A 67,004-nucleotide genomic window follows, 5' to 3' on the forward strand; every position below is an offset into this window, starting at 1 on the left:
ATCCTGAGACTGGAAGGATGGATGTGGAGAGCCAGGATACAGGAGCAGCAGTGTCACCAGTCTAGGATGCTCTGGAAGCTGTGAGGTAGGTGATCTTGGGGATTGAATGTTTACTCTGGATAGGAGAGAATCCTGGGGCTGAGTGGGATTTTGGGAAGAAATCTGCAGGCTCAGGGGCAGCAGGTGAGACAAAGCACTCCCCACTGCTGTATCCCTGGATATGTGAAAGAGGAAAGGCTGAAAGATGGCACAAAGCCTGAGCATCCCTGGATCATAGAATCCTGGAATAGTTTGGGTGGGAAGGGACCTTAAACTCATCCCATTCCAACCCCTGCCATGGGCAGGGATACCTCCAACACCTCCCACTGGATCAGGATTCTCCAGAGCCCCATCCATCCCATCTCACCACCTGGGGGTAAAACACTCACCAGAAGATTCCTGGCCTCCCCACGGAGCCTGTTCCAAGATTTTCCTGCCACAATGAAAAACTCCAGCATGAATCCTTCACACTGCAAAGTATCCCTCTGCTTCCAACAGCACTGGGACAAGGAGCCCCTCTGGATTTACAGATGTCTGTCCATAACTGTGTGTCCTTTCCTAGGATTGGGATGCTTTGGGATATTCCTGCTCCGAGGGGGTTGCTCTTGCACCAGAGACATCAGGGTGGGCTCAGCCTTTGCCCCTCGAGTTTTCCGGAGCCCCAGTTCATCCCGGGCGGAATTTAAAGCCTCCTTGGCTCTGTGCTGTGTCAGGGTTTTCCTCCACTGCTGGCAGAAAGCAGCAACTTCTTCTTCTTCAGGGTCTGCTGGGGGTTGTCCCAAACCCTGTTGGATGAAGGAATTGGTTTAATATATCCCTGTGCATCCTAAATGATGGAAAAGTCTGGATGTGCCAATGTGTGCATGATCCACATGGCATCGCTATCTCTTAATGCTTCAGAATGCTTCAGAATGCTTCAAAAGCTTCTTACAGGGAGAGGAAAGGAGGGCAGTTTGTTGATAAGCAGGGAAATGTCCAGGTCATAAGGGCTTTGGGATCTGCATAGTCAAAATTAATGAATTAATTAATTCAGCATCAGCAAAGTGAAAAATGGGCAAATAGAGGAAGTGCTAAGTTTAATTAAGCACAGGAGGAGCTTTGTCACCTTTGGGGCTGATTGTTCAGCAAATGGGATTCTAAAAAATCTGTGTTTCCTTCAAAAAGAGATGCTGATCCCAGGAAAAGCAGTAGGATTATAGAGGAGGATGGGATCCAGATGGAAATGCTGCCTCAGGGAGAGGCTGGTGATGTTTGCACTTGTTTTCCAGTTGTTTTCAGGAGAAATCTAGTCCCATGGACTTTACAGTCAGACCAGGTGGCTGTAGATGGCAGCTGGATGGGAAACTCTTGGGAATTTGGCTTTTGGGAATAAAGAGGATAGCATGGACTAATTCCAAATAAGGGTGCTCTATGATCCAAAAATTAAGTGGGGAATGGACCAGGTAAAGGTGACTTCAAGGACAGTCAATGCCTGGGATGAATGAAAGTATTCCATGAGGAATATTTGCTCCAGCTGGAGCCCCACAGCAGCCAGATCCCAGCTCCCATAGAAGGACCTGGATGAGAAACTCCCACAGCATGGAATTGCCCTGGCACAGAGAAGCTGTGGCTGCCCCATCCCTGGAACTGCTCAAAGTTGGATGGGGCTTGGAGCAACCCTTCCCACCCAAGCAATTCCAGGATGGATTCCATGATGGACTCACTTTGACACACGCCGCCTCGGCCGCCCTCAGGATGTGCTGGACTGCTTGAATGAGGTTCTGCACGTTGCTGAGCAGCAGCTCAGAGGAGGCCCTGCTCTCCCCAGTCACTGCTTTCACCCTTCAAAGACATTCCAAAGGATTTTATTGGAAGGACATTGGACATCCTGACAGTGGTGTTATTCCAAACCCAGCTTGTTCCCAGGGAAACCCATGGAGGGAAGGGAGGCCTCCAAATTGTTCCTCAACTCTTGGACAATACCCACCTCCCCTAGGACCTCTGGGGACCACCACCCACATTCCTTGGAGAAGGGATCCCTCTTGGATGACCTTGGGAGAGGTGATCCCAGCTGCTGGCAGCTCACCTGGCCACGATGCCGAGCTGGCTGCTGATGGATTGGGTGTGCTCAGTGGCACGGAGCAGCTCCATGGAGCACCTCTGGTCCAGGCAGTGCTTGGCGAGGATGTTCCCAAACTTAACAACCACCTGCCCATCGGAAACCATTTGCCTGGCACAGGCAACAAACTGCTCCTTGCTCTGGAATGGGATAAAAATCAATGGGACTGGGGAGAGAAGGAAAAAAAAAGCTTTTCCTGCAGAACAGGGAAGGTCCAGGAGGCTCAGATACATCCTGAGGAAAGGACAGGATGCCAAGCTCACATCCAACCAGGAGGAAGGAATTTGGAGTATTTTGCACAAATAGAACTGGTGCCACTCTGCCAAGAGCTGGCTGACACAGGGATTTGGGATGGAGTTGCCATGATCCTAAGGGAAAACTAGAGGGATGAAACGCTGCCTTACCGCAATGGGGCCCTTCCTCCGCAGGAACTGAGCCATGTGGAGCCTCCTTGTGGCCATGTCCTGGGTCACCTGGGACACCTTGCTGGGGCCACCTTGCCACTTGTCACAGTTTCCTCTCTCCTGCTTTGCAGGGGAGGTGCTGGAAGGGCCATCCTGGTGCTGTCGGGGCAGTAATGGAGCAGATTCCAGACCTGGAATGTGTGGACACAGCGATGCCGAGTGGTCTCCTCCACCTGGATGTTTCTGAAGGAAATTTTGGTGAGTAAGGTTGGTGGGAGAGCTGCCCACCCCCTTCTGGGTCCACTCTACCTTCCCACCAGCCCTTCTCCCTAAATCCAAAGCCCTTGGAGCCATCTCAAAATGGGAATGGGGTGTCCTGCAAGCTGACAGTTTGCAATTAATTCCCAGCACAATGAGAGCTCTAAAGCACTTTGCTGAGGGACCTGGGTCTGTGCCAAAGCCTTTCCCAGCTCCTGACACCCATGGGAATGGAGTTGTTGGTATTCCCAGAGGGAATGTGTGGAGGTGAGGGAGAGTGTTACAGCCTCTCTGCCTCTGAAATGGATTGGGATGGATGTAGGAGAGCCTGGCCGATCGGATATCCAGGAATCCAGGGCTGCCAGCAACCTGAGCTGCCTGAGTGGCCCAGGGTCAGCCTGCTGACCTCCAGAGGCCCTGCCAGCATTCCTGCTCCATGCTGGGAGCACCAGGAATGACGGACAGCCCAGACCAACACCCTGCCAGGGAAAAAGAGCTCCCGTACTAGTTCATGCGCTTCCTGCACGGCTCCACTCGCTCCTCTGCTCCTGCATGGATGAATTCCTGCTGCCTCAGGGGGCTCTGGGGCTGGGAAGAGTCCAGCTGTGCTGCTGGATGATCCTGGGAGGCGTTCCTGCTGCAGGCATTCTGCGAGGCACCTCAGGATGTCCGTGTCAATTCCAGGGATAACCCAGAGCTGTGTGACAAGGTAGTGTGCCTTGGCCGACCAGTACCACACCATGCCTTCCAGGTGGGGATCCCCAGGGTCCTGGCAGGGATCCCCAGTGTCCTGGTGGCTCTGGAAGTGCCGCCGGGCACTTCCCACCACGTCAGCCGTGAGGAGCAGGAGGTGGTCAGCCATGGATAGCAGGTCGGGCTGTGATGTCAGTTGAGCACCGGCCCCCAGAGCACCCTGGAGGGTGTTTCTGACCCTCTGGACATCAGCCATGAGCTGATTTGCCTTCTCCTCAAAACCTTCTTTGCTCCTCTGCCTCTCCTCTTGGGGGAGGTTGGACAGAGCTGCTCCAACCACATCTTGGATGAGCTGCAGCTGTTCCTTGTTGACCCTTTCCATGTGGAGCAACAACGCCTTGGCCCTGAGGGCCACATCCCTCTGCAGGAGCTTGAAGCGTGTGGCCAAGCTGGCAGTAGGCAGTGGGGAGAGCAGGAGGGTGTTGGACACATCCAGCAGCGCTTCCATGAGCACCTGGATCTCCTCCCGGAGCACCAGGATTTCTCTGGCACCGTGATCTCCAGGGCAGGATAAGTAGGAGAGTCGGGCAGCCTCCTGCAACCTGAGGGAATTCTCAGCCACAGCAGCCAGGAGGCTCCGTGGGCCAACCTTGTTCCTCACGGCTCTGCTCAGCTCCCTCAGGAACAGGACATCCCTGCCCACGAACTGATCCACGGCATCCAGCAGGACACGCATGCCAATGGCCCACCGGACACCGTGCAGCTCCAGGATGGCCTTTTCCATCCCACAGGATTCCCCGAAGGACACTGCCTTCTCCAGGAACCCTTTGGTGTTCAGCTGAGCACGGGAAAACTTGGCTTGGAGCTGCAGAAAGCTCTCTTGGACACGAGAGGGATTGGGATTTCCCCTACTGCAGGCTGTGCCTGCAATGCCTCCTGCCGCCTGCACTGCTCCCGCTAAACCCAGCAGGGTCTCATCCAAAGCCTGCTTCCCTCTTGGAAAGTCACCTGACAGGATAAATCCAAGCACTTGCTGGGCCAGACCATTCCAAGAGCCTGCCACAGCTGCCAGGCACTCCCGAGTCTCCTGGATCCTTCCCGAGAGCCTGAGTGCCATTTGGAGAAGCCTGCCTGGAGCAGGGAGCTGCCCAGGGGCTGTTTCTGTGGCCAGGCTGATGATCCTTGGGGTAAGTGCCTTGATATCCCAGTGCTGCTCCAGCACCTGGAGCTGGGGGGGTTCAGCCACAGGCAGCGCTTCCCGTGCTGCTTCCACATATCCATCGGAGAGCTCCAGCAGGATGGAGCAGGCAGCACGGACAGTGTCCATGTCACCAGCCTGGGATGCTCCCAGGAGAGCTGTGACGACTGGGTGTGTATCCCCTTTCCATGGATCCAGGTGGAGGTTAGCTGGTGGTGAAGACGGATGACTTTGGATATCTCCTTGGAACGCTGCCTCATCGGTGCTGGTTCGTGTCCCAGCATGGGATGGGCTGAGCTCCAGCCCCTTTTCCACCCTGGTGCTCCGCACTTGCTCCCGGAGCGGGCTGAGGATCTCCGGGTGGTTGGACCCATCCAGCCCTGCTTGGACACGGAGAGCAGAGTCCATCAGGGAGCTGGCTGCCTGGGAAAAAGCACCCTGGCTTTGGAGGCAGGAAAACCTTCCTGGGATGAGGGCCGTGACTGCTCCCAGCTCCAGGATGGATTTGGCCAATTGCTCCACCCACACCAGCAAACCATTCCTGAAGATGGGATCTGTGGTCCTGTCCACGTGCCGGGTGGAGGCTCCCACCACCCAGCGCGCCCAGCCCATGAGGCGAGCGCTGTGCCAGGAGAATCCCTCAGGATCCCAGCATTCCAGTGCTGCTTCACACCATTCCTTTTGCTTGGCCAGCTCCAGGATGGATAACTCAAGGAATTCCCTCATGCCGATGGTCTCCTCAAAGCAGCACAGAAGGCTGTTGGTGGCTCTGGCCCAGGCACAGCACAGGGCCTGGAGCTGCTCCTTGGTATTTCCACTTGTTTCCATGAGCAGGGAAGGGAGACTGGCCAGGAGGCTCCGCAAGTGCTCCACGCCCTCCCGGATTTCCCTGGCGGTTTGGGCCTTGGCACACCTGGCCAGGAGCAGATCGGCCGCTCGGAGTATCCGCTGGGCCTGAGCGAAGAAGGCGGCAATCAGGGGCTGGAGCTTCCTTAAAACTCCTCCTGGTCCTGCTGGACAACATCCTGAATGGGCAAGGCTAAGGGCACCTTCAACCAGCTGCCTCAGGGGCTCCTTCTCCTCGAAGAATCCATCCAGGATTTGGCACAGCGTGGCCCTGAGCGCTGCTCGGTCCAGGTTTTCCAGCTCCTCCCTCAAGCTGTGACATTCCCGCTCCAGTGCCTGTTCTCCCTTGCCCTCTCTCCGGCTCATGTGGCTGCAGATGCTCCTCCTCAGCTGCAGCAGGGCCCAGCAATGTTCCACCAGCTCCAGCTGCAGATCCGGCCTGGATAACTCTGCCAGCAGCATTCCATGGAGAATGACCACTTCCAAGTGGGAGCTGAACCCGCCCTCAGAGAGGCTCAGGGGGTCAGGGTGGGAGAGGAGAGCCTGGAGCCTGCTCACCTGCTGGGAGAAGATCCCACTCCTGTCCTGGGGCTCCGTGAGCATGGAGAGGAGCTCCCTGATGGTCCTCTCCATCAGCTGGAAAACAGAATCCTGGGAGAGGTCAGCTTGGCTATCCCTGGAACGTGTCAGGGCTGTGTGGATGAGTGAGACGCACTTGTGGAGCAGCTGCAGGGTCTGGGCCAAGCTCTTCCCTGCAGGACAATCCTGGAGTTCCTGGAGGCGCTTGGCTGTCAGGCGGCTCAGCAGGAGCACGGCCTCAGAAAAGGGCTGGAATGCAGCCAGCAGCCCTGGAGTGTCCCGGGCATCCCGCAGCACGCTCAGGCATTCCAGGAGCCAGCTGGCAGCACCACTGATCCTCCTCATCCCTGCAGCCTCTTCCAGCTGAAGGATCTAACCAGGAAACAAGGCAGAAAAGATGCTCAGGTCAGGAATTCTCATTCCCTTTCCATTCCTGGAGGGGGAAGGAGTGGTTTGCTCCATGGATCTTGCTCATGTCCCTTCCCGGCGTCCCCTCACCTTTGCTGTCTCCATCAGACTCCTCCTGGCGGCCGCTGCCAGGTGCTCTCGGTGCCGAGGGCTGTCCGGATGCTCCTGGAGCTGGAATGCTGCCAGCACCACGTCCCTCCCAGCCTGGAGCAGGGATTCACCCACAGGACACATCTCCGTGCTCCCTTCCTCGCTGGAATCCTCGGACAGCCTGGAATGGAAGGACTGGGCTCAGCACTAATCCCCACTCCCAATCCTGCCTCTCCAGGGGGATGCAGGCTCCCTCTTTCCACCTCTTCCCAGCCCCCAAATCCACCCGGGAGACTCCCATCCAGCTCACCTCCTTGCCACAGCAGCGAGTTCTTCCATAGCTTTGGCTAATTTTCCTGCCTTTTCCCTCAAAGTGGGAAAGGTCCGACAAATCCCATCTTCTCGTTGCAGGGCGAGGAGGAGGTGGCAAAGCTCCACAGCCATAGGGCAGAGAATTCCCTGGATAGCTTTGTTTTCTATTGGGAGCCCAAGCTCAGAGAGAGAAAAAGGTTCCATGTCGTCCTGCCTGGAAAAGGGAAAAACCCCTGGGGTTAATTTGGATCCAGCGTGGAACAGTTTTCCAGCAAGCTTGGATAGGGATGGCAGTTCCTGGCTTGGGAAACGCTCCCGGCTTTAATTTCGCTCAGCCCTGAAACCAGGTCACTCACCTGGAATTCCTGGGACACCGGAGCCGGGATTTCCTTTCCCGGGGGAGCATCACAGGGTGTTCCCGGCACTGCAGAGCCGGCATTCCCTCACAGGGAGGGATTCGGGACAGCGGAGCCGGGGAGAGCGCGAGGTCTTTCCTGCCCAGTTCCCGCGGTTCCCGGGACGCCATGCGGGACGTTCCCATGGGAGCGACGCCGGGATGCGCCAGTGTCGCCATGGAGACAGCGGGCGCGGGGTGATGTCGTGATGCTGCGCGCCGGCCGCGGGGCACGCCGGGAGTTGTAGTTCGACCGGTTGTTCGCGTCATGGGATTCCCTCGACCCGGGTGCGCAGGGGAGGGATCAGGCAGGAATATCCATCCCAGTTTTCCCCGTACAGGGCTCACTCCTTCCAAGGGCCTTTTTGAACAACTCAAATGTGCGCTCATGTAAGGGGGGGCAGGACACAGGTGACCCTTCTCCTGATTATCCTTAGTGTGGAATATTCCCAGGAAAGTGTAGCTTCCCTCCCGGGAATCTGAGTTTACAGGTGAGGTAATTCCCTGGAAACTCGGAGAGTGACATAAATGACCTTCAGGATAAGGACTGATCTGCTGCCACAGATCCCACCTCCAGCTGGGATCCCGCTCCCATTCCCACAGCCATCTTTTGATTTGGCTCCCGAAGGAATCCCGCTTTGGGAACAGCCCGAGGGCCGCGGCTGCGCGGGTCCCACCCGCCGGGAGGAGCCGCTCATCCCCGATCCCGGCCGGATCCCGCATCCCGCATCCTGCGCGCGCCCCGCCCCGCGTACGCGCCCGGCGCGCTCCCGGTGCCGCGGCGGCGGAGGAGGAGGAGGAGGAGGAAGGAAGGAGAGCAGGAAAAGCGGGAGCGATGGACAGCGCCGGCAAGGAGCGGGAGGCCGTGCAGCTCATGGCGGAGGCCGAGAAGCGGGTCAAGGGCTCGCACTCCTTCCTGCGGGGGCTCTTCGGGTGAGCGGCCCCGCATCCCCCCCGCCCGGATCCCGCATTCCCCTTCCCACCTCCTGCTCCCCCCTTCCAACCTCCTGCATCTCCCCTCCCTTCCCCGGCTCTGGATCCCCCTCTCCAGCTCTTGCCCCCCTTCACACCCCCATTCCCAGCTCCTGAATCACCCCCTGAGCCCCCGGCCCCCCTCCCATCTCCTGCATCCCTTCCTTCCCCATCTCCTACATCCGCCCCCTTCCCTATTTCCTGCCCCCCTTTCCCTTCTCCTCCATCCTCCCCTTCCCGACTTCTTCCTCCTTTTTCCCAACTCCTGTCCCCCAGTGTGGGTGAGAGTCTTCCTTATCCCTGCCAGAGCACGGAGGGGGGGCACACGGAGCGCTCCCATCCCGATCCAAACGCGGATTCCCCTGGATCAGCCCCTCCTGGCCATTCCTGGTCACAGGGATGTGACGGGCGCGCTCGGCCTCTGCGGCTCCTGTCCCCTCCCCGCGCTCATCCCGGCCTTATCCCGGGGGGAATCATCTCCCGGCATCCCCGGGGCTCGCCCTGGCACGGATGGGCTCTCCCGAACCCCAGGGAACCCCGGAACCCCAATACTACGGCCGGCGTTATCCCAGAAAATGGCAGAGCGTCCTTTTCCCTGGGCCTGGCTGCTCCGGGCTCGCTGTTCCTGGGGGTGTGCCTGGAAACGGGGTGGTTTGGCCACCTCGCTCCTGCTTTTCTTCCGTTTTTGTTTTTTTTTTTTTTAAGGAAAGAACATTCCCGGAGCGATGCTCTGTGGAGGCCGGGAGGTTTTTATCCATCAGCCCGGAAAAATCGGCTGCGGCCGCCCGAAAATCCACAAGTTTTAAATAGAAATTTCTCTCTGGCCTCCGGCAGATTAATCAGTCAGGGCCTGCTCCAGGAGCGTAATCCGGGTGGCAAATTCCTGAAAATCCTTGGAGGGAACAGGCAGAGATTTCAAGAGAGGAATTTTTAATTTTCAGGGCTAAAAACAGATGGAGGGAAAAAAAGAGGAAGGAAAGGTGGGGGGGGTGGGGGTGACTCGGCTCTTGGCATCTTCCCTGCAAACGGGATGTCCAGGATTCCCAGTGCCGGCCAAATGCCTTCTTCCCACTTGGGCTCTTCCTGGAATTGCTCCATCACCTTGCACAAGAGCTGTTATTCCTTTATTTCTAAGTTTTTGGGATTAAAAGGCTGGGACCTGCTCTGTTCCAGGGGCCTTTCCGAGTGTAGCATTCCTCGGTGCTGCCTCCATTGGCTTTGGCTCATGCCAGAGGTGCCTTCCAAGGGCAAGGAGGGATCCAAAAATCCCTCCTGTGCTTCCAAACCGACCGTGCTTGGCTGCCAGAGGGAGAGAGTGAGGGGAGAAAAGTGCCAGAATTCCCAGGGGATGGAAAAGAATATTGAATAATCCCTGTTGTGGGGTTGATTTAAGAGCAGTATGGATGTGGCACCTGGGGACATGGATTTGGGGGAATGCTGGATTCATGGGCTCGAGGGATTTTCCGACCTTAAGGATTCTGGGATTCCTTTTTTTCTGTGGGAGCAGAGCCTGATCCCACCTGGCTCCTGTCAGGGAGTTATGGAGAGCAAGGAGATCCCCCAGAGCTTCATTTTTTCCCCAGAGTTTCCATGAAAAATCTGCATTTCCTTTCCAAAAATGGAATCTGACCTTTGGCATCTTGGAATTCTGGGAGAGCCCCCAAATCCAGCATTCCCCTTTCAGTGTTCTCACATAGGGATGGGATCAGCCTCACAGAGCCTGAAGAGGCCAAGATTCCCAATTCCCAATCCCAGTTTTGGCTCTGGAGCCGTTCCCTCCCAGCCTGGCCTCAGGAGCATTCCCGCTTCATTCCAGGGGCAACACCCGGGTGGAGGAGGCCTGTGAGATGTACACCAGGGCTGCCAACATGTTCAAGATCGCCAAAAACTGGAGTGGTGAGTCCCAAATCCTGGGATCTGGGGGGCGTGGGTGATCCCAGACCGCTCAAACGTCTTCCTGTGAATTTTTCCATGGGGAATGGTCTCTGTGTCCGTGCAATTCCTATTTAAATACTGGGAGAGTGGACAAAGGGAATGAGCTGAAGGATCTTGGAGGAATTTTAAGATGCCAGCTGGTGATCCTGCTTGGGAAGCCCTCATCCCTGAGTCTCCCCAGGTCCTGGAAGCAGCGCATTCCCGCTCACTCATGGGATTCACGGGATGGGTATTCCCTCTTTTCCAGCGGCAGGAAATGCCTTTTGCCAGGCAGCCAAGCTGCACATGCAGCTCCAGAGCAAGCACGACTCAGCCACCAGCTTTGTGGATGCTGGGAATGCCTACAAAAAAGCAGATCCGCAAGGTAAGGCAGCGGGACCCGGCAGCAGCCAGGGATGTGGGATTGCTCCGAGCCAAACGCTCGCTGCTGGGACAGCCGCATTCCTGCTTTTCCAGAAGGTGCTTTGGGATGATGCAGGAGGTCAGCGCTAGCCTGGCGTCTCCTCTTGGTGTTTGTTGGGATTTGGGATGCTGAAGGGTGTTTGGGACTTTTGGCAGCTTCCATCCTGGTTTGGCTTGGCTTTAGGGAATGGCTTCCTGAGGAATGGCTTCAGGCACTCACTGGGCTGGATTGCAGGAGGAGCCCTGCCATGTTCCCGAGGCTTTCCCCAGTCCTGGCCTTTGTTGGGATGAGAATAAAGGATCTGGGATTCTTTCAACCGGGCTGTGATTTTTGGGAAGGTCTCCAATCCACTTTTCCCTAGCTAGATCTGGAAGCAAACCCCCCACCTCCCACCAGCATTATCCCAGGACACATGGGAACAAACTCAGGCTGGATAACACCCTTTTAGAGTGGCGAAACTCCCAAATTCCCTGGAAAACAGCAGCGTTTTGGAGTTGATCCCTTGAAGTTTGCTCCATTGGGTGATGCAGGCAGCAAACTCGGGGTTGGGTCATCCCGGTGTTTGTTCCCTTTGGGAATTGCTGGGGGTGCTGGGGCTGAGGTCACTGCAGAGCCCTGCTCTGTGGGCAGCTATTCCCTGGAGCAGGTGCCGGGTGGGTTTGGGAACGGGAGGTGGCTGACGCTGTTGTCTCTCACACACGCTGCAGAGGCCATCAACTGCTTAAACGCAGCCATCGATATCTACACGGACATGGTAAGGCCCCGCTCCCGGGAACGCCGCGCGGCTTCCCGGGAACGCCGCGCCTCATCCCGCTCCCCTCCCGTCCCCAGGGCCGTTTCACCATCGCCGCCAAGCACCACATCACCATCGCTGAGATCTACGAGGCCGAGCTGGTGGACATCGAGAAGGTGAGGGGACACGTTGGTGACAGCATCAGTGACGTCACCGGCGGCCCTGGCACGGCTTTCCCGGAAAACTTGTGGTTGCCACATCCCGGGAAGTGTCCAAGGCCAAGCTGGAGCAGGCTGGGATGGTGAAAGTCGTTCCCCCCAGTGGAAGGAGATCACAGTTGAGGTCACTTCCAGCCCAAACCACTCTGGGATTTCCTTGCTCTGAGCTCAACAATTCCCTTCTCCCATCCAGCGCTAGAATTCTTGGGGTAGGTGCAATCCAGCCCTGAGTTGGAGTTAGTGGTTTTCCCAGCCTGGAGGCTTTCATGGAGCAATCCCAAGTCTCTGGTGTGTCCCTGTGCCAGCAGCACTGGCCGAACGCGCCAGAGAGAATCCATCTCGGTGTTTCCCACTGGAAAAGCTCTTTGGAAGTGTCATGGAGCCATTTTAGTCACTTTTAGTTCCCACGTCAGCATTGATTCCCTCGTTCCCAATTCCAAACTCCCTGAGCAGGAATCCTGCTGCGGATCTCCTGCTGGAATTTTGCAGGATAAACCTGGATGAGATTTAGGGGTTATTTTCCAGGCAAGGATTCCTTCCTCAGCTCCGCTCCATTGGATCCCATCTCTCTCCCTGAATGTTGGTGCTGTTCCCTGGCTGCTTTATCCCAGGGTGACTGATCCCACATTTCCGTCCCCAGGCCATCGCACACTACGAGCAGGCTGCGGATTACTACAAGGGAGAGGAATCCAACAGGCAAGTCCTTGGGATCAGTGGGAAGGGCTGGAACAGGGATCCCTCCCTGGGACAGGGATCCATCCCAGACACTCCCACAACCAGCACACTTCTAATTTGGGCTGTTCCAAGAAAATTCCTCTAAATCCCAGCTGTGGGTTCCCACTTCTCTCTCTGGGAAGGGGTGCTGGGGGCATGGGCTGGTGAATTCCTGGGATTCAGGGCCTGATTTTTGGGATGTGGTTGCAGCTCAGCCAACAAGTGTCTGCTGAAGGTGGCGGCCTATGCGGCGCAGCTGGAGCAGTACCAGAAAGCCATCGAGATCTACGAGCAGGTCAGGAGCCAAATCCCATGGGAATTGCACCTCTTCCCAAGGAAAAGGGCCCAGGGGTTGCAAAACTGCCAGAATCAGGGAATTGTTTAGGCTGGAAAAGCTCTCTGAGGTCAGAGTCCCACTGTTCCCTCCGCATGGCCAAGTGTCCCTATGTGCCACATCCATGATTTTCAGTGTTTCCAGGAAAAGGTTGGGAGAAATCCATAAAAATTCCCCTTTGAATGTATTTTCAACTCCCTTTGGCAGAAAATTCCCTCCTGGATTTATCAACTCTGTCTTTTGTTGGATATTTTCCTGCAAATACCAACAGTGCTGCTTGGTGCATCCAGAGGGTTAATCCTGCAGCATCTTTTTCCCAGATGGATTTGTTTTTCCATTTCCTCATCAACCAAGGATCAGCCTGGTGGGATCTGACTTCCCTTGGGATGAGTTCAAAACCTCCCTGCTTTCCAACAGCTTTTTGACATTTTTTCCATGCCTTTATTTCCCAGCCCTGTGTCTCAGGTGGAATATGAATCGGTTTAATCCAGGCTTTCTTTTCCCTTTTTTCCATGTTTTTTTTTTTTTTTGTCCAGGTGGGAACAAACACGATGGATAACCCTTTGCTCAAGTACAGCGCCAAAGAATATTTCTTCAAAGCTGCCCTGTGCCACTTCATCGTGGATGAGCTGAATGCCAAGGTCAGTTATCCCAGAATTCCCAATTCCTCCTCACCAGCCTCAGCCGGCTGGGAGAAGCTTGATGGGCTCACAGCTATTACCCCCAAATCCCTGATCCCTCCTCAGCAGTGGCTGGAATTCTTGATGTGCCACTGTCACGTTGGATTCTTGGTGGATACTTTCCTAAGTTTGAGGATGGGAAGGCAAATCCTGGGGAAAAAAAATAGGAATGGTGTGCGAAGGGATCTCTTCTCTCTTCCAGCTTGCATTGGAGAAATACGAAGAAATGTTCCCGGCTTTCACAGATTCCCGGGAATGCAAGCTATTGAAAGTGAGTATCCAGGGGGATTTCCCACTTTTCCAGGGGTTTTCTCCTTTATCCCAGCATTTTAAAGGACATCAGCCTCACTTTTCCCTGGGTTTGGCCCAGATTCCTGTTTGTGGTGGTGCTCTTCACAGGTCTCTGTTCCCTGGGATGAGATGCCAGAGCAAGAACATGCAGTAATAGAGCATTCCCTAATTTTTCCTGGTGTTTTCCCAGAAACTGCTGGAAGCTCACGAGGAGCAGAACAGTGAGGCCTACACCGAGGCTGTGAGTACTCATGGGTGCACTTGAGAATGCTGCTTCTTCCTTCTCTTTTTTGGGATGCCTGTGCCCTGCAGAGAGGGGCTGGGGACAGCTGCTCCAGCAAGGTCCCAGCTTCCTCCTGTAACATTCCTGGGTTTTCATGGAGAGTTCCGATCCTGCCTGGGTTTGGGCCAGCTCCCTTGGTGTTTGACAGGAGCTTAAAGAGCTCGGGTTGGGTTTGGAGAGACTTTTCTCTGGACTGTGGCCCTGTGCCTTTTCCTTTTTTCCCCTTTTTTTTCCCTCTATTCCCTTTTCTTCTGCTGCTTTCCATTGTTTCCCCCCCACTTCTTTTTTTTTTTGCCCTTCCTCTTTTTCAGCCCCTTCCCTTTTTCTTTCTTTCCCTTCCTCCTTTCTGCTGCCCTTTCCCCTTCTTTCCTTTCCTTTCCTTTCCTTTCCTTTCCTTTCCTTTCCTTTCCTTTCCTTTCCTTTCCTTTCCTTTCCTTTCCTTTCCTTTCCTTTCCTTTTTCCCCTTACTGTTTTTCCTTTCCCTTGTTTTTCCCCACTTTCCCCTTGCATTTTCCCCCCCTTCCTCCTTGTTTTTTTCCTTCTTGTTTTTTCCCCCTCATTTCCTGCCCCCCCTTCCCCTTGGCTCTTTCTCTTTCTCCTCTTCCTCTTTTCCTCATCTTCCCCTTTATCCTCTCTTCCCCTTTTCCACCCTTCCCCTTGTTTTGCCCTTGTTTCACCTTTGACTTTGTTTCCCTTTATTCCCTTTTCCACTTATTTTTTCCCTCCCTTTCCCCTTGTTTCCCCCCCCCTTTCCCTTTATTGTTTTTTTGCATCCCCCCCTCCGTTTTCTCTCCTTTTCCCTCCTTCCCTTTATTCCAAGGACAAGCCCATGAGTGCCACTCCCCCCCTCCCATCCCTGTCGCATTCCCGCCTCGTTCCCTTTCCCGTCCGCTCCCTGATCCACGTTTTTGCCGGTGCCAGGTGAAGGAATTCGACTCCATCTCGCGGCTGGATCAGTGGCTCACCACGATGCTGCTGCGCATCAAGAAAACCATCCAGGGCGAGGGCGACGGCGACCTCAAGTGACGCCCGCGGGCCCTTCCCGCCTCCAGCCGAGGACTTTTCGGGAATTCCCGACCCAATCCCGCGCTTTCTTTCGTCGCTTCCCACTCCCATGGCTCACTGTGTTTCTTTAGCCCCCGCTCTGTGGTGACGCTCCGGGCGGATGCCAGGCTGGAGAAGCCCTTGGAGCGGAATTCCTCCTTCTCCTCCTCGGGTTTGGTCCCGCCCATCCCGGTGCCTGCACTCGCAGCTCCCGGTTTTCCTGCTGTTCCGTTGATTCCAGCATGTAAATATTCCATCCGGGCCAGCACAGTACCAATAAGCGCTTCCAGCCCGTTGTGTTCCCGTTTTCCCGTTCTCAAGTGTTGGATACACTTGGATTTGGGGGTCTGGAAATGGTGCTAGGCAGAGGCTTTGGGAATTGGGAATATCCCGCACACCCCCACCACGCCACAGGCATTCCAGGAGCCTAGGATCCATGTCGGCCCTAGGTCCTGGTTGGTTTCCATCTTTCTTGGATTGATTTTCCACTTTAGTTCATGGTGCATCCCATCCCTCCACTTCCAAATAATTCCACCCGAGGAAGGATCTATTTTTGTACCTCACCCTCTGCGTGTGCCGGGCACAATCCCTAAATTCTGACGTGGATCCCATGGGAGCCTTGCTGGAATTCAGGTGGCAGGGGGGCACAGTTTGCTCGGGAAAAGTTGAAAAATTCCTGCAGGAATTCATGGGTGTGTGGTTAAGGAGAGAGGATTGAGCTGCCTGGTTTTTCCAGGATGCGTCGGAGGCGTCGGGAGCCTGTGCAATTTGTCACTCTTTGGGAAGAGTGAAGTCATTAATTGAGGGCTGCTCTGGAGGCTCCAGGCAGCCCCAGCCCCTCTTTCCTCTGGAAGAAGTCAGGTTGGAATGCTGGGCTTTGGATAGAGCTTGGCTCGTTGGGCTCTAAAGTTCTGAAAACCAAAAATCCCGATCCATGCCAAATTCTCCTTGGTTTGGTGTTTTCCCACAGGTCCTTGTGTTCATCCCAAACATCCCAACCAGATGGATAAGTTGGGAGGCAGTGGGGGGGGGGGGGGGGGGGTCTCCCAGCTCCAGGCTTGGAAGCACACAGAATTCATCCATTCCCACCCTTAGGAATGGCTTTATCAGGCGTCCAGCACTGTGAGAGCCGGGATGAGGGGAAGCACAGCTTGGAAGGCTCCACTTTTCCCGGTGTTTTTTCGGTTCTGTTGCCGTTCCCTGTGTCGGTGTTGTAGGACAGGAGGAGCAGGAGGGCTGTTACTCCATCCCTACACCTGGTAGTTGTGTGTGAGTAGCTCCAGCATGTCCTCTGCTGTATCCATGGTGAATTGTGACGGTTCCCAGGTGACAATTCCGCCACTCCCGCTGTATTCCCGCCCCACCTCCATCACTCTCTACTTGGAAAACTTATTTAAGGAAATGGCCTTAGCAAGAATATCATGTTTGGTGTGACTCTGTACATGAATAAAGTGAAAATCATGGATGGAAGGAGGGAGAAGTGGTTCTTCTGAAAAACTCAACAGGCTGGAGCATGGTGGGATGAGGGAGGCTGGGGGGGTGTGATTCCTTCAGGTCCTGTTTGGAATCAGGGAATGGTGTGGGTGGGAAGGGACCTTAAAGCTCATCCTGGTCCAGGGACACCTTCTGCTATCCCAGCTTCCAGGGATGGGGCAGCCACAAATTCTCTGGGAAAACTCTTCCAGGGCCTCCCCATCCTCACAGGGAAGAATTCCTTCCCAATAACCCACCTGAATTCCCCCTCTGTCACTGGGAAGCCATTCCCTCCCTCTTGTCCTGTCACTATAATTCCTGATGAAGAATCCCTCACACTTTCCCTTGTCGGCCCCTTCTGAGGTTTCCAGGGAACCTTCTCTTCTTCAGGTGTCAATATCCCAAAGTGTCCCACTGGATACGACCGAGTCACTGGGAGGTCTCCATATTCCATATTTTAATAGGAACATCTCAAACAAGTAACTCAGTTCCGTGTGTTCGCGGAGTACAAAACATTCCCCGGCTCCAGATCCAAGTGCTCAGCCCTTAAATATATCTACAACCCCTTTCCTTCCATTGGGAATAAATATCTCAAATATAACCTCTTGGAAATGTCCTCTGGTACAAAAATTCCCTTTTTTCTATCTTAAAGTTCCATGAGAACGCCTCCGCCATCCCTTTATCCCAAAAAATAGCTCTGTGCCACAGGTGGGGGTGGGGGGGTGTCTTTATTGCTGGATCTCACCAGGCTGGATTGTGCTTACCTTTCCCAAAGTTCTGCTCACAGCTTCAGCTGAGGAACTGCTGTGGGAATACTACAAGAACAGGCAAAGAAATGGGAAAAAGAATGGGAAAAAGCTGTGGGTTTTTACACTGGGAAGCCCATCCCAAGGTTTGAGGCATTAAACCATAGCACAGTGAGCTGCTGTTGCGAAAAAAGAGGAGTCAGCCCAGCTGGAACAACACTCCAAGGCTCCCTCCTTGCCCAGGGGAAATCCCTCAAATCCTATTCCACTCAAAATGGAGCAGGAAAAGCCTCTGAACTGAAACCCTTCCAGCACAGCTCCTTTTCACAGACTTTCTTCTAGATGTTCTGTTCTCCTAAGTTAGTGCCCAAATCCATGGGAGCTGGAGCAGCTGGAAGGTGAGAACTGACAGGATCCAAGTGCCAGACTGCTCCAGTTCCCTGCAACTGTAAAACCAAGGAAGTAGCACTTGGCTGCCACCTGCCCCTTTTTGCTCCTCAGAGACTCTAAACTCCTGGAATGAAACTCCAAAGCTGCTCCCACTCGTTGGGATCTTTGGCAAAAGCAGAGAGAAACCAACATTTCCTGAAAAGCAAATTTAGCCAGACTTCTCCTGGATGAAATTCCACTGGGGAAAACGCAGCAAATGTCATAGAGAAACATCAGTTCTCCTGATTGTCCATGTGGCATTGAATTCCCTGGAAAACAAACCTGCACCACCAAGGTACCTGAGCCACCCCCTGAATTCGCAGGGGATCAACTCCCACAAATTCCCTGCTGTGGTGCCACCCTGCCCGACCATCAGGAGATGGAGCTGGGAAGGAATTCCCAGAGGAAAGCTGGAAACCCACTCTTTCCCAGCTTCCCACCACCAGCCTCCCTCAGGCCAAGGACTGTACAAGGGGTGCAGCCTAAGGAGCAGGAGGCAATCCCAAATTATTCCATGTTCACCAGGGCATGGAGCTGGGGCTGCCCAGAGTCCGTCTGCGTGTGGAGCACGGTGAGTTCTCCCAGCAGGGACTCCTGTGCTCCAGAGGCCTTACAGTCCGTGCTGGAATTCCCACTTCCCGGGACTGCTGCCAGGCTCTGGTAGGGGCTGTTCTCTGGGAAGGACAGGAGCTTTTCCGGGATTTTGGGGGACACCTCGTATTCCTCATCAGGAAGCTCCGTTTTGTGCCCCTCGTCATTCTTTGCGGCTCCTTCCACGATGACGAGGAAGGACTTCCAGGGGGTGTTTTTATCATGGATCTGCAAAGGAATAACCAGGACAGAGAAGGCTGGATACGGGATGACAAGGAAAAGTTTGGATCGAGCTTGTATTTGATGTTGGTAGAAAAGGTTTCTGGAGTCATGGAATGCTATGGATTGGAAGACTGGATCATAAAGATGATCCAGTCCCACCCCCTGCCATGGACACGGACACCTTCCCCTATCCCAGGTTGCTCCAAGCCCTGTCCAGCCCGGTTTTGAACAATTCCAGGAATGCAGCACCCACAGGTTTTCTTGGAAAACCGTGCCAGGGCCTTCCCAACCTCCCAGGGAACAATTCCTTCCCAACATCCCCCCTAACTGTGAGGTTGTACTCAGGTGTGCTGGCTCAGTGTGGATTTGTCGGTGTAGGTCCTGCACCCACAGCTTTTCTGGGAAAACTGTGACAGGGGCATCCCAACCTCCCAGGGAACAATTCCTTCCCAACGTCCCACTTAACCCCAACTTCCATCTGCTTGAACTGGAAGTCTGCTCTGGGCTTGATCCGTCAGTCCCATGGAATGTGGCCCGGAGGAGCTGGATTGTGCTCCAGGCACGCCAGGACTGTGGGATCGTACCGAGGTGTGCCGGCGCAGCGTGGATTTGTCAGTGAAGGTCCTGCACCCACAGCTTTTCTGGGAAAACCTTGCCAGGGCCATCCCAACCTCCCAGGGAACAGTTCCTTCCCAGCATCGCCCCTAGCTGTGGGATGGGCCGTACCGAGGTGTGGCGGCGGAGGGTGGATTTGTCGGTGAAGGTCCTGCCGCAGGCGTTGCACATGAAGGGCTTCTCGCCGGTGTGGATGCGGTGGTGCCGCTGCAGCGCGTTCAGCTGCGTGAACTGCTTCCCACACTGGTCACAGCAGTACGGCCGCTCCCCTGGGAATGCGGCACGGGAGACAGGCTGGGAACGCGGGCAGAGCACGGCTGCTGTGCCCCGGGAGTGCCCAGCTACCCCTGGCTGACAGGGAGTGCTCAGGGAAAACATCCTGGGGGTACCAATGTCACACTGCGACCCGTCTGCAGGCACAAGCTCCTCCCAGCCCGTACAGATGTGCTGCCACTCTGGTTTTCCATGGATTTTCCATTAGAGACTCAAGTCCTGCCCATAATCCAAGTATTTCCTCCCCCTTGTTCACTCTTCTCTGAGCAAGAACCCCTGAGCCACTCCCAGCCCTGGGATCACTCTGAACACACCACAAACTCCCTGTTTGGAAAGAGATCCCATTTTCCTCCTTCCCTAGATAAACCTTCGGAGCTATACCAGAGCTCTCCATCACCAATGATCCTGGCAGGTTATTAAGGTATCTCCACAGCCTGTGGAAGCATTCCAGGGAATTGCTGTCACTCAGGACTAGTGGGAGAAGGGGAGAACATGAGACATCAAGCAGTGCACACGGGGAAAAACCTGGCTGAGAATTCCTTGCTGGAATATTGCAGCAGTGAGGGGTGTGTATCCAAGGAAAAGAGCACATCCTACCTGTGTATCCAAGAAAAGGGACACATCCTACCTGTGTGGACTTTGATGTGCTGGTACAGGGAATTCCTCTGGGCAAAGGTCCGGAAGCAAACCTCACATTTGAAGGGCTTGGATCCCGTGTGGATCCGGTTGTGGTGTTTCAAGTATTCCTTGGAGGCAAAGCTCTTCCCACAGGTTTCACACATGAATGGCCTTTCCCCTAAAAAAGGGGGGAAAAGGAGGATTAAACCAGCAGAGCCTTGGGAATGCTGTTAAAATCCCACAGAAATTCTGGAGCATATCCTCACTGTGGGGATATTTAAAGGTCACCCAGTTCCAAACCATTCCATGGGCAGGGACACCTTCCCCTATCCCAGGTTGCTCCAAGCCCCTCACAACCCGGCCTGGAACAATTCCAGGGATGGGAATCCACAGCTTCTTTAGGAAAACTGTTCCAGGGCCTCACCACTCTCACAGGGAGGAATTTCTTCCCAAAATCCAATTTAAATCAACCCTCCCTCAGCTTCAAACCACGGGATATCCTTGAGAACCTTTCTCAGGCAAATCCCACCTAAGAGATGACAATATCTCGTTTTATCCATAAAAAATGCAGACAAAAAGCTTTTTCTGAAGGCAGCATTTTCCCTGGAATGGCTGGGATTGGATTTTCCCAGTTTTCCAGCCTCACCTGTGTGGCAGCGCCTGTGGTAGATGAGCATGTGGTTCTGGGTGAAGCGGGCCCCACACTCGTCACACACAAAGGGCTTCTCCCCTGTGTGGATCCTGCAAGGAAAAAGGAATGTTGGAACTCCAGGATGAGCCTTTCCCTCATTCCCATTGATCCTCACTGCCGGGTAAACACCCACATCCAAAAATGTTATGGTAAAAGCGAATTTTTCAAGGTGAAATGCAGCCAAATTCAGAAAATTCTCTCCAGGTTGTGGTGCCAAATCCTTTGGGATGTGAGGGAAAGCTTCTCAGGGGGTTGGGATGGCTGCTGTTCCTAGAGAGGCCCATCCACGTGGCAAAATACATCCCCAAGGATGAGAAATCCCCACCACCGGCTACCACCACACCCAAATTAAGGCAGCGTTGAGTTTCCAGTGTCCAAAATTCCTGAAAGGGCTCTGGGAACGGAAAAAAAAACAGGTCTAAACCCTCAGAGAGGGTTTTTTCCCCTCATAAAAATGTCTCTGTCTGAAGACAGATAAAATAACTGATAAAATCAGGTTAAACCCCTCAGAGAAGATTCTTACTCTGATAAAATGGTCTCTATCATGAGACAAGGGAAAATGACTGATAAGATCAGGCTCAAGCCCCTCAGAGTTAATTTCTGCTCTGATAAAAACACCTTCTGAAAAATAAAACTGATAAAATCAGGCTCAACCCCTCAGAGAGGAATTTTTGCCCTGATCAAAATGTCTGCTCTGAGACACATGAAATAACTGATAAAATCTGGTTAAAGTCCCTCAGAAATGATTTTTACCCTGATAAAAACACCGTGGGACAGATGAAATAACAGAGAAAATCAAGTTAACCCCCTCAGAGATGATTTTTGCCCTCATGAAAAGGACTCTGCCCTGAGACAGATTAAGAAAAGGGATAAAATTAGGTTAAACCCCTCAGAATCAACTTCTGCCCTGAGCAAAATGCCCTCAGAAAGATAAAATTGATAAAATCAGGTTAAAACCCCTCAGGGATGATTTTTCCCTTACCAAAATGCCCTGAGGTAGATAAAAGAGTGACAAAATCAGGTTAGAACCCCTCAGAGGTGATTTTTTTCCCTGATAAAAACAGCCTGGGACAGATAAAACCCAGCGGGTGCCGGATCAGCTCCGTGTGGGTGACATCAGTGACGCGCCACCTCCTCCTGTTCCCAGATCCACTGTTTTCCCTACTTCGCCCCCAAATCCGTCATTTTCCCATTGAAAACCCTGCAAAATGCTTCCCAAATATTTCCACACTTGTCTTTGTATTGAGTCTGAGGATGTGCTGGAGGAATCCCACCTGGATCTCCCTGCAGCACAGGCCTGGCCCATGCGGGATATGAGGAGAAAACAGGGATTTGGGAGGGCCCTGAGGACTGGACCCCATTTGAGGAGAAAACAGGGATTTGAGGTGCACCCCCTAGGAAAACCAGGATTTGGGAGACCCTGAGGGCTGAACCCCATATGAAAACCAGGATTTGGGAGGCCCTGAAAGAAAAAACAGGGATTTGGGAGACCCTGAGAGAGAAAACAGGGATTTGGGGAGGCCCTGAGGGCTGCACCCCATATGAGAAAACAGGGATTTGGGAGGCCCTGAGGGCTGAACCCTGTATCAGGAGAAAACAGGAATTTGGGAGGCCCTGAGGGCTGAACCCTGTATCAGGAGAAAACAGGAATTTGGGAGGCCCTGAAAGAAAAAACAAGGATTGGTGCACTCCACGTGAAAACAGGGATTTGGGAGGCCCTGAGGACTGGACTGTATTTAAGGAAAAAAACAGGGATTTGGGAGGCCCTGAAAGAGAACACAGGGACTGGGGAGGCTCTGAGGGCTGCACCCCATGTGAAAACAGGGATTTGGGAGACCCTGAGGGCTGCACCCCATATCAGGAGAAAAGAGGGATTTGGAAGGCCCTGAGGACTGGACCCCATTTGAGGAGAAAACAGGGATCTGGGAGGCTCTGAAGGCTGCACCCCATATGAGTAGAGAACAGAGATTTGGGAGGCCCTGAAAGAGAAAACAGGGACTGGGGAGGCTCTGAGGGCTGCACCCTACATGAAAACAGGGATTTGGGAGGCCCTGAGGGCTACACCCCATATAAGGAGAAAACAGGGATTTGGGAGGCCGTGAAACAGAAGACAGGGATTTGGAAGGCCCTGAGGCCTGCACTCTACAGTGAAAACAGGGATTTGGGAGGCCCTGAGGGCTGCACCCCATATGAGGAGAAAACTGATTTGGGAGGCCCTGAAAGAAGAAACAGGGATTTGGGAGGCCCTGAGGACTGGATCCCGTATCAGGAGAAAACGGGGATTTCGGAGGCCCTGAGGGCTGCACCTCGCGCGCGGGGAGAGCCGCTCCTACCTCATGTGCGTTTTCAGCGCCGAGGGCTGGGAGAACTTGGCCTGGCACTCGGGGCAGCCGTAGGGCTTGTGCCCCGTGTGCGTCCGCTCGTGCAGCCGCAGGGCCGTGCGGGAGCTGAGCCCCTTGCCGCACTGGTGGCACTGGTGGCGCTCGCCGCCGCCCTCGTGCACCTGCAGCACGTGCCTCTTGACGTCCTTCTTCCTCTTGAAGCGCTTGGCGCAGAGCTCGCAGGGGAAGCGGCGCTCGCTGCTGTGCACGTGCCGCTGGTGGCTGCGCAGGTTGCAGCGGTTGGCGAAGGTCTGCGCGCACGTCTCGCAGCGGAACTCCAGTGCCGAGGCGATCCCGTGGCTCTGCTGGATGTGCTTCAGGAAGCTCTTCTCGTACAGGAACTCCTTCTGGCACGTGCCGCACTTGAAGGCGCCGCCACGCTTCTTCTTGTCCTCCTCCTCCTCCTCCTCGCCCTTGGCGGGGTTTTCTGGGGAGGCCCCCTCGGGTTTGCCGGAGTTCTCCTCCTGCTCCCGCTCTCCCTCCTCGGGAGAGCCCTTGGGCTGCTTTTCCTCCTCGGCGTTCCGCTGCTGCTCCCGCAGCCTCCGGGTGTATTTCTTCTTGGGGATCTCCACGAACACCTTCCTGCCGGCCAGCCGCCCGCTCGCCCTGCGGATCTTGGTGTAAGGAGCCTTCAGCACTTCCTTCTTTTTGTCCACCTTCTCCTTGGACTTGGCAGCCGGCCCCTCGGGAGATGCTTCGTGGCCAGGCGTGGCTACGGAACACTCTGGAGAGTCCCGCTCGGCCTTGGCCGCAGGCACAGCGCTGGGACGGGCGGCGCTCTCCTCCTCGGAATTCTGCGACTCCGAGAAGTTCTGCAGCTCCAGCAGCACAGACTCCAGCATCTGCCTCTTCAGCTGGAAGCAAGTCTCGGAGAGATCCAGGCACTTGAGCTTCTCGGCAATCTCCAGCATGCGCTGCACCCTGTCCTCCTCCACCTCCACGCGCGCCGTGTAGACGAACTCCAGGAAGGAGGCGAAATCCGCCACCTGCACCTCGTTGAGGAACACGTTGCTGTGGGGGCCGTCCACGGGCTCCTCGTTGAGGAAAACCTCCTTGAAGAACTTGCTGGTGGCGGCCAGCACGGCCTTGTGCGCCGGGAACTCGGCGCGCACGCCCTGGTACTCCACGCTGACCGTGACGTCGCACAGGTGGCCCAGCAGCCGCAGCTGCTGCATCTCGTTCAGCAGGTTGATGGGGGAGGACTTGGATTCCAGCAGGACGGGGTTGCTTTCCATCTTCCTTCTCCCTGCTAAAGATATCTCCACATCAGCCAGCAGGATTCCAAGGGTTTGGGGCAGCTGGGGTCGGGGTTTCGTGGAATCACTGGGGTTGGGAAGAGCTCCGAGGCTGTATAATCCAACTCCAGCTCCTCAGGAAAACCATGGAGTGAATCAGAGCTGCAATCCCAACCCTAGTTTTCCATGAAACCCTTTGGGCTGTCAGAACCTACCCTTTGAGACAGAGCAAACAGAGCTGGCACCGGGAATTAAGGAATGATTCTTGGCCTCACCAGGCAATAATAAAAGGAAGGCAGAATTAAGCAAAAAGTTCACTGCAATCCTAAAAAGCTGCCTAAAAATGCCTTCCACATAAAATTCCAGGCTCTTATGTGATGGATAATTGTATTCACACACTGAAAATCCCCAAAATGATGGGAATTCCTCAAAATGGACTCATAGCCTGCAGATTTTGAAGGCCCATTTCCAACCTTCCATCAGGCCCTATTTCTCAGGAATGTTTGAAGCTGCTCCAAAGCTTGTAAAAAGAGTGGAAGTTTTGGGGTGCTTTCCCAAATATCTAACCCCAGAACAAACCAGATCTCTATGGATTTAAAGGTGCTCTGAGGAATCTGTTGAGTCTAACCCTGTTCCTACTGGAATCTGAGGAATTTCTTTCCACATCCTGGGAATTAAGTGATGTCTCACCCAATGCTTTATAAACAATCAGTGATACCAAAATGCCACTTTTTTACCCCAATAAAATGATTTTTAACTACTTCTCGTGTTATTTCACAACTACCCCTCTAATTCCATTTGAGCACTGTCCATTTCTCAGGAATACTTCCCCTTCCAGAGGCAAAACTGGCTGGAACGAGACAAAAAGGGCAGTGGGGAGAGGATTCCCAGGCAGCTGCTGCTGAAGTCATGGAGAACCCCACAGTGCCCACTTCCAACTCCATTTGCAAAGGACCCTGGATCACATGGAATGCTGGGGTGGGGGAAAAGACGGGGGGAAAAAGGGATGAGAAAAGGGCGGAAACAAGGAGGGGAAGGGGGGAGAAGAAAAGGGAAGGGAAAAGAAGGGGGAGAAAGAGGAGGGGAAAAAGGGGGAAAAAGAGGGGGGGTGGGAATAAGGGGGAAAGAGAAGGCGGGCAGGGCCAACCCGCCCTGGCCCCTGCACTCACGGCTGCCGGCCCGTTCCCGGTTTGTTCCCAGCCCCTTCCCGGCCGCTGCTCCCGCTCAGCCCCGGGCGCGGCCGGAAGCGCTGACGCGCCACGACCCCGGCGGAGGCGCGCCGGAAATGACGTCACGTGTAGCGCCGGTGTTGCTAGGCAACGCGGCCTATCCCGCCTCCGGCTTTGGCATTCCCAAATCCCGGCGTTTTCCCCTGGGAAATGCGGGCGAATGATGGAGGGACGGGCTGGGCGGCTCTGTCAGCTTTATTAAAGGAGGAATTGGTGATTTACAGGGGCGGCACCGCGCTGTGTTTGTATCAACACACACCCCGCCCTGCCCATTCCCAATGGGATCATCTCACCGCTTTGGGGAAAATAAATCTCTGGACAGATGCAAAAATTTCAGTGGAATAAATACCCTCATGAGGAATTACCCCTTTACCACCAGCAACGCAGCTCACGAGGCAGCTGCAGTGACCATTGGGAATGATTCCCTGCATTCCAAAGGATAACTCCCACCATTCTGCCTCCAACCGTTTTTTGTTTTAAACCTGACTTTATAAGTACAAAAGGGAGGGGTCAGTGTCCCCGGTGTTCCCAAGCCCAGGTGTCACATGTGCTGCTGCTGCTTTAGCACTTCCTGGTTTATAAAGTTTCCCGTGGTCAACCGACCAAATTTCCGGCACGGGATCTCCTCCCGGATGTGCTTCCACTAAAGTCTCTATTTTGGACCAGTTGTGGTCCTTTTTTTGTGTGAGGTCGATCAAGAAGCTTCTCCAGTGAGCATTCCGGTCATGGATCTGGGAAAAACAAAAGGGAGTGGACAGGAAAACAATTAGATCTGATTTTTAACTGCCAAATGTTTAACTTCATCCAGAGCTAAATCCAACAATTCTGGGATAACTCCACGATCCCGTGCTCCAAGTCTCAACTCAAACACAAACAAGGCTCTTTTGCCAAATCCGTGCTGAATTTCTGGCTCTGCTGCCATGGAATACATCCAAAATCAGCTGGAATTTCAGCACACAGGCAAAATATTGACTTGGAGCTGGAAGGGAACCTCCTGTTCTGTCTGTGCTGTCACTTCCAGGACCTGGAGGTCGCTGGAAGAGCAGAGCTCAGCGTTTTCCAGCGGAACGCTGGGAACGTGTGAATTCTTGTTAACGTGAGGCATGAGGTTGAATAAACCATCGTGTTATGAGGCTGGAATGAGGGTTAAAGCACTGGAGACTCTGAAGTTAATCCACAAAAAATCTAAAATCTCGAGTCCCTCCTGCAACATTTTAATGGAATCTTTTAGAGGAAAAGATCTCAGAGATGACGACCATCAGGAAGTGCTGTATCCAGTCACTCCCAGGGATGGTGACCCTTCCCCTAGGGCTGGGAAGTGACAGGATTGGTCACCTCCAATCCAGCAGTGGGAGCTGCCGTGCTGTTGGAGCAAAATCCCACCAAGTTCAGGAGAAGATAGCAGCTTTAAGATGGTGGCTTTAAGATGGCGGCTTTAAGATGGCGGCTCACTGCCCTGCCCTGAAACTCATCCCTAGCACAGCCCCGCCAGAGGGCTGGACATTCCCGCTGCCAGGGTGGCGCTGGCAGGCTGGAGGTGGCACTGAGGGCGGGGAAGGTGCCACGGGAGGATGTCCTACCGCCACATGCCGGCGCAGGGTGGACATGTCGGTGAAGGGCCTGTCGCAGGCGCGGCACTTGTAGGGCTTCTCGCCAGTGTGGATGCGCTGGTGGCGCCGCAGAGCTCCCTGCTGAGTGAAGGCCTTGCCACACTGCTCGCAGAAATAGGGACGGGTCTCTGGGAATAACAGCGACAGCAAAGGGTTAGGGGCACTTAGGAGAGAGCAGCTGGCTCTTCCCTGGAAGGCTGGATGGGGCTTGGAGCAACCTGGGAGAGTGAAGGTGTCCATGGCAGCGGGTGGAATGAGATGACCCCTAAGGTCCCTACCAATCCCAACCATTCCTTGATAAATATTTCCCAATACCTGCCAAGGCTACTCTACTCCATCCTCTACTCCAAATTCCTTCAGCTGTACAATCCAAGCCTCAGTTTTCTAGGACACCATGCAACGCTCCCATGAGCCCTGCTTCCCAACGGAATTTCCATCCTTGGAGGCGTCCAAGGAATGCCTGCACTCAGTGCTCTGGGCTGGTGACAAAGTGGGAATTGGGCACAGCTTGGACTCGATGACCTTGGAGCTCTTTTCCAACCTTAATGATTCTGGGATCCCCTAATTCAGCAATGGGCTGGAATGTCACCATCCACACCGGGAAGTACCACAAAGCCACCATTCCTTTTCCCAGCCTTGGAATTACCTGCATGGACGTTGCTGTGCTGGGCCAGGGACGCTCTGAGTCCGAAGGCTTTGCCACAGACCTCACACCTGTAGGGTTTGGCTCCCAGGTGACAGCGCTTGTGGCACTTGAGGTACTCGTTGGTGGCAAAGTGCTTCCCGCACACGTCACACCTGAACAGCCGCTCTCCTGAGGAAAGAGAAACTGGACATTGGGAATTCTCCCAGTGGAATTTTGTCCTTCAGAGTCAGTCTGCAAATCACGGAACCCAGGCTGGAAAAGACCTCCAAGGTCATCGAGTCCAACCTGTGCCCAATCCCCACCTCGGCAACCAGAGCCACATCCAGCTGTCCCCTGAGCACATCCAGGCATGGGGACTCCTGTAGCCATGATATTTTCTGAAAAATCCCTTTGCCAGGATTTATCTCCCAAAAAGCTGAGAGGCCTCAGGAACAAAATGTAAACAATGATTATCTGCTGTTGTGGAACGCAACAGGTGCATCTGTGATTGGTCTCATGTGGTTGTTTCTAATTAATGGCCAATCACAGTCCAGGTGTCTCAGACTCTCTGAGAGTCACAGGCTTTTGTTATCATTCCATTCCTTCCTTTCCTTTCAAGCCTTCTGATGAAATCCTTTCTTCTATTCTTTTAGTATAATTTTAATATAACATATATATCCGAAAATAATAAATCAGCCTTCTGAAACATGGAGTCAAGACTTCTGTCTCTTCTCTTGTCCTGGGACCCCTGTGAACACCACCACAGACTCCATCCCATTCCAATGCCTGATAACCCTTTCCATGAAGGAATTTTTCCTGATATCCAACCTGAACCTCCCCTAGCACCACTTGAGGACATTCCTCTCATCCTATCACTTGTTCTTTGGGAGCAGAGCCAAATTCCCCCTGGCTCCCATCAGGGAATTGTGGAAAGCAACAAAGTCCCTCCAGAGTGTTTGTTCTTTTTTCCAGGCTAGAAGTCCTTCTATCCCTAAGAATTCCTTCCTGGTACTTGGACACTCTTGCATGAGTTACAAAAAAAAAAAAACGGGGGGGGCATTTATTTCATATTTCAGCAATAAAACAGGAAAGGCATGGGAAAACCACCTGAATATTGAATTCCCACCTGTGTGTGTCCTTTTGTGGCCGGTGAGTTTTCCTTTGTCAGCAAAGGAAGCGCCGCAGTCCTCACAAATGTAGGGCTTCTCCCCAGTGTGGGATCTAATGGAGAGAAAACACAAAAGATCAGTAATTAATTAGGTCTTGATGCCTAAAATACTGGATTTGAAACAATGTTTGGGTTTTAAATGTAGTGGGAAAAGGAAATTCTGCTCCCTCAGAAAAGTGAGTGTTTCCAGGTACACTCCAGGAGTAAAACTCCCATTTAAAATTTACCTTTTAAAATTCAAAATTCCCATTTAAAATTTACCTTTTCCTCGCTTTCAGGCCCTAAAAAATCCATCTTTTTTTTTCCCAGACAGCTCAGAGCATGGGAAAGGAGAAAAAAGGGAAAATAACAGAAAATGACACAGAATCAGAATAATCTGAGCACAATCTTAACTTATTCCAACCCAAACAGTATGATGTCCAAAATCATTCCTGATTTTGAGCTGTCAGGACAAAGCATTATCATCAATCTTCCTCTGGAGAAAGATGGGAAATTCCATGGGATGATTCACCCTCTCCTGGGAAAGGGCACATCCACACAGACACCACCAGGCAGCAACTCATCCCGTCAAGCTCCAGCTGAGCAGCACGGATTTGGAGTTGCACATGGAGATGAAATCCCATGGCAATTCCTTGCTCTGAGAGCAGGCACGGCTCAGGATCTGTTTCTCCAAAATCCCTGACTCACTCTTCATCACTGAGGGCCATCGTGCGATTTTAGAGCCTGTCCCAAATGACGGATATTCCCTGCAAGTTTGGACAGGGTATCCATGTCGAAATCCCAACCATGGGAGACACAACATGGAGCCAAAGCCTTTGCGTAAGGGAATTAATCACAGACCCCACTGAACCTGGTATCCCGCTGTTCCTGCTCTAAGGGGCAAGGAATGTGCATGCCTGGAATCTGACCTGGTATGGATCTTGAGCTGGGAAGGCTGAGCAAACCTGGAGTGACACACACCACACTCGTAGGGCTTCTCCCCGGTGTGTGTCCGCATGTGGAACACCAGCGCCGTGCGGGAGCTCAGGATCTTGCCACACACGGAGCACAGCGGCCGCTTGGCCCTGCCCTCGTGCTTCCGCATGGAGTGAGTCCTCACATCCCGCTTCCTCTTGAAGGTGGCCTGGCAGAGGCTGCAGGAGAACCTCCTCTCCTCGCTGTGCACGCAGGCGCGGTGCTCCTTCCAGCTGGTGTAGCTGGCGAAGGCCTTGCTGCACACCTCGCAGTGGTACACCTTGCCAGGCAGGCTCTGGTGCACGTCCCGGCAGTGATCCACGTATTTTTTCCGGGAGACAAACTGCTCCTGGCACTTGTCACACTGGATCACGTAGATGGATTTCTTGTTGGCCACACTTTTGCTGGCCTTCTTTAGTTTAAACCCTGGTTCAGGTTCTCTGCTGTCCTTCTCTGTGGAGGCTTCATCCTCATCCTCCTCCTCCTCCTCAGAACATTCCTCGTTGTCCCTGCTTCCTTCAACTCCCGAGTATCCTGTGTTATAGTCCCCCTGCTCCTCACCCTTCACACTCATTCCACCTTCATCTTCATTCCCTCCTTCAGCTTCCTGGGATTCCTCTTGCTCCTTGCTCCTTTCTGCTTCAGCAACAGACGAATTCCCAGCATCTTCCTCACACCCTGAGGTTTCCGGTGTCCTATCCCAAGTCTCTCCATCGGGATCTTTGTCACGGCTCGTGGGGTTTGGGCCATGTGTGGGTGGAACCACCATCCAATAGACAGGCAGGAGTTTCCTCTCTTGCCCAGACTCATGGATTTTCCTGTTAAAAATGGAGGACAACTTCCATTAGGTTTAATTGAAACGTATTAATTGTTTAATTGTTCTAATTCAGGCCTTGGGGGAAGAGTCCTTTTCTTTGAATTGTTCCTTGCATCGTTTAAGAAATTCCCAGCGTGTTTGGAAAGCCTGAAAAAAGGGAGATTTTGGGAAGAGTGGGACCAGGTAATTAAAGAAAATTAAAATGCCTTAAGATCTGTATTTCTCACCTGACCGGGAATGTAGGATGGACTTTTCCTCCTAGGCCATGAAATTATAGATTTAAATCAAAGGAAATGGAAGTTAAATGCCCAGATAGAGACACAAAATTCCTACTTAAAACCCCAAATCTGAGGATTCCAAGGAAATCTGGTTGCACAAGTCCCCTTTAATCCAATGGGAAATTGCCCATCTAGGAGACCTCAATCCACACATCCTCACCGCAAGGCCAAGTGAAAAATCCCTATCTCAACACGCTTCGAGTCAGATCCAAGGAATTCTGGAATTGAGTCAGGGAGGACTCCAGGAATGATCTATCCCGGAATCCCAGGGAAGGGCATTGCCAGGAATGCCGTACCTGAGGTGGGAGGTGTAGGCAGCCCTGTGGGCGAAGCTGGCGGGGCAGCGCTGGCAGCGGAAGGGCCCGTCCCCGGTGTGTGTCCGGATGTGCACGGCCAGGCCGCACTTGGAGCTGATGGCCTTGTCACAGTAGGGACACGCCTGGGACTCCCGCTTCCGCTCCTGCCCCCCGCGGAGGGAATGGCCATCCTTGCTTTCCAGGCTGGTGATATCCACACCCAGTCTGGCTGGCGAATGTGGCTTGTTGCACTCGGGCAGCTTTGCCGGCCTGGATTTTGGGGCTGGAAAAGCTGTGGCCTCCTGCTCCAGGCTTCCTTCTTGGCCTCCAATGAGCTCATAGCCCGGCAGCAGCTCCTTATGTTTCTGCCTATCCCAAAGTCTCCTCTGCATGGGAATTGCCACGACCTGGGAAGAGTTCCTGGGGTTCTCCTCTTGCTGGATACAAGGCCACTGCGATCCCCTATTTTCACCCCTCTGCCCTTTCAGGTGGAGGCTCAAATCCAAGCCCTTCCTGCCCTCTGCCTTCACTTCCTCACAGATATCAAGCAAATCCTTGCATTCCAGCCTTTCTGCTATTTCCTTCATCCTCTGGAGTTTTCCCGCCTCGATCTCCACCTCTGCTGTGTACACAAACTCCAGGAAGGAGGTGAACTCCTCGGTGTAGATGTCCTGCAGAGTCACCGTGCACTTCTGGGTGTCCAGCATCTCCTGGTGCAGGAAAAGCCCCTTGAAGTAGTTGCTGGAAGCTGCCAGGACGGCTTTATGAGCCAGGAATTCCTCCTGAATTCCCAGATGTTGGGTGAGGACTGTCACGTCGCAGAGGTGCCCGAGCCGGTACAGGGAATGCAGAGCCCTCAGGAGGTTGGGAGCAGCAACCTTGGACTTCATCAGGATTTTCTTCTTCTCCATCCTGCCAGAAGAAACAGAAAAAGGGAATGATTCTTCCTATCTTTCCGTTCAAGCCCAGTGGAATTCCATGCCCTAATTCCTTGTTCACCCTTCACAGGTGGAATTGTAGAACCACTGAGATTGGAAAAGACCTCCAACCTTTGATGGAGCGCCACCACCTGAACTAAACCATCTCCCAGGAGCAGGAAATTGAGGCAATATGGGCAAAAGAGTGCTTCCTAAATTCTGCTGGAAAAGGATTGCTCACATCCAGATTCCTACTGGGCAATTCCCACAGCCAGCAGGGATCTCTGCAATGCTCCCGACCCAACACACCTGCCAACCATTCCCACATGGAGACACAACCCCAGCACACTGGAAGCAGTGCATATCCCGAGGTTCAGCTCCAAAATCCACAGGAGCTTCCAGCCCATCTGCTGCCTCAGTGTTTTCCAGCAGGAAATCCTGGTTTGTGTGCAGTGCTTAGAGAAATCAATGAGAGCAGCACGTGCTAATTTCCTGCTGCTCCTTTGCGAGATTCCCATCTGCGATAAGATCCCGATCCGTGCTCCCATGAGAGCTCCTCTAACACCAGGATCTGACATGGAGCCCGATGGGAGAGATGAATTCCAAGATCATCTCTGAGTTCAGCTGCTTCTGGATTAAACCTCCCCAGCAACTGAGGCATCCTTCCATAAATCCACCAATTCCCACCATTTTTTCCTTCAGAAAAAAACCCTGAGATGTGTATTTTCTGCTCCCATTTGGAAGCTGATCTTTAGTTTTCCAAAGTGCTGCCGAATCCTTAAGTCTCCAAAACACTCACTCCAAGGATTTAAACAAAATCCCCACTTCCTCCTCATTTTATGGGTTTGTTTGTAACTTCTTTCCAGTTTTTTCCCTGGCAGTTCGGGAGTAAATACTTAAAAAATATGCACACGTGTGCAAGATTTGCAGACAGCATAATTAATCCAAGAGATTATTTGCAAAGACGCTTTAATTGCATCAGAACTGATGCAAAACTCAAACCATATTTCAATTCAATTACAGAGTTCCTGATGAGGAATTGGAATCAGCACAACTGGAACTGGTACAACTCCTTTAAAAAATAAAGCCCAGCAGTGGCCTGAATCCCCGAGAAAATATTTATATTTGTATATTTTTATAATCTCCATTTACCTGCTGGAAAAATTTCTATTTTATCCACCTGAAATCTTCATTTATGAAGATAAATCTTCATTTATGATGTTCCAGAGCATCCCTATTTATCGTTCAGGATCAATCTCCATTTAACCCTCCAATCTCTATTTATTCTCCAGGAAAATCCCTATTTATGCTCCAGGAAAGAAACCGAACCAAAACCAAAACCCACCCACACACACACAAAAAAAACCCCAAACCAACAAACACACAACCCCCCCCCCCCCAAAAAAAAAAAACAACAACAAAAAAACACCACTCAATTTGCGCTCCAGAAAAACCTCCATTTATGCTCCAGAGAATTTCCATTCTCTCTCCAGCAAACTGCTGGCCAAATTCCTCTAAAAGTCCTAAAGTTTGGGGGTTTTTTTGAAACACAGATCACTTCCATTTCTCCCTAACCGCGTTACCTTCGGGACACCCCTGGAAAGGCTCCTCCCCCGAGGAATTCAAGGCTGGCCCAGCACCGGCGCTCACCATCCTTCGGGAATGCCGCCGTGCCGTGTTGGTCCTTTTCCTACTGGCACAGCCGGGATCATTTTCTGGATTTTGAATGCAGCCACAAGATTTTTATCCCTAGATGTCTGAGAAGCGCTGCGAGGAAAGCAGAGATAGGGAATGTTTATCCCAGCGGCAGGCTCAGCGTTCCGGGACGTGAGGGGTCACCTGTGCGCCTCCGGAGGCGGCAGCAGCCGGGAATCGCCTCCCGCCCGGCAGGAGCAGCCCAGATCGCTCCCGCCGCTCCCGGGGGTGATTCCCGGCGCTCCCGGGCTCCATCCCGAGGGTCCCTCCCGGCCCCGGCCCGCCCTTACCCCGCCGCCGCCTCCGCCGGCTCCCGCCCGAAAGCGCCATGGCGGCCGCGGCCTCAGCGCCGCAGCGCCGCCGCCATTTTGAGTGAGGGCAGGGCGTTCCCACACAGCTGGGAAAAACCCTTTAAACCGCGCCTTAAATCGACCCGAATCCCCCCGCCAAAAAAACCCATTCCCAAAACGACCCGTTTTGGAAACTATTTGTTTTCACGCTGTCAAAAAGCCGGGTTTTATGAGGTTAAATGACCTCAGTGATGCGTGCCTCAGTTTGCTGGGGCAGCTCTTCAGGCTCTCCCAGTGTGGATACTGGGATATCCATGAGGGTACTGGGATATCCATTGCGGATACTGGGAGATCAGTGCCTGTGAAAAACGCCAGCATAACTTTCTAACATAGCACGTATAATATTCATTTTAATATTTGCAAAGAGCCAATCATAAAATACGCATTTTTCACAGTGCCAGAGTTAAGAGAGGTGTTTATATAAACCACTATAAAGCTCTGAACTTTAGTGGGATAAATCTGGGATTAGGACAAACACAGGGTCTCCCTGTTTCTTCCCACTGGTGAGCCCATATTCCTGTCTGTTATCACATAAAATAATTTCGAGGTGGGCTACCAAGCACTTCCAATCTTTTTTCAAAGATAGATTCCTCTTTTGAAGCATTTTTTCCCCACTTAAGTGCACGTTTTAAAATCTTCACATTTAAACAGTTTGTAAAAATGTTGGATGACTGTAATTCCCTGAGGAAATATAAAATAAATTACTTCATAAAAACATAAATCAGGAAAGGCAGACATCTGTGTTATCCACGTTTTCAATCCTGATTATTTTGTTTGTAGCCAGGGAATGTTTCTATTGTCCAGACACAGCTCTCGGAGCGGGAAGAACGAGCAGCAATATGAGTGATCCGTGTTGAAAATGTCAGGATAATATTCCTGCATCTTCGCACGAGGGAATGGTGTTTGCTTTTCCTTTATCGGAAAACTGGTGTGCTTGGCAGCTCTCACCCAGAGGAGTTGGGAAGCTCCCAGCCAATTTAGTCTGAATTCCACAAGGATGGAGGGAATTTCTGGATACACTGCTGGGCTGTATCCGTGTGTCCATCCCAGGAGGGATTTTCCCAAGGCTGGATTTCGCTCTGCTCTTTGCCACCAGTTTTGTTTCTCAGGAGATTCACTTGATTCTCCAAATGTTCTGTGCACTTGGATGTGTTTCCATGGGCTCTCTAGAACCCGTGGAATTCTCCATGTCTCTCCTGTGGGGAGAGAGAAGGAAGAGCATCATAGCTGCTCTTTCCCAATCCCTAATTTTGCAATTTTAACAGAAGGGATGAAACACGTGGGAGGCAGCTGTGAGAGATGCCAGTCCCAGGTGTCCTGTGGTGGGTGAAGAATTCCAGGCGCTGGGATGGCGAAATAAAACAACCTGTTAAGCCAAAACAACAAAATCCAGGAAAGAACTGGAGCCTGGGAACTCAGATTTTATCTGGGCACTTCCCTTGGTTGGGAGTGGAGAAATACCACGGGTTTTGATCATGGTGAATAAACCAGGAAAACGGGAAAAACTGGGAGTTGTCTCTGCCAGTCCGGTTCTGCTTCTGATCCATGGGGTGTTTGTGGCTCAAGGTCAGCCAGGACATCTCCAGCAAAGCAAGGGATGGAAGTGTTCCCAAATCCCAGGTTCCTTCCCCCTGGACACAGCAGGAAGTGGTGCCGGGGCATTGGTAATTTTGGCTCTTCCCAGCAAAGCTGGGGGACATTTTGGAGCCCCCCATGAAGCATCCTTGTGTGTTTTCCCTGGATGGATATCCCTTCCTTACAGCTCCACCAGAGGATGCTGCAGGCTTCGGAAAGAGCTGCCCGCACTGTAGCCCTGCTCATCCCCTTAATCCAGAGGAATCCGACCATGGATATCAACCATGGCACTGCAGAGAGAAAGCTTCCAAAAGCCTTTTCTCAGCAGCCAAGCAAACCTCCAGATCATCCATGAAACAGGGACAGAGCTTTCAGCACGGGCTAAAAATGCAAATTCCAGAGAAAATCCTGATGGAAAGCACAGAGCAGCCCTTGCTCCGTGTGTCAGCACTGAGTGCTGCTTAGCCTCTTGTCCTGTTCTCCATAAGAAATCTTGGCATGGGATCATGCTACAAATCAAACCTCCCATGGATTCTCCCCGTCATGTTCAGTCTCAAGGAGAAGGAGTTCTGTATATCCTGGCAGAATGCTTCCAAGATACCGGTGTCACTTGGAAAACACGGCAATTGAGGGAAGTCTGTGTGTGTTTTGTCTGAAAAAGAAGATTTTAGAATCCTGAAATCCAGCAAAGTTAATTTCCCACCAAGGTTCTGGTGGGAAAAACCTGAACACCAGAGCAAACCAAGGTGGAATAGGAGAATACCTTTAATGTCATCAAGTCCAGTCCAAGATCATGGAATGGTTTGTGTTGGAAGGGACCTTAAAGATGATCCTGTCCCACCCCCTGCCATGGGACACCTTCCACTATCCCAGGGTGCTCTAACCTGGCCTCGGACACTTCCAGGGATGGAGCAGCCACAGCTTCTCTGGGAAACCTTTGCCAGGGCCTCCCCACCCTCACAGAGAAGGATTTCTTCCCAATATCCCATCTATCCCTGCTGTCTGGCAGTGGGAAACCATTTCCTCTTGTCCCATCATTCCAGGCCTGTGGAAATAATCCATGTTTCTTGTAGCTCCTTCAGGTCCTGGAATGCCACATTTGGGTCATCGCAAAGCTTCTCTTCTCCAGGCTGAACACTTGGAGCTCTGGGAAACCAATGACTTTTACGGATCAAGGCGATAAATGAATTAAATAAAATATAATTAAATAAAAAATGAATAACAAATCAGTTAAAAGCCCTTTTCACCCTTCTGTGTTCCCTGGAGTTATGGAGCGAACACTTTGGATGCCAACTCCGGTGTCCCTGATGTGGGGACACATCCAGGAGTCACTGGAAGGGCTCCCACCAAGGTCAAGACCCCAGTTTGGGAAGGTTTCTCTGGGATGAACTTGGAGCCAGCTCAGCAGCACCCTGGGCATGAAGGCACACAGGATTTTGGCTCTGGGCTGTGAATTCCGGACGTTCCCTCTAATTTTTCTCGGGAGCTCATTCCTGTGTAGCGGTGTTTGTGATAGGATGTATTCCCACAGCTTCAGGGGAAGAGGGAGTGGGGCTGCTTTGGGATTCATTCCCTGCAATCCTGACCCTACACTCCTGACAAGTGATGTGTTAGGGCGATGGAAATCCAAATTCTGGGAGTGTATCTATGATGTTTTCCTTCTGGCACAAAATAAATCCTCGGCACAGCTCATTTACTTGTTTATCACACGTTTTTAAGCTCTTGGCACTTTGCAAACTGCTTTTCCTTCTTCTCCCAAATATTTTAACCCCTGCTAAACCGTGGGCATCCAACCCAGAAGTTGCCTCTGGAAGCAAAGGATTTTCCATCACATTCCATGGATATTGAAGGCCCGATCCATGTATTTTTAACTCCTTAACACTCCCAGTCAAGCCAAAATTGAAATTGTTTTAATTGATCTTTAAATAGCTGAGTTCTGGTTGAATTTTGAAATAGGTGAGTCTGGGGGTTATGGAATATCCTAAAGATCCCGTTTCCCCATCTGGGGTCTGGAAAACAGGTGGATAATGTTTAGTCTCAAGCTAATGGACAGGATGTTAATGCTTTTCCCGCTTGGAAAGGAGCTGCCTCCTGTTTAGTTACAGCTCAATATAAAACAAATATTCCATTAGCAATAGGAGGTGGAGAGGAAAATCCCTTTTTTCCCTCCCCCTCTTCTCCACAGGGTTCCTTCCAACTCAATATTCTGTGATAAAGCTGTACGGAATGCAGAGGATCCCAGGGAGTAAATTCAGATTCGCACCTTGCTGCCAGCCAGAAAAAATCCAGCAAAACAACCCCCAAAGTTATTCCTAAGGGCAAGAAAAGAGGGAATTCCTGCCAGATTTACGCTCCTGGTGTTCCAAGACTCCGATTAAAAGAGCTGCTGATTTCATGGAGGTGATTCCAGACAAATTCCAGCTGATCACAGCTGTTCACCGGGGAAAATTATAAGGAAAATAAATCTAAATACATCAGATTAAGTGGTGTTTTTCCAACAGCTGGCTGTGTTTTTCTGCTGTTCCCCAGAAAGCAGCATTCCCTCCCAAGATCCCAAACTTCATGTCCTCCTACAGAAGCCTCTTGACTTTTAGCCACCAGAATTATCCCAATTTTTTTTTTTAATGTAAATATCTGGCTTCCCAGCAATAATATTTTTCCCTCAGTGTTTATTTTTCCTTAGTGCTGAGCGCTCACCGTGGTTTGCAAATCCAAATTATTTGGGGGAAAAGCAGGAATCTCAGTTTATATCTGCGCCCTGAGCCTGAGTGTTTTCAGGGAGAGTACTCCTGCCTCCAGGTGCTCCTGCAAGGATGAGAAAATGCCCTTTTTTAGTCCCAGTTTGGGTGTGGAATCTTGGCACAGGAATGACTAAACATGGAAGGAGCAGCTGCCTGGAGAAACAAACACCTGGCAAAATATTTTGGGGAATTTCAGGATGAGTCATCCCGGGCCTTGCTGGGGAAGCTTGGCCCCAGCTGCAGCTCGGGAGGTTGCCTTTAATTCCACAGAATCCCATGGAATTACTGAGGATGGAAAAGACGTCCGGGATTATCGTGTCCAACCTGTCACCCAGCCCAGGAGTGCCACGTCCAGGTATTCCTTGGACTCCTCCAGGGGTGGGAATTCCACACCTTTCTGCGCTATTCCAATCCTTAACAACCCATTCCATGAAGAAATTCCCATCTGCCTTCATCTCTTATTCCATCCCTGGGCTGTTCCAGGATTCCAAATGTCCCTGGGTAATTCCAATGCTAACATCCCATTCCATGAAGAAATTCCCATCTCCTTCATCTCTAGGAATTCAAGGACACTTCCAGGAGTGAGCTTCCAAACCTTCCCGGGCAATTCCAAAGCCTGACAACCCATTCCATCACGAAATTCCCATCTGCTTTTATCCCATTCCAGAACTGCTCCAGGGATAGGAACTCCAAAATTCCCCAAGCGATTCCAATGCTAACGCCCCATTCCATTAAGAAACTCCCATCTGCCTTCATCTTATTCCATCTTTTCTCCTTTTGGCTCTCCCGCCTGGAGAAGGTCTATGCCAAGATCCATCCCCGCAAAGCCGACGGAACACCAGGGACTCATCCCAGGCCAAGTGTCCAAGATCATTAAAATCCCAATTAATCCCTTTTGATCCATCCCCATCGCCCCCGGCACGGTCATTAGGCACGGTCGCTAAGCTTCGAACTGCAGAGTGAGACTTGAATGACCATGAGGGTCGTGCCAGCCTTCGGGATAAAAGTGTGGATTAGGGATTTCTGGAGGAGGAGGAGGAGAAGAAGGATTTGCTGAGTTTTCCCACCGCTAATTTCCCAGCTTTGTGCTTATCCCTAATAAGGATCACAATAATTATCCCAATTAATTTCAGGAATAGCTTTTGGAACCATGTCCGCCTTCAAATATACAAAAATCCATCTCCAGAAGTGTTCCCAGACCGACCACTCGTCTTTAAAGGAATATTTTCCCAACTGGGATTAAAAAATTCATATTCATTGGGAGCAGTGGGGTTGGGAATGGCTGGGTAACCTTTGGAAAAGCAGCAGGAATGGCTTTGGGTCGGGCCATGAACTCTTTGTTAAAGCATCTGCTTTTACTCTGGGATATTTAATGATTGCCAGGAATTCCAGGGATGGAGGAATGCCAAGGTGGATAAAGGAAAAGTATCCCTTTGGATGGAGCTGGAGTTCCAGACCCCAGAATGTCCTGCCCCAATTTTTCCCATCTGGATTCATTATCCCTTATAAACTGGGATTGCAGGGAAATAGGAGAATGTTGCTGCAAGCACGGAGAAGGCGGAGGAATTTTCTGGGATACCCACAGGCAAGGCAAACTCCTGCACTGAAAGGGATGGATCAGACCTCTGGGACCTTCTCCTCAGGGAAAACACATTCCATAGGGAATTATAACAAACAAAAACCTGGGAGCTGGACATGATGTGGCACCTAATTCTGTCTAAAATTCCTTTATTTTTCCATATGGAAATCACAACATCAGATACTGGGTACCCACCAACATTCCAAAAGCTGATGATTTTATGGATCTGTTTTTATAGCTCAGAGGGATCCATGGAGTCAGGAGGTTTTCCAGCAGCTGGAGAGTTGGCTCCAGGTTATCCCAAAAATCTGTTGGGAGCAGCGGGATGGCTGCAGTGGGGTTGCCAAGCCTAGGCTTGCATTGGAAGCTGGAAGAACATCCCAAAATATGATGGATCTGTGTTTTTACTGCCTAACTACTCCCAGGCATGTGAACACATGGAAGCCCATCCTTAGAAAATATAAAAATAGGAAAACAGGTTGGAGCCTGAAAGTGTCAGGGAAAAATGTGGGAGAGACAAGGGAAGGAAGCCAAAAGGAAGGGAAAAAAGATCCCAAATTCCTTAAATGTCATTTTTAGGTCCATGGACCTGGTTCCAAGGATCCATGCTCATCCAGCAGATGCTGTGGATGCACATTTCCAACTTCCCAAAGGAACAGGCTGTGGAGAAATTCAGGAGTGGATCCGTGTGACTCCACAAGCACTTTCCTTTCCGGAGGAAAAACTGGGAATTCCGGACACGCACCTGGAGCTGGGATAGGAGCAGGGAGCCGTTTATAGGCCCAGAATTCCCAACTGCAATGCCAACATCCGAGCTTTCCTGCCTTTTCCCAGAGCTGGGACAAGATCACTGAGGGCTGAGCCACAAGGATCAGGCGAGAACTTTGTTCCTCTGGAAAATGGGAGTGTATGGGAAGGAAGTAGAAGCTCAGAACTCCAGAATTCCAAGGACAAGGGGCAGGAGCTGCCCCTGGCATGGAGCGGCTGGGAATGGAGCACAGGAGAGTGCCTTGGCACCTCTCCCTTCTTCTCAACATTCCCAATAAAGGTGGAAAAGCCACTTTGGTTATTTTGCTGGGAACAGAATTCCAAGAGGATCTCCACACCTTGCTCCTTCCACAGGGGCTGCTCATTCCAAGCCTGGCAGCTCCACGTGACCCAGGATAACCCCTCCTTATCCAGGCTTTGGAAAAGTAAAGTTCATCCCAGCTGGATAGCATTTCTTGGGAATTCTTGGGAATGTGTGCTGACACATCCCATCCCGGGGTTTCACATCTGGGACACTCATGGATTCATCACCTCACCCCTGAGTAATCCCAAATTCGCATCCCGGCGGGAAGTGACGGTGGATCACGTGTGCCGTGACGGAGGAGGCCGATCTCTTCTGGGGATCTGTGTTCCCTGGGGCTTTTCCAGTCCTTTCACGCTGTTCCCAGTGAAATGTTGGCAGGAGCCAGAGTTCGCTCTGACGGAAAGAGGCTGTTCCCTCCAATCCCCCTTTCCCAAGAAACTGCTCCGGCCATCCCAGGGCATTCCAAGCAGGGAATGACCGCCAGATCCTGCTGTGTCCAGCAGCAGAAGCTGGAACAGTTCCCTTTGGAAAAGCAAGATAAGGATGTGGAGCTCATGGTAAGGAGCCCTGTTCTTGCTGGGATCCTGGTTGGAGCAAGCAGGAGAACTGGGAATGACCCCACCCCACTGTGCTCATGGAATCCAAGAGCTCCTTTCCATGGCAACAGAGCTGGGACCACAACTTGGGATTTTTCCAGCTGCTCCGGGTACATTCCAGGCTATTCCCACGGGGAGTTTGGGCTCCCCAGTTTGGCACCAAGACCTCTAGAGGAGGAGGGAATGAAGTGGGAAGTACAATCCCTAAAATCCCACAGAATTATGAAGAACAATTTGCTGCTATTCCCAGGAAACAGCTGGAATGCCTGGAGAGCATTTCCAGGGGGGAAAACAGATCCCGCCAAAAGAAACCACTCACTCCTCATCCCTGGAGCCGTGGCTGTTTGGTCCTGGATGGATCACCCCAGGATAGGGTGGATTCTCCACCTTTAGGGAATGGCATTTGGAATCCAGGTGGGAGTGTTTCAACATCAGCATTCCCACTCAGAGCCAGAACTGACAGGGAAATTTATAGTCTGAGTTCCATAGGAGATCAGTGTGGAATGCTACAGATTTGGAAATAAAGATTGGGAAATCAGGCAGGGAAAAACTCTGAGGAAAGGCAGTGCCAGCACTGCACATTCCTAAAATCATCGGCTGAGCCAGTGGATGCCACTTTTCCATCTCTTCCTGTTAAAAATCCTGGAGATGGTGCCCGGTTCCAATCCTGCCAAGGCATAGTTCAAAGGGAGCAATCCTGGTTAACGGCTGGGAATTCCCATATCCAGGATAACACAGTGGGAAGAGGAGCCATGGATGCTGTGGCAATGCCAGCAATAAACCAACCAATCCCATTTGTTTGGGATCAAATCCATCCCATCTCTTTTCCCTCTGTTTCTTTGCAAGATGAGAATGACATTCCCATTATTTTCCAAGTTGCCCCACTTCCAGTTCATGCTTCCCACTTCCCTAGGGATAATATTGGCTCTACCCAGCTCTGGCTGCCCTGTTGGGATATCTCAGCTGCCTGATAAGGCTTTTCCAGCTTTTCCGGGGAAGTTTGGAAAAACCACACCAAACCTGGGATGTTTAGCTGGGAAATGAATCGGCTCCAGCAGGATGAATTAATGGGAAGCTTGGCCTTGGCACAGCACATTCCTTGGGAAAAAGACCTCCTGGAGCTGAGGGCATCCAGCTTGGATTTCAGTTGGAGCCCTCAGAAAATCCCAGGAGGATTTGGGAATGGGCTCAGCCTTTAGGAACAGGCTCCTGTTTTTTGCCATGGATTTTTCCTTCAATCTTTTGCATCCAGTGTCTCATTCCCTGCAAAACCAGGGAGGAGGGAATGTTTACCCAGTGAGGTCAGTGAAAAGCTGCCTCCAGCTGGGATCTGGCCTGCAGGTGGCTGGGAGGGACAAGAATCCAAGGATTTTATCCCTTTGGAAACATCAGCCCCCCTCAGAGCATCTCTGGTTCCTCCCCACCTTTCTCCAGCCGCTCCTTTCAGGATAACAATGGCAGGATCCAGATGCTTATCCACAGGGCTCTTCCCATTTCCACGCTGGCCTTCACCAAATTCCATGGGGAGGTCCGGAAGCAGCCATAGATAACCCGGCAAGCTGGGCTGGCTCCCCGGGAAAGGTAAAACCCTTGGAATTACAGCAGGGCAGGGAGCACCTGGAACATGATCCCTAATTCCTTTCCAACATGGGAATGTGATCGTAATTAACCAGTGAAACCCCGTCTCAGGAGCTGGAGAATGGGTCCCAATCCATGTTTTTTGTGGCTGTTTCCATTTTCCCAGCGCTGCACCAAAGCCTCAGAATTCCCTTTGCTCCATCCATTCCCTTTCCATAGGCAAATCCAGCATTGTATGCCCACAGCCATGGCATGGAGGAGGATCCTGTGGAAGCACCAATAAATAATGCTGGAAAAGAGGGAAAAGTCCTTTTAAAACTCTGAGGAAGCATTTTCTTCCCTGTTTTCAGGGTTAAAGAAACCACCTTAGAGCTTGGTGTGGAATCAAGGGAAGATTTTCCTCTGGCTGTGATTCCCTGCCCGGCAGCCCAGGGAATTTTCACTTCGTATTCCATTTTTTTTTTTCCCTTGCTGAGGCAGGGAAATTCCAGCTGAGGCAGTCCCAGCTCCGGCACATCCCTTGGCAGTAGCACCCACCTCCTGTGGAGCCGCGATAAGGAGGGAAAAGAGCAGCCTTGGGACACGTTCTCCAGCCAGAAAGCTCTGCCCAGCCTTCCCAGCCCTTATCTTTATTGCCCACATTCCTGACAATCCCAAGTTTTATTTACAGAGCTCTCATCCCCAAGGTTATGAGAAGCTCTGGCGCATCCATGGGCTGGATCCAAGGTGAGGATTGACAGCAGTGCAATTCCAGCAAAAACCATAGGATTGATCCTCCCTGCCCTGAAGGCAGCTGGGAGCAGGGAGGCAGAGCTCGGAGCCCCTGGAAAAGTGCTGATGTTTTCCTGCCTTGCTGGGACCCTCCCAGCAGGAAATTGGGCATTGTACTGGGAGTGCGGAGTTTTCCGGACAAATCCTGCCAGGATCCGTGTCCTGCTCCACCGTGGGCTGGGAGCTCTTGCCTTGGCCATGGAGTGACGCCCTGGCTTCCCAAAGCAGCTCCAAGAAAACCTTGGGATGGGGTTTAGAACCCAGTTTAAGGCAGTGATTTGATCCCTAAATTCTGTTAATCCAGCCTCTGTTCAAATGGAGCGAATCCAAAGGGAGCTGCAGGTGCTGCCCGAGCAGTGGTGACCTCTGGCTGGAATCCAGTCTGGGATTCTGGGATTCTGAGATTCTGGGAAGATCTGGGGACATTCCCCTGGGCCACTGAGCCCCGTCCCAACACCAGAGGGATTTGGAACACATTTGGGATTGAATCCCAGCCATTTCCCAACTTCCCAGCTCACTCCCAGCTCAGTGACCCCAGATATCCCAGGGTCAGGAGCAGGGATTGATTCCCACCTAAATCACCAGCACAGAGCAAAGGCCATCCCATTCCAGGAAAACCTGAGATCCTGTGATGCAGCAAAAAGGGCAGGATTTGCTTCTTCCCAGAGCCCAAGCAAGGAATTAAAACCTTGCTTGACTTTTCCCGGGAATTGTAGAGCTTGTTTTGTTTTCCCCCTTTCCCAAACTTCCCAATTCCCTAACAGTTGGTTTGCCCTGGATCCAGCTTTTGGGATCTTGTTTTTCTATCAGTTTTCCAGTGGAGTTGATAGGAGATTATTCCTCAATCCCATTAAAAAGTAGGATCCCCCCAGCAGCCTCCAGATGCGGAGCCAGCAGCTCCCACCTTCCTCCCATTGATTTCCCAAGCAGCCCCATTTCCTTGGATAAATAGGAGGAGGAAGAGTGAAAAGAGTTAAAGGGGACAAAACCAAAGGGAAGAAAACTTGGAGCAAAAGGAAAAGCATCTTGGAATTGCTCTGGAAATCCCACCAGGCTTTGCTCAAGACTGGGAATCTTTTCCATGAAAAAAAAAAAGGAATTTTGGTGTTTTTTCCCAATCCAAATAATGGAATTGGTGCACCAACAGCAGAGGGCTTTTCTTCCCTCCTGTTTGCCATGGATTTTCAATCCATCTGTTCCACACAAACGGTGGGAACCAAGGTCACACTTGCCTGGGCTTGAAGAGGGTAAAATGGGAATTCTTTGGGAATTCTGTCATTCCAGCACCTCCCAGAAGGAGGTGGGATACTTCTGATCCTGCCACAGGGATTATCCTGCTGAGATAATCTTTCAATCCAACCATAAAATTCCAGTGGGAATATCCCATTTTCCTCACCTCCCAGCCACAAACTCCATCAGCAGAAAGGAAAACAGATGATTTTTCCCTCAGGATTCCCCTCCTATCCCTGGAATCATGAGTGCTACCCCATTCCCAGGGCAAATCCAAGGCCCTGCCGGAGTCTGTCCCTCTTCCTCCTCCTCTCCAAGGAGGAAGATTTGTGGGATAGAAGGAAAAACCTGGAAAAGAGCCCAGTGTGGGAAGCAGGAATGGTGACGCTGCTGGTGGGATCAGTTTGGGCTTTGCTGGGATCAGCTCCTGCCGGCAATGACCTCGATGTTTTCAGGTGCTTCAGGCCATTTTCCTGCCAATTTTAAGGAATATTTGAACTTTCAGCTCCTCTCCCTTCTGAATTTTGGGATCTCTCCTTGGATGGAGAGAGGGGCTGGAGCAGCCACATCCCGACGTGGGGGCGGCTCTGGATTTCCCAGTGGATGCCAATATTTATAATTCCCTTTTTTTAATGGAATTTATTCTGCGACATGATCCAGCAAAGGGATCCCACATTCCAAACAGGATCATCTGGGCAGAGAAGATTCTAGAAAGATCAGGATCAGGAGAACAATATTCCCAGGCTGGGCTGGGTTGGGAATGACCTTCAAGCCCATGTCATTCCCAACCCCTTTGGAAAACAAGGAATTGATTATCCTGCTTCCCCTGCAGGTTGGATTTGCCCTTTTGTGGAGCCACATCCCTGTTTTTTTGGGATGTCTTCACTTTTATCCCCCTCTCCGAGCCCATCCCACGCCGCTGCCGTGATCCCGGGAAAGCTGGGCAGGGTCTGGAGGAGCCGCTCATCCCTTTGGAGAATCCCACCCTGCTTTTCCTTCCAGTTGTTGCCGCCCTTGCCGGGCAACACCCGGCACTTCCCGAGCCTCGGGTGGGTTTCCAACCCTGCCTTTCCCTTCACATTCCAGAGCCACCTCGTTCCCAGGATTTGGCACATCAGCGGGAAAAGCGATTCAGCGCAGCTGGGCTGGGACAGCGTTAAAAAAGCGGGAGGAAAATGGGAAAACAGGGAGCAATCCAGCTGGGGGTGTTGGAAACTCTGGGATCGTGCCAGGGCTGAGTCATTCCCGGCCCTCCCAGCCCCTCCGGCCGGGAACGACATTTGGGAATGGCAGCAAATCCCGATTGGCTCAGCGCAAGGTGGAGCTGGAGCAGCCGGAGCCAGCCCAGATCCCGCTTTAACCCCATCCTTGGTCTTTGCTGCTTGCGGGAACTTGGGAAGGACTGGAAGTCTGGATTGTGCCACAAATGTGGGAATTCCAGCAAGAGGGGGAGGGAACACAGGCAGGGAATTCTGTGGGATGTGCAAAGGGGGGAAATTAATATGTAATAAGAGAGCCCAGCCTCTGCTCCAGGAAAAAAAAAATGGATCTACGGATGCACCTTCCTTGATCGTTGTCCTAAACATCCCAAAGAAAAATGGGATTACCCAAATCCTCCATCCAGGATCCCAGTGCCTTTTCCAGACCTGCCTGTCCCCATTTCTGGGATCATGAGGCTGCGTCTTAAACTGCTTCCTTTGGAATTCTCCCTCTGGCACCACATGGGAATACAGGGATCACCTTGGATCCCCTGATCCTGATTTTTGGTGGAAATTGGGAATTCTGTTCCCCAGAGCTCTTGTGGGCAGGGAAAACCTGTTTTCAATGGGGAAAAAAGTGTGAGATAGAGGGGGAGAAAAGAAGGAATCAACTCCTCATGGATCCCCTGGAATGGTTCCTTCCCATGGTAATTCCATGTTTATTCAGGCAGCACCTGCCTATGGATACACTCCTTTTATTTTATTTTATTTTTATTTTTATTTTTATTTTTATTTTTATTTTTAGTTTTAGTTTTAGTTTTAGTTTTAGTTTTGGTTTTAGTTTTAGGATGTTTTTATTTTTTGTTTTTTAATTTTTTAAATTTTTATTTAATCCTTGATTATTCCACCTGGAAAACCAATCCTGCCACCAAACGGGATGAGCTAAGAGAGGGAATGCCCAGCAGAAAACCCCAATTTATGCCAAAAAAACCCCTCCCAAATATCCTAAAGATGTTCCCTCTTGCCTCCAGCTTCCCACAAGGAACAGACACACAAATCCCAGAAAAAACCACACAGGAATTCCCCATCCTTAGTGAGTTCTCCACTTTCTTTGTATTTTGGGGGAGAAAATTTCCCAATTTTCCTTTCCCTAGGCAATCCCTGTTTAGGGAGGTGAGTTGTAATTCCCTCAGGAACAGCAGGAGCTGCCAAATTCCCTGATGGCTCATTCTGGATGACCAGGAAATTTGGGAATAAGAGGGAATTTTGCAGAGCTGCAGCATTTCCCCCACTCTGGCTGGTCTGAGCTCCAAATCCCAATGCAGCCCCTCCGGATGGGTTGGATTGTTTGGAGAAATCCTGGAGTTTATTTGTGTGTGTGCTCTCCAGGTGTCCTGGTGGCATTCCAACATTAATATCCCCAAATCTCCCGCTGGAATGAAGGCAGCGAATTTGGGTTGGGATTTAATCTCCGTCCTCCCCTTCATCTTCCCCCCTGCTTTTCCAGAGCTCCCCCAGAAATATTCCTTGGAGAATCTCCTGGTGGGAGGAGGGGTCCATCCCCATGGAAGCCTCTGATTGAATTCCTGTTTTTTCCTAAACTGGCTCCATCTGGAGGAGAGGTTGTTCCCAGCCCACATTCCCACCCTGGACCACCCAGGACAGTCCAGTCAGCAATTCCAAGGCTCTGAACACATGAAAAATTCAAGAATAATAAAAGGATCCCTCAGATAACAAAGGAAGAGGGAAAACATCCCTTGGAGTGAGGATTTTCCACTGGGATCTGAGAATCTTGTCCTTCTTGGATGGAAGGCTTCCAGAGGCAAGATTCCCACTTTTCCAGCTGCTATCCAAGTTAATATTCCAGCTGTGCTCCACTCCTTCCACTTCCAGGAGGAAAGAGTTTGGGAAGAGTGCCCCACTTCTATCCCAAAGAAATTTCCAAGCATGGATCTGCTGGGGGCTAGTGGGATTTCTCCTCCCTGGAATCACAGTGACAGCTTCCAAATGGAAACAGAAATGGAATTCCTGTTTTTAAGCACAAGGTGGGCTGGAAAAATGGGACAAAATTCAAGAATCATGCCCTGACTTGGCATCCATCAAATTCCTTGGAGCTGCTCAAAACACCTGGAGCAGCTCCCTCCCAGCTGGCAGAGACCCCATGGAGCTCCTGGAGTTCTGTCTTGGATTTTATCTGGAGAGATACAGAATTCCTGGAAGTTGGTCCAACGTTGGAAAATCGTGGACAGGATAAAGGGAGGGAAGAATCAAAAATGCCAGCATGGAGTCTGGACTCCAAGGAACCAATTCCCTGCTTCCATGAAAAGGAGGGAGATGCCCAGAAGGAACAGAATATTTGGGATGGGAACTACTCCTTCCTTTCTTCATTTCCATCTAGGTGGGCATTCAGCCACTCCATGAAAAAAATCATGGAATGGTTTCAGTGGGAAGGGATCTTAGTTCCTCGTCTCATTCCATGGGCAGGGACACCTCCCACTATCCCAGGGTGCTCCAAGCTGGCCTTGGAGACTTCCAGGGATGGAGCAGCCACAGCTTCTCTGGGAGTCTGTGCCAGGGCCTCCCCACCCTCCCAGGGAAGGATTTATTCCCAGTATTCCATCTAAGCCTGCTCCCTGGCAGTGGGAAGCCATTCCCCTTCTCCTGTCACTCCATCCCTTGGGAATAATCTCTCCCTGCTTTCCTCCTTGTCTCCTTCAGCTCCTGAGATGCCACAATTTGATTATCCTGAAGCTCTTCTTTGCCAGGCTGAGCAATTCCAATTCTCCTAGTTTTTACTCCCAGCAGAGCTGCTCCATCCCTCTGATTATTCCGGTGCCTCCTCTGGATTTGCTCCAACAGCTCCATGTCCTTCCTGTGCTGGGAGCCAGACCTGGATGCAGAATTCCAGGTGGGACTTCCCCGGAGCACAGGAGAAGGGATGTGAAGGATGTGAAAACCCAAACAAAGCAATTCCTTTTCCTGGTGCTTGGAATTCTGTTCCCATTAAACCCCTTCTAATTCCTGCTCCTCTACATTGCCCAAATTCCCAAAATTTAGTGTAACAGGAGCTCCCCCATTCCAAGAGCCTTCCTGGAGTTTCCCAACCCCGGCTCCGTGTCCTTGTGATGTCTCCAGAGGGAGCCGAGTTCCTCCAATTCTTTTCCCCCGCCCAGGTGTCCCCGACTCCGGCTCCATTGTCCCTCATCCCAGTCCTGGGATTTGCCGCCGCTGACGTCACACATTCCACGCCCTTTTCCTTCTTTAACCTCCAAGAGACACTTTTAAACCAATTCCTTAATTTTCAGCAATTCCCGATTTTTTCTTATTGCTTTTAGTTAACCGTATTAGATATTCCCTTTGGTGGGGGTTCCGGTCTCCAGGAGATCGTTGGGATTGGATTCCTAAGGAAAATGGGGGTTATGGATATGGTTATGTGTTCAGCCAAAGGGGGTTGGGAGAGAAAATCCTTCTAAAGTTTGGAGCCAGGACTTGGATTTTCAATGGGAACATCCAAGAAAATTTAAGGAGTGTGGAATAGTCAATAAAAATCAAAGAAGCACCAAAAATTCTCAAAAATATTCCCACGTAAGCTTGGAACATGGAGATCTTACTAAAAGTGATGGGAGGGAGCTTTCTTATCCATTAAACTCTTGGAAACAGGGATAAACCTTTATTTTTTTTTTTTTTTAAAAACCAAACCCAAACCACTGGAAAATGTTTTTAGCTTTATTTTTGCAAACATTCCATGAATATTCCATGGTTTTGAAAAGGAAGTTCTTCCCTGGGACAGGATTCCTGATTGGACATCCTACACACCCTAAGAAAGAACATTCCCATCAATTCCTTGATTATCCTGGAATGACTTTTAATATTTAAATGATATTCAAGTATTTTGGGATTTCCCCCAGTTTGGGAATATCCAGAAGAGCTTTAGTTAAAAATTCACAGATTTTGTCCAGGAAGACTTGGTTGGATAAAAAAGGCCAGGTTGGGCTGTGGGAGAAGTTGTCAGTTGGAAAATTGTGGGATCAGCTGGGTGGACAAACCATGATCCATGTTTTTCCAACAGTGGAGCCGTGTCCTAGGCTGGCAGCAGGGAACTGCTTCTATGCTGAGCTCTCTCATTCCAAGCCCAAAAAATTCCCCCACTCCTGGAATTCTGGATAAATCCAATTAGAAACGGCATCCAGGTGGGGTTTCTCCCTTTTTTTTTTGGAAAGCTGTTTTTCCTCAATGCTCTGGTTTGGGAGCATTGGCTGTGGTTCCCTGAACCTTCACTCAGATGGGAGATTCCAGAAGATATCCCAGCAGTCAGGGCTTTCCCAGGAATGCTGTGCATGAGCAGGTCTGGGAATAACCCACAGTTTTTATTGGGATTTTTGGCAGCTTTTTTATTTAGGAGGGAAGTGAAGGAGCAGATTCCTGATTTTAATTTCTCTGTTGGATCACAGCCATTCCCTCAGGAATTCCAAACCCACCTAACCTGAGAAATCCTAGAATGGACAGTGGATCCATGGCTGTGCCAAGCAGGAAAAGGCTCCCCAGACTCCCAGGGTTAAATCCAGACTCCCAGGGTTAAATCCTGGATCTGCTGCTGCCGAAGTGATGCTTCAGGAGAAATCCTGGGAATGCAGGGAGGGAACTGGGATTAAGCCTAGTTGTTACCACAGAGCATCCCAGCATCAGTCTGGAATGGCCCATTCCAGTGGAATTGTCCCTGCCCTGGGACAGCCCATTCCAGTGGAATTGTCCCTGCCCTGCTCATGGATGAGCTTTTCCAGCCCAAACCTCGAGTTCTGTGAGGAATCCTCATCCATGGGATGCCAGGACAGCGCTGCTTGGGATGGCACCGGAGCCCGGCCGGCCTTGGCTCCATCCCGGTATTCCCAGGACCTTCCCACGACCCAGCTCCTATTTCAGGGCTCTTCCATCTATTTAAAGAAAGGGGAAAATGTGCTGGAATCTTTGAGCATGCGCGGGAGAGGCCGCGTCAAATATTCCCTCTTTTTTAGAGGCTGCTATCCACAGATCCCACGGCTTTTTAGCCGGGATGTTTTCCTTCCCCTTTTAGCAACACGTGCCTGAAAAATCTCGGCCCCTATTAGGGCTTGGAAAACTCAGCTGCTGCCGGAGGGAATAAATCAAATTCTTGGAGGGGGGGGGGGAAAAAAAAAAGCAGGAACACCACAAAAATAAAAGCATAAAAGCAGGAACGCAGCGTGTCTTACCCAAAACTTTGGGATGGGAGCACGGAGCCGGCGGGAAAGGTGCTATAAATACATATTGTACTGTTGGCTTTTTGCAAATATTAGCATGAGTTCTGTACGTATGATGTTAAAATAACTTTGTTTTTATTTCTGCAATTAACAAAACCTCGGACATGGCAGTGGTGGTGGCTGTGAGTGAGCGAATTCTCTGTTTGGCGGGGATAACATCCAGCAGACGTGCCATGGGGACCCCGCTGCTGATACGCCAGCTATCAGCATCTGCGCCCTGATGGAAGTACCGACCAAGGCCCCGCATTGGAAGCGATAAAGAGGAGCCCAAACCACACCCGAGGGACACGCGTGCTCTGGAGAGGCGGACCCGAGGAGAGGCCGTGCAAAACACTTCCCGGAATATGTAAACTGCCCTGTGGATATGCACAAGGCTCTATGAAGATGCAAAGGACAGAGGTAATGGAAAAGGTGTTTTCCATATCCCCGAAGGTGAGGGGGTGCTCTTGGCTGAGTGCCAGGATGCGCCCAGCCATAATCCTTGCTTTGCTTTGTCTCCTGCTGCCCTTTATTAAACTTTCTGCATTTTCACAGGAGAGCAAACGTGTTTCTTACAAAGGGAAGCCGGGAAGCACAACGGGGTGCACGCTACAGGAAGCCGCGGCCTCCGGTGATAAATAGGAAAGCCTGGAGCACAGGATGTGTTTCGGGAGAGCTCGGCGGGACAGCGGGATGTGACTCCGCTGGTCATTTGTCCACTTGTCCGGCGGCATGGCCACGCTCCGGCCGCTCCTGCTGCTGCTGCTGCTGCTGCTGGCCTGGCGCTGCGGAGGGGAGGACGCGGAGGTGCTGTGCGCCGACAGCGCCTGCTACACCCTGCACCGGCATGAGAGCAACTGGAAAAGCGCCCAGGAGCGCTGCGAGGATAACGGAGGCAACCTGGCGCCAGCGGGCAGCGCGGGCGAGGCCGAGCGGCTGCGGGAGCTGCTGGCCAGCGCCGGCTGGGCCGGCCCGGCCTGGCTCGGGCTCGCCCTGCCCCGGGGTCACTGCGTGCGGCCGCAGGAGCCGCTGCGAGGCTTCTCCTGGGTGGCCGGAGGCGAGCCGGGCAACTTCTCGCAGTGGGCATCCGAGCCGGCCGTCACCTGCGTGAGCGCCCGCTGTGTGGCCCTGCGGCCGCCCGGCCCGCACGGCCCCGGCGGCTGGGCCGACCGAGCCTGCCGGAGCACGCTCCCGGCTTTCCTCTGCAAGTTCAGCTTCCAGGGAATGTGCGGGCTCCTGCCGCTGGCCGGCCGCGGCGAGGTCACCTACGCCACGCCGTTCGGGGTGCGCAGCGCCCGCCTGGCCGCCGCTCCCTTCGGCACGCTGGCCGAGGTGCAGTGCGACAGCGGCCGGGCCTCGGCCTTCGCCGTCTGCAAGGGGCCGCTGGCCGGCGGTGGCTTCGCCTGGCACCCGCCGGGTCCCCTGTGCCCGGTGGACTGCGGGCACCACAACGGGGGCTGCCAGCAGCGCTGCCTGGACGCGCCCGGCGAGCCCCCGCGCTGCGCCTGCCACCCCGGCTTCGTGCTGGCCGCCGACATGGCCTCCTGCCTTCCCGAGGATTCCTGCCATCCCAACCCCTGCCAGGGATCCTGCCGCCCGCTGCCCGGCGGCTTCGAGTGCGGCTGCGAGCCCGGCTACGCCCTGGCAGCCGACGGCCGCGGGTGCTCGGATGTGGATGAGTGCGAGTCGGGGCCGTGCCAGCACCAGTGCCACAACATTCCCGGCGGTTTCCAGTGCCTCTGCCCGCCAGGCTACCGCCCCGCGGGGCCCGCTGGCCACCACTGCCACGACGTGGACGAGTGTGCCCAGCCCCACGCGTGCCCGCAGCTCTGCATCAACATTCCCGGCTCCTTCCGCTGCGCCTGCCGGCCCGGCTTCCAGCGGCAGCCGGGGGGAGAGTCCTGCCTGGATGTGGATGAGTGCCTGAGGGATCCGTGTCCTGGCGCCTGCCACAACTTCCCCGGCGGCTACGAGTGCCTGTGCCCGCCTGGCTCCCTCCGGGACGCGGATGGCCACGGCTGCAGCCCCGGAGAGGCGATCCCAAACAGTGTCCCGCAGAGCTCCAGCATCCCACACAGCTCCAGCAGCATCCCAGAGAGCTCCACCGTCATCCCGCGGAGCTCCGGCAGCATCCCACAGAGCTCCGGCATCCCACAGAGCTCGGGCATCCCACCGAGCTCCGGCATCCCCCGCAGCACGCGCATCCCATGGACCACGAGCATCCCGCGTTCTCTGGGAATGCCCACCGCGGGACTGGGGGCCGGCTCGGACGAGCACAGCGCCGACGGCCCGCGGCTGCTGCTCTATTACATCGTGGGCAGCCTGGTGGCCATCCTGCTCCTGCTGGCGTTCGCCCTGGCGCTCGTGGCTTGCAGGAAAAGGGCGGCCAAGAGGGAGAAACCTCCGGCCAAAAACGCGGCCGATAATTATTGCTGGGTGCCCGAGCAGCCCGAGAGCCGCGGGGAGCGCAGGTAGGAGAGGGTTAAAAATCCCAGTGAAAGGGTGGGAGGGAATGCTTTGTGCCCAAAGCGAGCTCCTCGGGCTGTTTGTTCCAGTGGGATTTGCAGTCCTGCTGCTCCAAGGGTTAACGAGAGGGGAGAGGGAATGGGGTGGAATTTTGTCTCCTCAGCTCTGCTCCAAAAGGCAAATTCGGAATTGTTGGATCGCGTTCCTAAAGGAAAACTGCTCACTTGGAATTCTCCTGCAGCCCCTTGTGCACTGCTTCCTCTGGATTTGCCTTGTTCTCCTGGCAAAGGGTTTGAAGTTGGGATGGAAAAGGGTTTGAAGTTGGGATGGAAAAGGGTTTGAAGTTGGGATGGGAAAGGGTTTGAAACTGGGATGGAAAAGGGTTTGAAGTTGGGATGGAAAAGGGTTTGAAGCTGGGATGGGAAACTGGGATGTGCCTCAGCAGAGCTCGAGCAGGCCCCTGCAGGCACAACCAGGGTGGGGTTTAAGGGTTACTTTTGGGGTTTTGTTAAAAATCTATCACCTGAAACCAGGGAAAACTGCTCATCATGGAGCCAAGGAATGGCATAAAGGTAGGAAAAGCTGTGTTTGGAATAACCACCTCCTCATTTCCTGAGTATCCTGCCTAAATCCACTTCTAAACAGAGAAAACAATGCTCTCCTTCCCATCAGCCACAAGAGAGGCTGGGCTTTTCCTGTTGGATCATTTGTTTTGGGAAGGATCCTTCCCGGCTCCAGGCTGAGCATGTTTTCCCTCTCTCCCTGTGTAAGGAACACGCTGGAATTGGAATACTTGCTGATTATTCTGTGTAAAACTCGTAACTCCCAAAAAAACTCTCTGGGCCAAGTTGCTCCCCAGGTACTTCCCAAAACTCCTTGAGCCTCTTCCAGCCTTTCCAGCTGGGAATTCTGCCCCAAATCCTGAAGGGCACACCCAGCAGGACCTCCTCCATGGTTTATCCATGCTATGAAGGGCTGGAAAAGATCAGCCACGGGATTTGAAGGGTCCAGCAGGTTCCTGAAGTTTCTGTTGGAGTTATTTTGTCCCTGGAGCTGAATTGCTCCAGGAATGGGAATAGAACACAAAGGAGTTTGTGGTGGGCAGGGAGCTGCATCCTGTCATTCCATGTGCTGAGCAAAACCCTTTCCTGCTTTTTTCTTGTCTTGGGGCTCCATTGTGAGCTGCAAACAGGAAAAATGGAGCTGATAGGAACGTTTTCCGTGTGCTGCTTGAGTTGGGAGAAAGGGAGGGAATGCAGCAGCAGGATTCTTGGAAATCCTGCCGAAAATTCCCAAATCCCAAGTCAGCAGAGCATTGGAAATAGCTGGATCAATGAAGGAAATCCCATGTAATTATGCTGGATTGGGGTCTGTGGGAAGTGACAGCCTTGGGTTTTTTTATGGGATATAAGGCTATTAAAAAAAAGAAAAGAAAAGAAAAGGTGAGGGTGGAATCAGAGGTGGGAAATACCTGAGGTGAGTTGTTTATTCCCCAAAAATCAAAATCCTGATTTCTGTTGCAACCTTTGTGTATTCCATTGGGGAATGATGATGGATCTAGGGGAAGACAGGAATTTGTGCCAAGGTTTACATTGGATTCTCCTTAATGGAATATTTCCTGCTGTAGCATCCTCCCTCCTGGTGCAATTCCACCTGGATCCAGCCTCATGTCTCTCATTTTTCCTGCCACATCTTGATCCGTGGCCTCCTTAGGGAGTTGTCCAGGGACTGGTGAATCCCACAAGTTGGAGCAGGATAATTTGGTGCCCTGTCTTCCACAGGAGATGGGATGTTCATCCTGCTCCTTGGAATTTTTTGTTGTGATGAGTGTTTTTCTTTCTCAGAATGAAACTCTTGGATTTACAGGATGAAGTTATCCCAACACCTCTCTCTGGATGAAATTCCAAGAAAACCTGAATAAAAATGTGTTTGCAGTGGGTTTTAATAAAGATATTCCTAAAAATCCATGGTCTGGTACTCCTAATGTTTGTGTTCCCCACGGTGGGTGGGTGGGTGGTGAGCCAAATCCTTTCCTAGAGCTTTTTCCATGATCTCAGCCTTTCCCAGGATCTGTGCTCCTGGGCAGGGGCCATTCCCTTCATCCCTGCTGAGGCCATGGGGTGGGAGCATTGGGATGGGCTGTGTTGTATCCCAATACCACAAGGAAGGTCCTAAATCCGCGAGGAAGGTCCTACACCCATAAAAAAGGTCCCAAAGCCACAAGAAAAGCCCTAAATCCATGTACAGGGTCCCAAACCCACAAGCAAGGCCCTAAACCCAGGAGGAAGGGCCCAAGTCCATGAGCTAGATCCTAATCCCATGACCAAGTTCCTAAAACCACAAGGAAGGCCCATGAGGAAGGACCTCAACCCACGGGCCAGGTCCTAAGACCATGACCAAGTTCCTAAAACTGTGAGCAAGGCCCCAGTCCCATGACCATGTTCTCAATCCCACATCCAAGGTCCTGAGTCCATGGCCAAGGTCCCAATCCCATAACCGAGGTCCTGATTCCATGGCCGAGGTCTCAATCTCACAACCAAGGTCCTAATTCCATGGCCAAGGTCCCAATCCCACAACCAAGGTTCCAATCCCATGACCAAGGCCCTAATCCCACGGCCAAGATCCCAAATCCACAAGCAATCCCTTTGATTTCAGCACCTCTCTGCGCGAGAGCTTTTTTGGGATCAAATAATAGGATAGACCCCTTTTAGATCCTATTATCCCATGATATTTCATATTATTTTACATTCCATTGCTTTCCATTCCTTCATGGACAATTGCCAGCATTCCAACAGAGCAACCTCATCCCAAAACCCTGCAAAGAAGCCAAAAATTCCCCCCCTTGTTGACGCAAACTCCCGGATTCGGGGGTCAGGACAAGCATTCCAAGTGCCCGCTCCGAGCAGAGTGACAGGGACAGCCGGGATGAGTCAGAGCCAAAGGGAAAGGCAGGGAAAACATGATTAATGGGATTGGGGAAGAGGAAAAGCAGCCTGTCAGCAGGCAGGGCAGTGCTGGCACCCTGACTCAGCCTGCAGAGCAGTGGGATAAAAGGGAATTATGAAAGCGTGATTAATCCCATTCCTCCCACCCCATCCCGATTATCTTTTAGGGACAAACGTTGTCAGTCGGGCAAGGCCAGTGAAGTGGGATCATTGTTTGGGAAGGCTCTGTTTTTTCCTGGAAAAAACCTTGACAAGGAATTTTTTATCTGGCTTTGCAGTTACTGAAAAAAAAAAATAACAGCAGGAGCAGAAATTTATTGTTTTGTTTTTTTTTTTTTTTTCATCTCCACCACGTTCTGTTTTCCTTCTTTTCCTGTGGTTTGCCAGGATGTTTTCCTCCTTCTCTTGGTGGTTTTCTCCAGAAAACAGAAGCAGAAGTAAAAGGAGAAGTGGAGGAAGAATTGGAAATAGTGAAGTGAAAACTGTGGGAACAACAGGTGTTCCTAAAGCCAGTAAAGGTCAGAGTTATCCAGCTCCCAGGAGATTTCTGGGAATGATCCTGCTTGGATAAATTCTTTGTTCCAAGCTCCTCCATGGACACTTTCTCCTTGAGGTTCATCCCTGCTGCTGGAATTAAATTCCATGGACATTTTTTTTTCAATATTTGGGGCAGATCCGAAACGTCCAATGGGATTAAAGAATAGTTGTTTATATTTATATTTATATTTATATTTATATTTATATTTATGATTATGTTTATGTCTATGGCTATATCTATGTTTATGTTTAATAATAATAATAATAATAATAATAATAATAATAATAATAATAATAATAATAATAATCCAAACTTCCCTTTTCCCCACAGCCTCATGGGATTTACAGGAAGCACCCAGGGTTGTGAGAGGACAAAACAAACCCCGAGGGTTGAAGAAAGGACAACAAAGTTCAATAAAGTTCACTAGAATTTAATAAAGAAACCTCCTTGCCATGATCTGAGGAAATTGGGATTTGCTGCTCATCCCAAAGGCCAATTGCAGTGCCCGGGGCTGTTGGAATTCCATGCAAAAACCAGCCTTTTTGTGGAGTGGAGAAGCTTGGAACATTTAGGTTGCATTTTTAGGTCGCTCTTGGCTCTGTTCTGGCAGCAGAGGGGGATCCCCCAAGGATAAACTGATGGAATGGGATATCCATTCAGAGGTGTCTGTGGGGAATGCGGGAGATAGGAAGAAAGGTCATAATAATGCTTAATAATAATAATAATAATACCAAATAGTAGAACTATATAAATTATATATAACTGTAGATAGAAACACATAATTATATGTTAATTTTTTATTAAAGAAGTTTTCCTTAATTAAACCTAAACCGTTTCCCTTCATCCCGTTCATTATCCCCCGGGGGCAGATCCCGATTCCACCTGACTCCACCCTCCTGTCAGGGATTGCCGGGAGGGAGAAGGTCCCCCCTGGAGCCTCCTTTTCCCCAGGCTGAGCCCCTCTCCCAGCTCCCTCCTGGTGCTGCCGCCCCTTCCCGGCTCCATTCCCATGTCTGGACACAGAGATGCTCTGTGCTGGATCCAGAGCTGGACGCAGGGCTTGAGCTGTGCCCTCCGCAGTCCGCTGTGACAGCAACTGAGTGACTGACAATTCCCAGCGGGGTGACAATTCCCAGCGGGGTGACAATTCCCGGCGGGCGCCGCTCCCACCCCGACGCCCCCTCCTGCCATGTGAAATCCCGCTGCCGTCTCCCCCTTTTCCCGAGGCTCACCCTGTTTTCCCCGGCTCCCGCGGGACGCCCCGGCCGCTGCCGCTCCCCCCGCGCAGCCGGGCGGGCCCCGCCGGGGCGGAGCCGCCGGGAGGATGCGGGAGGGGGCCCGGGGCGGCGGGGCGGGGGCGGGGGCAGCGCCCGCCCGGGATTCACCGCCGCGCTCCCTCCCGGCCCCGCGGGCGCTTCCTTCCCCCGCCGGGGCCGCTATAAAGGGGGCGGCCGGGAGGAGCGGGCCATGCTCAGCTCGGGGCGCCGCCGGCCGCCCCCTCCGCGGGACATGCGGCCGCTGCTGCCGCCGCCGCTGCTGCTGCTGCTGCTGCTGCTGGGGACGGTGGCGCTGGCACAGCCGCGGGACCTGTCCCCCGCGGGCGCGCAGTGCCTGGAGCACGAGTGTTTCGCCGTGTTCTGGGCGTCCCGCTCCTTCGCCGCCGCCAGCGAGGGCTGCGAGCGGGGCGGGGGACACCTCATGACCGTGCGCTCCACCGTGGCCGAGGAGGCGATCGCGCTGCTGCTCCAGAACCGCGAGGGGCGGCTCTGGCTCGGGCTGTCGCTGTCGCCCTCCTTGTCCTGCACCGACCTCAGCCGGCGGCTCCGCGGTTTCCGCTGGGTCACCGGCGACCGCAGCACCGATTACACCAACTGGGCGCCGTCGGGGCAGCGCTGCGGCGAGCGCTGCGTGACCGTGTCCCGGGAGCTGCGCTGGGAGGAGCGGCGCTGCGAGGAGCCGGCCGACGGCTTCCTCTGCCAGTACAGCTACGGAGGCAGCTGTCCCCGCCTGGCCACCCAGCGCGGCATCCCCGTCACCTACACCACCCCTTTCGGCGCCCGCGGAGCGGACTTCCTGGCGCTGCCTCCGGGCAGCGTGGCGGACATCGCTGACCTCGGGCTGCGGCTGCGCTGCGAGGACGGGGACGGCGCGGGGCCGCGCTGGGGCCGCGACACGCCGGGAGCGTGGCCGTGCGAGCTGGGCGGCGGGGGCTGCGCGGGGACGTGCGCGGAGGAGAGCGGGCGGCCGCGCTGCTCCTGCTCCGAGGGCGCGGTGCTGGCGCCGGACGGGCGCGGGTGCCGCTCGCCGTGCGAGGGCGCGCAGTGCCAGCACCACTGCGTGGTGGCCGACGGCTCCTTCGTGTGCATGTGCTCCGTCGGGTACCAGCTGGCGGCCGACGGCGTCAGCTGCGAGGACATCGACGACTGCGCCAGCGAGCCCGGCCCGTGCGAGCAGAAGTGCGAGAACACCAAGGGCGGCTTCGAGTGCCGGTGCCACAAAGGCTACAGGATGGTGGGCGGGCGCTGCCAGCGCCTGCCGCCCTGCTGGAATCTGTCGTGCCAGCAGCGCTGCGAGGAGCTGCCCGACGGCGACCGCTGCGGCTGCCACCCCGGCTACGCCGTGCACCCGCAGGATCCCTCCCGCTGCCTCCCGCACTGCAACACCACCGAGTGCCCACCCCTGTGCGAAATCGACGGGAAGTGCAAGTGTCCCGACGGCTTCATGCTGGACGAGGACGACAACCTGTGCATGGACGTGGATGAGTGCGACAGCGGCCACTGCGAGTTCAACTGCACCAACACCCCCGGGAGCTTCCAGTGCCACTGTCCCCACGGCTACCTCCTGAGCGGCATCGACTGCATCCTCGTCCTGGACGGGGATGGCGACGAAACGTCCTCGGGGGATCTGGAGCTGGAACCGCACACGCCCGTCCCCAGCCGGCCCCCGCCGAAAGCGGAGCCGCTGCACCCCGGGGTGCTGGTGGGCATCGCCGGGGGTGCCCTGCTGAGCCTCCTGGCCCTGGCGGCTCTGGGATTCTACCTGGCCAGGAAGCGCTGCCGCTCCCACGGCTCCATGGATTACAAGTACAGCGGCCCCCACGAGAAGGAGCTGGGACTTCAGCCCGTCCCCTCCGCACAGAAGCCGTAGGGACAGCGGGCAGGACGGACGGACGGACATTGGACACTGGGAGGCCGAACTGGGTGACATTTATCCGCCGCTATCCTCCCCCCCACCCCGCCCTTTCGCGCCCCGGCTGGAATTTTTGAATGATAATTCGGGAAAAGCTGTGATCACATCACTCCCAGAAATACCCGCTGCTTCCCAGCCGGCTCTTGGAATGCCAGCGCAGGAGAGCGGGGACAGCAGAACACCCCGAGGCTGCTCCGCTCCTGCTCCTTGTTCCCGCTTCCTTGGCGTTCAGCTCTCCTTTTCCCGAGCCGGTGGTCGGGAAAACCGCAAGGAAAAATCCAGGAGGGACGGCTCCGTGTGCAAGTGACTCTAAATCCGTGGGATGAGGGCACGGCGTGACCAAGGCGGGGACTTTGGAAGGACTCCTTGACCGAAATCCCCCTCCCCCGGGCTGGATGTTTTTCCCGAGCTGGGAAGCTCCTGCTTTTATTTGGGATGGGGTTTGTTTGTTTTAAGCTGAGGGAAGGAGGAGCAAAGATGTGGGGAGCACTTGTCACCTTAAGCCACTGGTGACAGCAGGGACCCGGCTCGGTGTCACCAAGGTGGGACTGAAATTCCTAATTCCCATTCCCTCTCCTTATTTTTTTGCGGGATGTGGAGGTTAAACAGGGACACGAAGGCTGCTGGGGTGAATTTTGTAGGAAAGGTTTGTGGTGCTGCAGAGCCACATCCAGGTCCCTCCATGGCTTTCCGCTGTTGTTGCTTTAAACTCGATTGTTGGATTTTGGATTTGGATTTGACCCCTGCTACCCACAGGGATTTTCCCTGTTCCCTCGTGCAGGGCTGACTCTAGCCCGAGGCAAAACATTCCCAGGGGGCGGGATTCCAGCGCGCCGCTCATTCCCAGCCACGGCCTGGGGGGAGAATTCTGAGAAGAATCTGGTTTTCCAGCTCCATCCTTCCCTGGGGAGCCACAGGAGGGGTCCTGCTCCGGCTGCTGTCCGAGCGGCCACTGGCAGCTTTATGCCCGTGAAATATTATCCCAGAGAAGTTTTGGAAGCCTGGGATCAGAACAGGGGGGTTCTGTTCCCCCACATTCCCCCCTCCCACCCTATGAACTTCCCAGCACTCAGCATCCCCCCTGGAATGCTAAACCTCCGCTGCAAATTCCCAGGAAAATCAAAATGAGGCATTTGTAGGAATTGTGGTTTTCCTAAAAGGTCGTTATCCTGAAGGCTGCGTAACTGAGGGTCCATGGATCCCTGGGGATGGATTAAAGTGAAACCACATGGAGTGAGGGCTGTAAGTCTGTGGATGTGCCAGGTTTATTTTAGGACAGTTTGGCTGCAGTGGGAAGGAGGGAGCTGTTGTGATTATCCATAATTATCCAGAAAGAGATATCAAAATATAAAGGTGTCACTTGGGAAAATATCCAAGGAAAAGGAAGGGAAAGAGAGGATAAGGTTTGAGAGAGGAAAGAATTCGCTGAGGCATCATCTCATATGCAGGATCTGCTTCCCATGGATCTTTCCTTGTTATCCAGCTCAAACCCCTGCTCGTTCCTTGGTGGATCCAAGGTTTTGCCACCACACCCCCAAAATCTCCTCCTCCCCCCTAATCTCATATTCCCACTGCGGAGTTTTATCTTATCACAAATTCCTTCCTTACGGTGCATCGGAGTCCTGAATTCCCAGCACTCCCTGTTTTATCCTCTCCCCCACCCCGGCCTGCTCCCCCCGGGCCCATTTGTAAATCCTTATTTATTTATTGGAATTTTACCCTGTCTGATGGAATTGTCTCATGGAGATCCTGTGTGGACACCAATAAAGTTTTGCCAGTCTGGTTTAGAGGAACTGCTCAGGGCCTGTTCTTTCTCCCCTTCCCAAAAATTCCTCCAGAAATCCAGGAAAACCCAGGAGCATTCAGGGCAGCACAGGGATGAAAATGTTCCCGGCTGGTTACTTCCCCAGTGGGATTAAAATGGAAGGAATGAGCCATGAATAATGGACAACACCGATCCCATTCCAAGGACAAAGTTGCACCCCAAATAAAGCTGGAAGTGGCTCACTCCATGGGGCCTCCATGTGCTGTTCCTCACCCTGGGGTTCCAAGCCCACCAAAATCTGGTTATCCTGGTTTGTTGGTTCTTTTGGTGGAAATCTGGTCCTGGGTGTGATAAGATCCTAGGAATTTTGGGTAGGGAGATGTGTACAATGGGATCTCATTCTGCTGTAGATGCAGCAGAGCTGATGGGCTTTGGGATTTTTCCCGATGTCTCCCCGTCTCTTGGGAAGAAATGGGGATTTATCATTTATAAATCAGGAGGGCCATGTGCTCCTGATTAACACTTTGGGATCCTCCCCATCCCTGCTGAAGGCTCCTGGATGCCGGAGTAACGGCAATAACCACTCAATCCATGGAATTTGCTCCATCCCAGGCCAGTCTTATGGCTTTTTATTTCGGAGAGCGGCGCGGCGCACCCGCCAGTCGGACCCGGCATCGCGGGCCCTCTCCATCCAGCATCCCCTTTCACCCCCGATTTTGGGGCCCCCTAGAAGGGGGTGGTTTTGGGGAGGAGGGCCCCGGGCGTGCAGCAGGGCTGGGGGCGCAGGGGGTCCTGCTGGCAGGGCAGGGGGGGACACACGCAGCCCTTGGCGTCCCCGCGGGGCGCGGCGCAGTAATCCAGCGGCTCCTCCTCGTCCTCGCTGTCCCCCCCGTCCCCGTCGGCGGCGCGGCAGCAGCACAGGCCGGCGTCGCGGCAGCGGCGCAGCACGCCGTGGAAGGAGTTGCGGAAATTCTCGGAGAGCAATCCATAGAGGATGGGGTTGGCGCAGCTGTTGGAGTAGCTGAGCAGCAGCGAGGCATTGTGCGCGCTGGCGTCCAGGCGGCCGGGCAGCAGCAGCTCCAGCAGCTGCACCACGTAGAAGGGCAGCCAGCACACCACGAACATGGCCACCACGGTGACCACCAGCCGCGTCAGCTTGCCCTCGGAGCGCCGCCGCTGCTGCCAGCCCACGCCCTGCGCCACCACGCGCATCTTGCCGGCCAGCAGCAGGTAGCACAGCGCCATGGCCACCACGGGCAGCACGAAGCCCAGCGCACTGCTGTACACCACGAAGGCGGCCGCCCACGCCGGGCTGGGCCACAGCAGGTCGCAGGCCACGGCGCGGCCGTCGCGGGTGACCGCCGTGCCGGCGAACACCGGGATGGGCGAGGCCACCAGCAGCGCCAGCAGCCACACGCCGCCGTTGACCAGCTTGGCGACGCGCGGGCGGCGGTAGGAGGCGGCGCGCAGCGGGTGCACCACGGCGATGTAGCGGTCCAGGCTGAGCACGGTGAGGCAGAAGACGCTGCTGAACATGTTGAGGCCGTCCACGCCCAGCACGGTCCGGCAGAGCGCCCGGCCGAAGGGCCAGCGCCGCAGCGCCGCCGCCGTGGCCACGAAGGGCACGCTGAGCATGAAGAGCTCGTCAGCGATGGCCAGGTTGAGCAGGTAGATGTTGGTGGCCGTCTTCATCTTGGCGTAGCGCAGGATGACGAAGATGACGAGCGCGTTGCCCAGCAGCCCCAGCAGGCACACCAGGCCGTAGATGCACTGCAGCACCACCATGCCTGCGATCTCCGCCGCGCTCCCGCCGCGCTCCGGCGCTCCCGGGGGCCGGCTGGCATCTCCCACTGCCGCTGCCACTGTGCTGCTGTTGGGGGGCGGCTCAGAGCCGGCCCAGCTGGAGATGCTCCAGAGGGGGATTCCGGCTGCCAGGAGCTGCTCGCCGTCCGTGCTCATGGCGGGAGGTGATCCATGGACGGGAGAGCAGCGGCGATGGGGTCAACCTGCGGGCAGGGCACAGGGGTGAGGGCTGTGGGGCGCAGAAATCCCAGTGGCCACGTTCCCCTTGGATTGGGAACCTCCATCCACCACCCCCTGACTCCTTCCATCAACCCCCTTCCTGCCTGGACACCTCCACGTCATTCCTCAGGCCGGAGGATCCTGGTTTTTTGGGATCTCAGAGGCTGTGGGGTGGGGTGGGAGTTAACCCTCCGTGGGGCTCCTCGAACCAGGTGGGATGGCCTGGGAATCCCAACCTGGCCCAGGAATTAATCCCAACCTGGCCCAGGAATTAATCCCAACCAGGCCTGGCAACCAATCCCAACCTGGCCTAGGAATCAATCCCAGCTCGGCCTGGGAATCAATCCCAACCCTGCCTGGGAATCAACGCCATCCACCTTAAGGAGCCCCTGCAAATCTCAAGGATTTCATTCACCCTGCCAAGGAGAAAGTCAGCCGGGAATATTTTACCTTTCAGTATTCCAGGGATTGAAGGAGCCTCACGACTTCCTGCCGTGGGGAAGAAGCCGCTGTGGGAAGATGCTCCGGTGGGATCCGTCGCCAACGGAAAGTCCTACTTGACCTGGATCAGATGACCGGGAAGATCCGGACCTTTTAAAGTGAAAGACAAAGCAGGGATGGACCCGCAGGATCTTCCCCCTCTCCCGCATCCCTATGCCGCAGGCATCGGCTTTCCGTGAAAAAATAAACGCGGCGCAACTTTCTGCTCCAGGATTTCCTCTGGAAAACAGCGCAGCGCCCTCCGCCCTTCTCCCGCCGGGCTGCGCTGTCCGGCGGCTCCCGGCCGGAGCATTCCCGCTCCAGCGGCTCCTTCCCGGCGCTGCGGAGGGCGGGATCCGCAGCCCGATCCCCCCCTCCTCCCCCCGCCCGCATCCCAAATCCCGAATCCCGAATCCCGCATCCCAAATCCCGCACCCCGCCCTCGCATCCCCCCGTGGCTCCGGGGAGAGGCAGGAGATGGAGAAGGAATGGTTGCCTTGGCAACGCATCCCTCATCCCGCATTCCTGCCGCGCATTCCCGCCTTCCCAGCGCTGCAGGGCCCCCGGATCCTTCCCGCTAGAGCTCTTTCCCTGCGGCACCGCATCCCAGGATTCCGCGTTTGTTTGGAGAGGTGAGGGTCAGCCCGGCCTGGCCCCACATCCCAACCCACCGGGAATTCCACCCCATTCCACAGTCTGTGCTGGAACTGAGGGTGCAAGAAGAAATAATAGGAGGAAAATCCATCTTTTTGGGGTTTTTTTTTGGTGTTTTGTTTTTTTTTTTTGTTTTTTTTTTTTTTGTTTGTTTGTTTTTTTTTGTTTGTTTTTTTTTTTTTTTTTTTTTTTTAATCCGTTGCTGGGTTTGGGGTTTTTTTTGGATGGGAGGGATCCAGGGAATCCTATCCCTGGCATCAGCTAAGCCCAGATCATGGAATCATAGAATCATGGAATCACAGAATTGTGGAATCAAAGAGTAATAGCGTCATGGAATAAAGGGATCACTGAGGTTGGAAAAGCCCTTTAAAATAATGGAATCCAATGTTAACCCAGCACTGATCCAGGTCCCCCAGTGTCACATCCACGTGAATTTAGATCCCTCCTGGAATAAGGAGTCCACCACTGCCCTGGGAGAGAAATTTTCCTGATATCCAACCTAAACGTCCCCTGAGGCCATTCCCTTTTATCCCATCTTTTGTTCCCTGGGAGTAGAGCCCAGTTCCCACCTAATTCCCATCACAGACTTGTAGGGAATGAAATTCCCCCAGATCCTCCTTTTTTCCAACATTCCCTTCTCCCTCAGCTCCTCCTTATCTGATTTATCCCAACCCTGGCCAGGAAGCGATGAAGCAAACTTGCCTCAGTCATCCCAAAATCACAGCACTGGAATTTTTGGGAATTCGGAGCTGGCTGAATGAGCCCATTTTGGGGCCCTACTGCCAGGATGGGAATAGGGATAAACGTCCATGTGATACTCCTGGGAATGTGCCTGGAAATCCTGGGAAAACAGGTGGATTTCCTCCTCGCTGCTTAAATCTATGACCGTGGTTAATGGTGCAGCTGGCACTGATCCTGCTGGGAATATCCAGGATCCAGGGAGTGCTGGCACCCCATCTCCACTCCCAATTCCATGGGGTGTTCCAGTGGGATAAAGGGCAATGGGATCCCACAGTGCTGACACAGAAATTCCCGGGTGCCAGCTCAGGAGCTCTGGGCGTTCCCGTTGCAGCAGGAGACCGGAAAACATGGAATTAAACAATGGAAGCGGCCACAGATTCCATGGGCCCCCTCCACCTCCTGGAGCAACAGGAAACCTTTAAATGCTCCTTTACTGTAAAGGAGGAAACTCCGCCATGGATTTGAGCCA

General features: G+C 53.0%; 7 protein-coding genes across 11 annotated transcripts in view; 3 read left to right on the plus strand and 4 right to left on the minus strand.

The window, feature by feature from the left end:
* Positions 1-2,781, minus strand: part of LOC118684784 (vinculin-like) — a 4,284-nt gene extending 1,503 nt beyond the window's left edge. The window contains exons 1-4 of the mRNA XM_036379898.1: positions 2,542-2,781; positions 2,105-2,277; positions 1,743-1,860; positions 1-824 (exon numbers count right to left, since the gene is read on the minus strand). The exon at positions 1-824 is cut by the window's left edge and continues 1,503 nt beyond it. Coding sequence (XP_036235791.1) covers positions 564-824; positions 1,743-1,860; positions 2,105-2,277; positions 2,542-2,598 — 609 coding nt within the window. The 5' untranslated portion in view covers positions 2,599-2,781 and the 3' untranslated portion in view covers positions 1-563. The remainder of the gene's footprint in view (positions 825-1,742; positions 1,861-2,104; positions 2,278-2,541) is intronic.
* A 5,295-nt stretch (positions 2,782-8,076) lies between these two features.
* Positions 8,077-16,396, plus strand: NAPB (NSF attachment protein beta). The gene is made up of 11 exons (XM_036380341.2): positions 8,077-8,252; positions 10,108-10,187; positions 10,474-10,590; positions 11,337-11,383; positions 11,461-11,538; positions 12,221-12,276; positions 12,505-12,589; positions 13,165-13,269; positions 13,511-13,579; positions 13,790-13,840; positions 14,804-16,396. The coding sequence occupies exons 1-11, from the start codon at positions 8,155-8,157 to the stop codon at positions 14,906-14,908; spliced, it is 891 nt and encodes a 296-aa protein (XP_036236234.1). The 5' UTR covers positions 8,077-8,154; the 3' UTR covers positions 14,909-16,396.
* A 443-nt stretch (positions 16,397-16,839) lies between these two features.
* GZF1 (GDNF inducible zinc finger protein 1) lies at positions 16,840-25,463 on the minus strand. Of its 2 annotated transcripts, none has more exons than XM_036380257.2 (6): positions 25,370-25,463; positions 22,918-24,214; positions 20,540-20,634; positions 19,904-20,071; positions 19,114-19,271; positions 16,840-18,393 (listed from the first exon to the last, which is right to left on the minus strand). In XM_036380257.2, exons 2-6 carry the CDS (start codon positions 24,198-24,200, stop codon positions 18,082-18,084), a joined length of 2,016 nt encoding a protein of 671 aa, XP_036236150.1. In that variant the 5' UTR covers positions 24,201-24,214; positions 25,370-25,463; the 3' UTR covers positions 16,840-18,081. The 2 variants fall into 2 exon arrangements, with proteins under 2 accessions (XP_036236150.1, XP_036236151.1); XM_036380258.2 differs by having other exon boundaries at positions 22,918-24,211; positions 25,370-25,455.
* Positions 25,464-25,606: 143 nt separating this feature from the next.
* On the minus strand, positions 25,607-34,160 carry LOC118684958 (GDNF-inducible zinc finger protein 1-like). Of its 3 annotated transcripts, XM_036380254.1 has the most exons (8): positions 34,080-34,160; positions 33,678-33,861; positions 31,178-32,089; positions 29,741-30,604; positions 28,791-28,885; positions 27,686-27,853; positions 27,010-27,167; positions 25,607-26,160 (listed from the first exon to the last, which is right to left on the minus strand). In XM_036380254.1, exons 3-8 carry the CDS (start codon positions 32,086-32,088, stop codon positions 25,918-25,920), a joined length of 2,439 nt encoding a protein of 812 aa, XP_036236147.1. In that variant the 5' UTR covers position 32,089; positions 33,678-33,861; positions 34,080-34,160; the 3' UTR covers positions 25,607-25,917. The 3 variants fall into 3 exon arrangements, with proteins under 3 accessions (XP_036236147.1, XP_036236148.1, XP_036236149.1); XM_036380255.1 differs by lacking the exon at positions 34,080-34,160 and having other exon boundaries at positions 29,777-30,604; positions 33,678-34,014; XM_036380256.1 differs by lacking the exon at positions 34,080-34,160 and having other exon boundaries at positions 26,000-26,160; positions 29,793-30,604; positions 33,678-34,015.
* Positions 34,161-51,896: 17,736 nt separating this feature from the next.
* CD93 (CD93 molecule) lies at positions 51,897-54,621 on the plus strand. Its single transcript, XM_036381360.2, has 2 exons — positions 51,897-52,155; positions 52,291-54,621. Exon 2 carries the CDS (start codon positions 52,468-52,470, stop codon positions 54,208-54,210), a length of 1,743 nt encoding a protein of 580 aa, XP_036237253.1. The 5' UTR covers positions 51,897-52,155; positions 52,291-52,467; the 3' UTR covers positions 54,211-54,621.
* A 4,572-nt stretch (positions 54,622-59,193) lies between these two features.
* THBD (thrombomodulin) lies at positions 59,194-62,660 on the plus strand. The gene has a single exon (XM_036380924.1). It carries the CDS (start codon positions 59,194-59,196, stop codon positions 60,829-60,831), a length of 1,638 nt encoding a protein of 545 aa, XP_036236817.1. The 3' UTR covers positions 60,832-62,660.
* Positions 62,115-65,714, minus strand: SSTR4 (somatostatin receptor 4). Of its 2 annotated transcripts, XM_036380926.2 has the most exons (3): positions 65,576-65,714; positions 65,111-65,251; positions 62,115-64,644 (listed from the first exon to the last, which is right to left on the minus strand). In XM_036380926.2, the coding sequence occupies exon 3, from the start codon at positions 64,595-64,597 to the stop codon at positions 63,365-63,367; it is 1,233 nt and encodes a 410-aa protein (XP_036236819.1). In that variant the 5' UTR covers positions 64,598-64,644; positions 65,111-65,251; positions 65,576-65,714; the 3' UTR covers positions 62,115-63,364. The 2 variants fall into 2 exon arrangements, with proteins under 2 accessions (XP_036236819.1, XP_036236818.1); XM_036380925.2 differs by lacking the exon at positions 65,576-65,714 and having other exon boundaries at positions 65,111-65,507.
* Between the last annotated feature and the right edge of the window lie 1,290 nt (positions 65,715-67,004).

The sequence above is a fragment of the Molothrus ater genome, chromosome 3 (assembly GCF_012460135.2).
Source record: "Molothrus ater isolate BHLD 08-10-18 breed brown headed cowbird chromosome 3, BPBGC_Mater_1.1, whole genome shotgun sequence".
NCBI classification, from domain to species: Eukaryota; Metazoa; Chordata; class Aves; order Passeriformes; family Icteridae; genus Molothrus; species Molothrus ater.

Coding starts and splice junctions, on each gene's coding strand:
- NAPB (XM_036380341.2), top strand. CDS start 8,155: ATGGACAGCGCCGGCAAGGAGCGGGAGGCCGTGCAGCTCATGGCGGAG. Junction 11,539..12,220: donor AGCTGGTGGACATCGAGAAG/GTGAGGGGACAC, acceptor TTCCGTCCCCAG/GCCATCGCACACTACGAGCA. Junction 13,841..14,803: donor GTGAGGCCTACACCGAGGCT/GTGAGTACTCAT, acceptor TGCCGGTGCCAG/GTGAAGGAATTCGACTCCAT.
- GZF1 (XM_036380257.2), bottom strand. CDS start 24,200: ATGGAAAGCAACCCCGTCCTGCTGGAATCCAAGTCCTCCCCCATCAAC. Junction 20,635..22,917: donor GCGCTGAAAACGCACATGAG/GTAGGAGCGGCT, acceptor TTTTCCTTGCAG/GATCCACACAGGGGAGAAGC. Junction 19,272..19,903: donor GCACATCAAAGTCCACACAG/GTAGGATGTGTC, acceptor CCGCATTCCCAG/GGGAGCGGCCGTACTGCTGT.
- LOC118684958 (XM_036380254.1), bottom strand. CDS start 32,088: ATGGAGAAGAAGAAAATCCTGATGAAGTCCAAGGTTGCTGCTCCCAAC. Junction 27,854..28,790: donor CCACAAAAGGACACACACAG/GTGGGAATTCAA, acceptor CTCTTTCCTCAG/GAGAGCGGCTGTTCAGGTGT. Junction 27,168..27,685: donor GCACAGCAACGTCCATGCAG/GTAATTCCAAGG, acceptor TGTTATTCCCAG/AGACCCGTCCCTATTTCTGC.
- CD93 (XM_036381360.2), top strand. CDS start 52,468: ATGGCCACGCTCCGGCCGCTCCTGCTGCTGCTGCTGCTGCTGCTGGCC.
- THBD (XM_036380924.1), top strand. CDS start 59,194: ATGCGGCCGCTGCTGCCGCCGCCGCTGCTGCTGCTGCTGCTGCTGCTG.
- SSTR4 (XM_036380926.2), bottom strand. CDS start 64,597: ATGAGCACGGACGGCGAGCAGCTCCTGGCAGCCGGAATCCCCCTCTGG.